Raw genomic sequence first — 72,089 nt, 5'->3', positions numbered from 1 at the left:
GGCTCTTTCACGCATTTAACAGCGTGAAAGGGACATTCCATGGGTGTTGCTGTGTGTGTTCCCACAGCAACACCCATGAAACGCTAAGGTATCTTACGCATTTCCAGATTTACCACACTGGGAATGTGTCATAGAGGCGACGCAGTGGGGAAAAATATATCTATTTCTCCCCATTTTTGCAATTTCTATGTGTGTTAAATTCTGCAGCAGATATAGAAAGAGGAATGATGACTCTCTTTCTTGTTATTGTGCAGGACGGTGTCCCTTCCTGCACAAAATCAATCATCCCCACAACACAGGCATACTTGCACCATGATTGTTGATAGGGTGCATTCCTGCCCTTCCCCAGTGGCCCAGGGCAGTGCAGCAAGACACTTGTTGCACTGCACTGCATCACATAGGCTTGTACCTTTGGCCCTAAGCCTTTTGTCTTCCTGATGGTGCAGTGTTGCCACTGTCATGATTGCACTTTTTCCACCAACGGTATACTTACAACCCTGCCCTTTGCCTTCATTTGCTGAAGGAGGCTTTATGGCCAACTGACATGCACCTCCAATTGTGAAGCAAAAATCAATCACAAAGTTTGTTTACCCACCAACAATTCCTCTGACCTCAATGCCAATGTGGTCCAGAAGGTCCTGCGCCCTGCTGACAATGTCAGTCCAGTGATGTTTCATTTATCGGTTAGTCCGCTCCACCTCAAAGATAGGGGTCATGTGGGAGAGGACCTTCCCCCACCTCAGCTTCCTCGCCTGGGTCTTGTAATCCTGTAATACTCACCCACCCATGGCCACCATGATAGACAGATAATGGAGCACCAGCCATATAAATCCTCCTAACTCCTCAGCACTGACGTGACGTGCTCTTTCCCCCTGACCACATATTGCCGCACACCCTCTGAACAACAAACCCACAACAAAATGTTGCCCCAACAAATCCCAAATATCTTAAATGACTATGCTACCCCAGACACAGACACCCAACAAAACAATGACACCACAATATTTATGATTAATGGACAGAACAATACAGAGGTCAAGGACAAAACGGCACAACAGCAGACAGCACAAAATCACAGCTCCAACCAACACTCTCTCACACAGCTACAAAAAACACCTCCTCTCACCAAGACAGACAAAAAGCATGTGTCTGTAAGAGAAAGTGAAAGTAATTTTGCAATTGTGACTGTCAGAGAAAGTGAAAGTAATGTTGCACTTCCTGGTGTGCCTGGTATATTCATTATCTCACTCCCTGTGATGATGTGTCACGTTTTTGAGTATGCATCATTTTGTTTAATGCAAAACACATGTGCATGAATTTCCTTTGTCGCTTGCAACATTCTTTACCACATTTTGTAACGGATGGGCACGGCAGGTGTAAGACTGATGCTACTGCTATTAACTATGGTTTGTCCTCACCTTTCATAGCCTAGTGAAACAGTTTTGGTTGTCAGTCCAGCCATGCGCCCCACCCTCATCCATCGTATTTGTCACAGCTCGGCTAAGGAATGCCATGTAGTACTGTAGTTGGGACACTGCGCTTCCATGGTGTGTGTTTGGGTGGTCGCTGGGCAATCCAATGACAGTTAGACATCATTACCAATGTATTCAGTTTATAGGGATTATGGCCCTATGGGTGGTAACCTTAGACCATAGTTTAGTTCACACACAGGGTTTGCATGCACTGACCATGGTATGTGGCCCATACAACAACTTGCAGGACTGGAAACATGTCTGACAAAAAGTGCTTGATCACAATGTACAGACTGCAAGCTGTCATGCAAGGGGTGGTGTTGTTTGAACTGTATTGTCTCATCAATTACGGTGATCAAATTGCCTAGCCACTTGAATGACTGAAGCTTCACACCTACCTGTCTTCCCATGTCTACAACATGTTTTCTATAAGCGTCTGTAAGTAGACGTACATGCATTTCTGGGATCTGACTATACAGATAGGACATTTACACTATTAATGTAGCCACACAGCTTATGTTCAACATGTTCTCTCACTTGATACCCTTAGTAAATTTTTATCCTATGATGCATTTGACTTTACCTAGATTGTGGCCACGTAACCCACCCCATGGCAGTGCATTAGTGCATTTGTGTGTTACTCGAGTGTGTGTTTAAAGGAGGAGACATCAGCCTGTCATGCAAGTTGGGTAACGTGCAGTTCCTCATGCAGGCAAGTGTGGTAATGTTTACAACAGGCATGTGCCGTGCATTTCTTAGTCATGCTACACATGTGTTTGGTTTTTGTTCTTCAAGTGTGATGTCTTCCACCTAATACAGTGATATGTCTGGGATGCATTCATGGCTTATATTGCTCCTTCTGAACAATACATTTTCTCATATGGCTATGCTCACAATTGTGGGTGACACAGAGCCAGGGGCACCTATGGGGGGGGGGGGCAGTAAGGACACAATATGTGGCAACGTATTTTCAACATGACTTGACAACACAAATCCTCACCACATTATTTAACTCAGAATTTCCTTCTAGCACACACTATGCATGGCAGAGTTGCAATCAGAATGTGTGGCTATACATCAGTGCACATACAAATGTAGGTTTCCAAATGTCCATCTACTCTCTCCTGCCCTATTATCTACTAGAGTCTTACTGGATGTAGAGGTCAGCCTTGCCTTATATTCTACTTGAGACTTACATGGGATTTCTCTCATCCTTGCCCTATCATCTACTAGGGACTCACAGGATATTTCTGTCAGGATTGGGCTCTTACCTACTTGGCATTACAAGTGTTGGTGATTAACATCTATTTTAGGCTTCTGTATTTTGGCACTCCATTGGTAGATAGTGGGACAGGGACATGTCAGTAGATATAGGGTACAAATGTTGTCAGTTTCAACATGCATCACTAATAATTGTTTTTGCTGGACAAACACACAGGTGGACGTGCAGACAGTGTGACTATGATATCAAGTAGCCTACACAATATTTGTGGTGATGTTTATGGTCCTATATATCTATAATATTGTTTTAATGATTGATATATTGGCCCTGTTTTGACAAGTGGTATTGGGTACTCATCTTCCTTAGTCTCACTGGTTAATCCTCATTGTATGTGACTGTAGTTTTTACATGTGATATTTGGCAATGACACTAGAGTTTGCTACAGAGCAAGCAATATAGCCAGTTGATGATCCATTGTATGCAGCCACACATCTCTGGACTCCTGCCACAGCACTATGTTGTCTCTGAGTCACATCCATAAAGTGATTGTGACAGTTTTGTACAAGAGTGTCTCAGCTGTCCTTCAATATGAGTGTGTTTAACATGGGCACTCATAGACAGCTGCTGTGTACATCGTGTGTGAGATGCACAGTGAGTGTGTATGGGTTGTATGTGTACTCCTGACATCAATGATACACACATGCATTTGTACATAAGTCTGTGTCTAGATTGACACTTGGATTTTGTCAAGGGAATGAGGGATGCAATAACATTTTAGACACAAATGGGAGATGATTAGTTATTTCAGTGGGACAGGCCTAGACATACTGATGCTTTGTATATTTTAGACTTTTTATCATGCATGTATGTGTCACTGACAGATATTTTATGATTTTTCTCATGTGATTCGGACATGTGGCAATTGTTTTGTCACATGGCTGACATTGACCAACTGTTGTTGGCAGTGGCTGCTCTTGTCCTACCAGGGGGTGACATTTAGATCACATTTATTACAAGGAGTACGATTGTGACTGCTCTCATATTCTCATATTCTCATATTTCAAGCCAACAGACCAGTGTGACATACATGTTTCAATACAACATGCATGTGAAAGTGCCATAGCAAACATGACACAAAACCAAATCCATTCACAGTGCTTTGTGTATATTTGAACGGTCTTCCCGAGTATGTTCCTCCTTCTTTTCACACTGTTGTGGCATGGTCTCACTTTCAAAAATGTGTATGATTAGCTTTTACATTTGCATTTGTGACAGATACTCCAAGACACTTGTGTTGTTAAGTGATTTATTCACAAGTAGGTTGGAAATCACATATCAATGGACAACATCAAGGAAGAAATTGTCAACAATGTGTGCAAGCCTGCATGCCCAAGCACTGGTATGAGTTCCATCCCCATCTTGAGGTGGGTCATCATTGTCCTCATCCTCCTTCTTATTGTCCTCCAACTTTCAAGGGGACATCAGTTTGCACACATCTATTGTGCAAAATTGCACAGACAAAGATCATCTTTTACTCTAGTTGAGGTGAGTACAGCAGCCTCCCCTGAGACATCTAGACATCTGAACTTTGCTTTGAGCATGCTGAATGTTCACTCAACTACGTTCCTGGTATGGACATGCACCACATTGTAGGTCTTCTCATCGTCACTCTGTGGATTTACTTATGGTGTCATCAACCAGGGCTGAATGGCATAACCTTGGTCAGTTGCAGTGGAAGAGGAAAGACAGTGTCAGAATTGCCCTTGTGATCTGTACAGACTGTCATTGTTTAGTATGTGTTTGTGAAGTAGAGATTCAAACTTGCTTTTGCCATTGTGAGGTTTCTATTTCCAAGCATGATTGTTGTTGTGTGTGAAATTACATCTTCCAGTCTTGGATAGAAGCTTCGGGGCTTGCTTATAGTATGAATTGTGGGTCATGACAGATGACCCATGCGGGATGTGTATGATATTGCAGGTACTTGTACATGTGTCCAATGACATGGAACCTGCCAATGATCCATGATGTGTGACTTTATTCCTAGTTTGTCTTATGCATGCCATGAGACAGGTGTTATGCCCTGAGTGCTGCATGCCCCCACCGGGGACATAGTACACCTCCTTTGCACACAAAGCTTTTATCCATATTGTCTGTCAGACATGCATGTGTATGTGTGGACATCATGCAATGTCTGTCATAGTGGGTTCTGATTAATTGCTATATCTGCAGCTGCTTTACAAGGCCCTGTGGTATAGTGTAGGGCAGGAAATGCACTGATGCGCTACTCAGCACCACCATGACAGACCAGTGATGCACCATAGCCACCAGATACAGTACGTTTCTGTTGTCTGCCCTACCGCAGGCACAAGTGCTAAGTTGCTACACGGGCACCCTGGCACCATGGTGCACAGGTGCATGTGTTGTAGCTGTGATTGATTATGTGCATGGAGAAGGTCCATATGCATATTACATATGGAGATGGTATTACTTTAGTGACATCAGGTACTTATATTGGTTGCACCAGGGTAATGCCACTGATATGGTCGTTTAATCATTTTAAATGCAGCATTGTGTTACCAGTTGTCCATAAATGGGGGCTGTGCAAAAATTATGTTTGCAATGGGTGTTATGAATGTAAGACCCACAGCAATACCAATTGCACGCACCTTCGTCATTAAGGGCCATTTTCTTGTGATGTTGTGCATTTTATTTCTTCCAATTCACCTCATTTGATGCATACCCCTTGTCCCTCCTAAAAAACACCAGGGTTGTGCAGTGTTCACTTTCTGGCACTACAAGGATGTAATTGTCATATACTGAGTCAATTTGTTTGATGCAGTTATGGTACTTCAGCTGGCATTGTGTACATTGTTATTTATACGCTTGTGCAGCTAAGGTCAGGGAGCCACCTTTATTTTGGTTGGGTGCTTTACTTTTATGCCTGCCCTGAGCAAGCTTTTGTACAGAGGTTAAACAATACCACTGTGAGATATAGTGATTTTCCCTGTGGCAATTTGTTCCATTATCTCTGCATGTGAATGTCACTATTGTATTCACTATGCCTGATGCAGCCATGTTGTAGGGCAATTGTTTGCTAAGTGGCACAATGCTTGAATATTACTACTTTGTTACGTGATACATGTGTATGGGCACCTTACCACCACCTTTGCTTCATAAACATGACACTAAGGTGGCAGTGGGACAGCACCAGGGACATTACAAAATGCCCCTGAGTGTTTTGTGTGAAGGTGTGACATTGAGAAGACAGCGTTAAGCAACAAAAAATGGCTTTAAACTATCTTTTAAATGCAGAGTAGGCATTGCACCACCAGAGCATTAGTACAAGTGATACTCCAGTGGTACAAGGGTCTGGTACATAACGCTCTATGTGTGGGTGATGTTCTTTGGATGTGTGGAGAGATGTATGCTGCATATATGTAGATGAGCAGTAATGTATGAGTGACAATCGATCTGTGCAGAGCATGTATTGTGCATTGTTAAGCCCATTTGTCTTATGTATTGTATGTGTTTCTGCTTGCTTACCTACAAGCAGGCCATATTGCACATCCTGGAAATGTTGACTGATGATAGAGTACCTGAAGATGAAGACATCATGAACTCTTCCAAGATAATTTGCCAGAACATTTATGAAGAGTTCCAGTTGGTTCACAATGGCCTGCACCTTTATTGAATGTGTAGGCTTCCTGTTGCATTACAGGTGTTCCATTGCAGCACGAGGGACAAGTTACACATGTGTGCATTCCATGGCACAAAAACATGAGGAAATCCAGCAATGGTGTATAACCCTTGTTAGAAGTGGGGTCTCTGGTTGGCAGCCAGTTTGCACTCTGTTCAAGCAGGGACTCTCATTCTAGTCAGGGTAAGTGAGTTACACTCTTAAGACAACCCCTGCTCACTCCCTTGGTAGCTTTGCACAAGCAGTCAGGCTTATCTCAAATGCAGTGTGTAAAGTATATGTACCAACACACACAGTAATACAATGAACAGAACAAAAGGGACACCTCACCCTTTTAGAAAAATATTTAAGTAATATTTATTTAAACAAACAAGACCAAAACGACAAAAATCCAACATACAGAAGTAAAGTTATGAATTTTTAAAATGATAGATTCCTACTCCATAGAAAAAAATGGCAATGTTGTCGATACACAAAGAACCTGGTTTGTGTAAAAAATAAAGGCGTACTGGTGTGCATTGGAAAAGTCAGCAATGCGTTGATTCCTTGCTCACAGGTGAGGCCATGCGCTGTTTCTTCTCTGGTCGGTTAGGCGATGCATAGTTTTTCTCTCCCGCAAGAGAACGATATGTAGAATTCCAGATGGGGCACATTGGATCCGCAGAGGTCCATGTTGATTTTGATGCCCAGCGATGATGCATGCAAAATCCGGGCACGCAGTGATGAAAAAAACGTTCTGCGTGGTGCTTGCGTTGTTTTCAGCAACCTCAAGCAGGTGTTGTGTTGTTTCTCCAGCCGCGATTCACATGATGCATTGATTTCCCAGCGGCGATGCAGGTGGTGCCTCAATTTTAGCCAAGAGGTGGGTGGCGTGGCGTTTATACAGGCGCGTTGCAGGTGGTGAGTCAGAATTTTTCCCCACTCAGCTGGATTTCAGTCCTTGTTCTACCAGCTTCACCTTTCAAGTGTCCAGGGACTGGATAGGGCACAGCTTGGCAGGCCAGAAGTCTCAGCAGAGAGTCCAGGTGCTGGCAGAAGAAGACATTGATGGCACTGAGACTTTAAAACCAGAGGCAAGCTCAGTCCAAGCCCTTGGAGACACTTCACAAGCAAGAATTTACCACAAAGTCCAGTCTTTGTCCTCTTTCAGGCAGAAGCAGCAACTGCAGGCTCCGCAGCAAAGCACAGTCACAGTCAAAGGGGCAGTACTCCTCCTCCAGCTCTTCAGCTCTTCTCCTTGGCAGAGGTTCTTCTTGGTTCTAGAAGTAATTTAATGATCTGGTGTTTTGGGTCCACTACTTATACTCCTTTCTGGATTTAAAGTAGGCAAACTTCAAAGTAAAGTCTCTGTTGTTCACAAGATCCTGCCTTGCCTAGTCCTAGCTCCAGACACACACAAAGGGGGTGGGTGCTGCACTGCGTGAGGGCACGCACAGCCAATTCAGGTGTAAGTGACCACTCCTCCCTCCAGACTAGTCCAGATGGCCCAGATAGATATGCTGGGTTCAACCCAGCTCCCATTGTGTCACTGTCTAGTGGAGATTCACAAACAGCTCAACTGTCATTCTGACCCCGACAGGTAATACACAAGAAGGCAGAGTCCCAAAATGGTCTCAGCAAGAAAATATCCACATTCTAAAAATGGCACTTTCAAACTGACAATTTAAAAATCAACTCTACCAAAAGAAGCATTTTTAAATTGTGAGTTCAAAGACCCCAAGCTCCATATTTCTATCTGCTCCCAAAGGGAAACTGCACTTAAAAGATATTTACATGCAGCCCCATGTTAGCTTATGAGAGAGATAGGCCTTGCAACAGTGAAAAACAAATGTGGCAGTATTTTACTCATAGGGCATGTAAATCACATCAGTATATGACCCACCTTTTACACACACTGCACCCTGCCCATGGGGCTACCTAGGTCCTACCTTAGGGGTGCTTTACATGTATAAAAAGGAGTGGCTTGGACCTGGCAAGTGGTTACACTTGCCAGGTTGAATTGTCAGTTTAAAACTGCACACATAGACACTGCAGTGGCAAGTCTGAGCCATGGCTACTCATGTGGATGGCACAACCACTGCTGCAGGCCCACTAATAACAATTGATTTACAGGCCCTGGGCACCTTTAGTGCACTTTATTAGTGTCTTATTAGTAAATCAAATATGCTAATCATGGAAAAGCCAAATACACATACAATTTACACAGGAAGCACTTGCACTTTACAATTTACACAGGAAGCTCTTGCACATTAGCACTGATTAGCAGTGGAAAGTGCCCAGAGTACCAAAACCAGCAAAACAAAGTCCAGTACCCAGTAAAAACATAGGAAGCAGAGACAAAAAAAAGACAGGGGAGTCTACGGCAAGGATGCCAGGACTAACATGTGTCCCCCTCAGCTGAAAGAAGGGAGAACTACCCAACCTCCTGGGAGTTCTAATCACTAAGGCGGAAGAATATGGACAGACCATTGGCATTGGCATGTTCTGTTCCAGGCCATAAAGTCCATTCCCTGTATGGAGATAGACCACATCAACAGTTTTGGGTTCGCATCCCTCATCTGCAATAACCATTTGAGGGGCCTGTGGAACCCGGACGTGAGTCCCAAACAAGTAGGGTCTTAGATTCTTCAGTGCCCAGACCACAGCAAAAGCTTCATGCTCAATTGCACGCAAGGTACGTTCCTAGTGAAGTAACCTCCTACTAAGGAAGGCTACAGGCTAGTCTAGACCCTCTTCATTTAGCTGTGTAAGTATCGCTCCCATACCATGCTCTGAAGCACCAGTCTGCACAACAAATTCTTTAGAGACGTCAGGTGCCTTCAGCATGGGTGCCATGCACATGGCTACCTTCAGGGCACCAAAAGCTATCTGGCAAGTCTTGGCCCTGATCACTTTCTTTGGTTGTTTCTCAGACGTTAACTCTATTAAGGGAGCAACAATGGTGCCATACCCCTTAACAAACCCCCTACAGAAGCCTTTGAGACCTAAAAAGGCTCTCACCTCAGTCTAATCTTGGGAGGCTCCCAAGCCATAATAGTATCAGTCTTGGGTTTTAGGGATGCAACCTGGCCACTCCCTAACTGGTGTCCCAAATACATAGAAGCCCTGCACTATTTGGCACTTGCTAGCCTTAATAGTGAGGCCTGACTTCTGCAGGGCCTCTAACACTTTTCAAAGGTGCTGCAAGTGTTCCTCCCAAGTGGAGCTGTGCACAGCAATGTCATCGAGGTAGGCTGCTCAGAAATCTTCCAATCCATGCCAACGCATGATTAACCAGCCTGTGAAAGGTGGCAGGGACATTTTTCAACCCAAAGGGCATCACCCTAAACTGGTAGTGCCCATCTGGGGTATAAAATACAGAACTCTCCTTAGCCCCCTCAGTCAGAAAAATCTGCCAATATCCAGGGGTCAGATCAAACGTACTTAGATAATTGTCAGCCCCTAATCCATCAATGAGCTCATCAGCTCAGGGGAGGGGGTGCGCGCCAGTCTTCATGACCGCATTAAGTCCCCGGTAATCCACACAGAACCTGAGTTATGGAGTGGCACCAGGAGCAGCAGCTTTTGGGTCCAAGACCACAGGACTGGTCCGAGGGCTACTTTAAAACTCAATAACCCCAAGAGCTAACATTTTGGATACCTCATCCTTAATGCTGACTCGAACCTTGTCACTTACGCTGTAAATTGTATGTTTCAAAGGTGGACTGCCCCCAGTGTCCACATCATGTGTGCATAAGTACATGACCCCTGGGATTAAGGAAAAGAGAGAGGCAAACTGTCCCAATGCTTGGCGACAGTCCCTCTGTTGTTCTAGAGTCAGTGAGGGGGAGGGGTTCACACCCTCCACTGAACCATCTTTCTCTTTGGCAGACAGGAGGTCAGGAAGAGGCTCACTCTCTTCCTCCACCCCATCATCTGTTGCCAAGAGCATAGTCACTTCTGACCTCTAAAAGTGAGGCTTGAGGCGGTTCACACGCAGGACCCTCAAAGGGCTCCTTGGGGTCCGCAAGTTCACCAGATAGGTGACATCACTCTTGCACTCCACCACCTCAAAAGGCCCAGTCCACTTATCTTGGAGAGCGCAAGGCTCCACTGGGGCCATCACCCACACTTTTTGTCCAGGATGGAACTCAACCAGAGTGGCATTCTGGTCATACCACCATTTCATATCTTCCTGGTGTGTTCCATGTTCTCTTGAGCAGGCTTCCTGAAGCAGGCAGTCTTGTACCCAAAAGCCAGCATGTAACTGAATACACCCGGGGGGGACTTACTGGCCTTCCCTAACCTGACTCAACAGTCCCCTCACAGGGTGGCCATACAGCAATTCAAAAGGGCTAAATACAAGGCCCTTTTGTGGCACTTCCCCATGGGCCAACAGAAGGCATGGCAAGAGGATGCCCCACTTATGCCTCAAGGGCTCTGGCAGGCCATAATCATGTCCTTCAGGGTTTGGTTGAATCTCACAACAAAACCATTTCCTTGGGGGTGGCAAGGAGTGGTGAACTTATAGGTCTCCCCACACTCCTTCCACAGAAGTAGATATGAAGTTGGTACCCCGGTCAGATACACCCTCCTTGGGGATCCCCATGTGGGTAAAACCCCTCATCAGTGTACGTCCCCGCACAGAGGCTGTGATTGACCTCAGAGGTATAGCTTCTGGGTACCTCACTGCATGGTCCACCAAGACCAGGATGAACCTGTTGCCCTGTCTTGGGATCCAGAGGCCCCACAATGTCAACACCAACCATTTCAAAAGGGGTGCTGACAACTGGAAATGGTTAAAGGCCTACATTCCCTGCACTCTTGCCCCTTGCCTGACAAGTTTGGCAAGACCTACAGTGCACATCAGCATGCCTGCATATTTGAGGCCAGTAAAAGTGAGTGACAAGCCATTCAAAGGTCTTGTCCTGCCCCAAATGTTCGGCTAAAGGCACATCATGAGCCAAACCTAGTAAGAAGGTTCTGAAGCACTGGGGTACCACCAGCACGTGGGCTGCCCCAGGGTCACAACTTTAGGCTTGCTATATTGGAGGCCATCCTCCCAATAAATCAAGTTTGAACCAGACTCCTTGCCAGACGCCTGGTCTGAAGACTGCTGCCGCAAACCCTCCAGAGTAGGGCATGTTTTCTGTGCCTCACAGAATGCTTCCCTGGTGGGTCCCCCTACCTGCTGCCACTGAGTCAGCTCATGCATCTTCCCCAGTTCCGCTACTTGTTCCCTGTAGGCTCTGGGGTGTCCCCCTCAGGTTTGCCACCTCCCGGACCGTGGGAACTTCTGGGGTGTGTTTCCCGCACCCCATGCCCTTCCTCCTGCTGGCAGGCACCTGGGCCACTATTTTAGGCTCCAGGGCCTCCTGAAGACCCTGATGGGCTGCCATTGACTGGATGGACACACACACCCACCCAGGGAGACCCAACATCTCCAAGTAAGACCTGTGTTCCACCTCCCTCCAAGGGGAATCCTCCAAGTCATTTCCAAGCAGACTATTTACCAAGCAGGAATGGTTGGACTCACAGCTACTCTCAAGGCCCCCTGACATCCCCCCATTCAAAGGGAGCACAGGTGCTCTGAGTTGTCTACAGCAACTACTTGGTGAAGTACATGGGGAACTACCTGCTCCTCAGATGCCAGGTGACTTCTCATGGTAGTCACACTGGCTCCTGTGTCTCTCAGAACCTCTACCCTCGGTCCACTGATGGTCACCCGTGTTTCTTAGTGTTCTCAGGCACGAGGGTCCTCTGGACCATCTCACTCTCCCCTAGTGAGACAAGCGTCATCTCAGCTGGCTCCCATCCACCTGGAATCAACTTCTCCCCAAGCGCTACACTGGCCAAACCCTGTTACTGAGCACCAATGGGTGCTGGTTTACACTTGGGACATTTGGGATCCCCCTCACATGACCCACCAGGTCACGCAGTGGACCCTTCTCGCAGGTTTCCCTGTGGAGATCCATGGCTTCTTTTCACTGGGGAGCTTGAATTCCTTACCGAGGGAACTAGGTTGGGACCCTAAAGAGAACTCCCCCTGTTTACGCTTGCCCCCCCCACTTCTTCTGATGGGGACCCTGCCCACCCTTTGCATGGTCTCCCCCATACTTCTTCTGGACCCTGGTGCTCTCCCAACAATCCACTTCCTGTGCAAGCTTTGTGGAGTCAGTCAGCTTGCTGTCAATTAGGTGCTGGCGCAGCTCTGGAATACAACTGCTCCCAAGCAATTAAGTTGTACAGCCCCTCATAAGTTGTCACCTTTCTGCCTTTCACGCAAATATCCAGTGACCTGCAAAAAGAATCAACACATTCTAACCAGGTTTGGGATTCCACCTTTTTGTAGGACCTATACTTGTCCTTGTACTGCTCAGAGGTGAGACCATTTCTTGTGACTAGGTTGCCATTCATGATAGAGTAGGTGAGTCTCTGAGAATCACCTAAGGATGTCAGAGTGTCCCTCCCTTCTCCCCAAAGTGCTTCAACAGACCCGCCCCCCTCACCTCCAATGTTCTTCAGGGACCATGTTTATGTGGAGAGCATATTCATACCCCTTGCACCACAGATAGGTGTCACCCTCTGTCTTGAAATCCTTCACCAGATCTATAGGAATGTGTACCCTCCTCTGAGGCTGCACTGAGGTACTGCTGCCCCTATCTCTGCTAGGCTGGCTTCTCTGATCCAGCTCTCATAAGCTGAGCTCATGAGCCAGGAGCATATTTTTCTCTCTTCTATTGCCAGCCTCCTCTCTTCCATCTCCATCTTAAGCTTCTCTATCTCAAACTGGTGCACCCTCTCTGCCTTTCTGTCCTGCAACTCCTCCGGAGTCAGACCCATAGATGATACACTGCTACCTGCCCTGGAGACCTTCGCCAGGCATAATAAGTACATCCACTACACCGCCCGGATTACTCTGCACCTCCGCATCCTCCTCCTCCTCCTATGTGTGCCTCCCAGCCTCCTTAGCTGCCACCCAGGCTCTCAACGCCTTTTGAAGCTCCTCCTTCCTGGTGGAGCACTTGATTGGGCAGGCAAGATCCTTACAAAACTGCTTCGGTTGAACCACTGTATACTTCTCCAGTTTCTCCAACTCAAAAACAGCCTTTGTAGCCACAACTGGTGCATCCCTAGATTGAGACATGTTGGTGAGTACTCAAAAAATGCAAAGTTCCAAAAGTAGTTCAGAGAGTTTCCAGGAGAACTTCAAAATCACAAAAAAATGAAAACAGAAAAAGTTCAAAAAGAGAAAAGGCAAAATCAAGTAGTATGTGGTCTAGTATGTGGTCATGTAATGGACTGCACTGAAAAAAAGTATTGTACACTCAATCACTGTAGGTCAATTACAAATACAAGTTCTATCCTCACAGCTGATCACCAATGTTAGAAATGGGGTCTCTGGTTTGCAGTCAGTTTGCACTCTGTACAAGCAGGGACCCTCACTCTGGTCAGGGTAAGGGAGTTACACTCCTAAAACAACCCCTGCTCACTCCCTTGGTACCTTGGCACAAGCAGTCAGGCGTATCTCAAATGCAATGTGTAAAGCATTCGTACCAACACACACAGTAATACAGTGAAAACAGTACAAAAGGGACATCACACCAGTTTAGAAAAATAGGCAATATTTATCTAAGTCAAACAAGACCAAAATGACAAAAATCCAACATATAAAAGTAAAGTTTTGAATTTTTAAAATAATAGAGTCTTACTTCATAGAAAACAATGGACATGTAGTTGTTAAACAAAGTACCTGGTTTGTGTAAAAAATAAAGCCACATGGGTAAGCTTGCATCGTAAAAGTCAGAGATGCGTTGATTCCTTACTCGCAAGTGAGGCCATGGGTTGGTGCTTCTCTGGTCGGGTAGGCGATGCATCGTTTTTCTCTCCTGCAAGAGAGCAATACGTCAATTTCCGGATGGGGCACCTCGGATCTGCACAAGTCCACCTTGATTTTGATTCCCAGTGATAATGCATGCAAAATCCGGCCACATGTTGATGGAAATCCACACTGCATAGGGGTTTGCATCATGTTTAGCAACCACAAGCGGGAGTTGTGTTGTTACTCTAGCCAAAATGCAGTTGATGCATTAATTTCCCAGCTGCGGTGCACGTAGTGCATCGATTTCAGCCGCAAGGCGGGTGGCTAGTCATTTTTACAGCCACATTGTGTCGTAGTTTGGACTCTTGCTCTGAGCAAAACTGCTGGTTTAAGGACAACAGTACTTTTGTTTGTAGGCGGCTGAGTCCTTCCTACAACAAGTCGCAACTGTTGTCCCAACCTTACCGGCTCACTAGCAGTACCTCACCAGAAACACAATAGTAAAAGGTGATTTATGGCAGTCGCTTACGCATGGACTCAAAGTAAGATATCTCAGGGAATGTCGTGGTTAAACGGAGATTACCCTTTTCTCACAGATATATTATGTCTCATACAAACAAAGGCAATAACACAGATGCAGTGAAGTTATAATAGTTTTTATTTAACATAACTGCAATTTGCGATAAGTTGCATGAACTGCAATGATTAGGATAATGAATATACCAAGCAACAGTTTTGTGAAGAAGAGAGTCATTATTATGAAGACCCCCACCATTTTGCAATATATGAAAGAAATATATACATGTATATATAAGATGGAATATGCCCTAATACCCTAAATGAGAATAGGCCTAACCTCCTACCTAAAGGAGAGCTGGGTTTGCTAAAAACCTAATCTGCCTAAGCCATGTCCATGAGGGGAGCCCCCAACCCTCGTTACCTTGGAATGAGGTCTCTATCTCAGGCTCCGCAGGGACACGAAGGCTGGGTCAGCTTCAAGATGACTGCAGCATCGGTATCAGCGATGGTGGCGATGCCCTCTGGTCGGAATCCCTCTGATTATCTGTCTAAAAGTGTGATGTATTTATACAGCTATACAAGGTCCCCTGACGTAGGTGTATTCCAAAACAATAGATAACAGGCATGCTTGGGGCGGCAAATAATATCAACAATCCCTTGAAAGTATAGAGAGGGAACATCCCTAAGTGTGAACACCTACTGTTTGTTTGTCTTTTGTGCTTGATCTTGACGCCTTGGCGCAGTGACACTGATAATAAACTCATAACAAGTGGCCTAACTATAAAAAAGGCAGCCATCTTAGAAGAAATAAATAATTAAATGGGCTAAGACAGAGCAAGCTAAGTAGGTTAAAAGTCACTAGGTGACGGGGCACGAGTTTACAAGCCTTCGGCTAAGCTAACTCCTGCTATCCCATTAAAGCAAACTACGATTCACTACAATTGCAGGTGATGTGTTGAAATTTTCCCAGCATGGCTCCTTGGGCATTAATTTCAGTCCTTGTTCTACCAGCTTCACCTTTAAATGGCCCGGGGACTGGATAGGTCACCACAGGGCAGGAGTCTCAGCAGAGAGTTCAGGTGCTGGCAGAGGAAGTCTTTGCTGACTCTAAGACTTCAAAACAGGAGGCAAGCTCGGTCCAAGCCCTTGGAGACACTTCACAAGCAGGAATATACCACAAAGTCCAGTCTTTGTCCTCTTTCACGCAGAAGCAGCAACTGCAGGCCAACCCAGCAAAGCACAGTCACAGGCAAAGGGCAGTACTCCAACTCCAGCTCTTCAGCTCTTTTCCTTGCCAGAAGTTCCTCTTGGTTCCTGACGTAATCTAAAAATCTGGGGTTTTGCGTCTACTACTTATACCCCTTTCTGCTTTTCAGGTAGGCAGACTTCAAAAGAAAGTCTCTGATGTTCACAAGATCCTGACTTGCCCAGGCCTGGCTCCAGACACACACACACAAGGGGGTTGGAGGCTCATTGTGTGAGGGCAGGAACAGCCGTTTCAGGTGTAAGTGACCGCTCCTCCCTCCACTCTAGCCCAGATGGCCCATCAGGATATGCAGGCTACACCCCAGCTCCCTTTGTGTCACTAACCTAACTGTCAGTCTGACCCAGACAGGGAATACCAAGCAGGCAGAGTCACAGAATGGTTTAAGCATAACAATTCCCACTTTCTAAAAGTGGCATTTTCAAACATACAATTAAAAAAATAAACTTTACCTAAAGATGTATTTTGAAATTGTAAATTCAGAGACCCCAAACTCCAATCTCTATCTGCTCCCAAAGGGAAACTGCACTTAAAAGATATTTAAAGGCAGCCCCATGTTAACCTATGAGAGAGACAGGCCTTGCAACAGTGAAATCTGAATATGGCAGTATTTCACTGTTAGGACATGTAAAACACATCAGTACGTGTCCCACCTTTTATATACACTGCACCCTGCCCATGGGGCTACCTAGGGCTTAGCTTAGGGGTGCCTTACATGTATAAAAAGGGAAGGTTTGGACCTGGCAAGTAGGCACAATATCAGGTCGAATTGTCAGTTTAAACCTGCACACATAGACACTGCAGTGGCAGTTCTGAGCCATGTTTACATGGCTAATCATGTGGGTGGCACAACCAGTGCTGCAGGCCCACTAGTCTCATTTCATTTACAGGCCCTGAGCACCTCTAGTGCACCTTACTAGGGTCTTACTAGTAAATCAAGTATGCCAATCATCGAAAATCCAATTACACACACAATTTACACAGGGAGCATATGAACTTTAGCAATGGTCAGCAGTAGTAAAGTGCAGAGAGCACCAAAACTAGCAAAACAAAGTCCAGCACAGTCAAAACATAGTAAGTAGAGGCAAAAAAGACAGGGAAGATTACGCTAAGGATGTCAGGTCTAACAACCCTACTTTAATCTCCTGCTGGAATTGCTGCGTGCTGGGGAAGAGAATGTTGCAGAGAGTTAGGCTGATGATGGCATCCAGTACAGTCGGCAGGAAATGTGAAAAGGAGAACTAGGATAATTCACCCACTTGTGCTGCAGTTGTTTGGAAGCGGCCAGAGGCTAACATGTGCAGCACAGCCAGGAGCTTTGTGAGAGGTGGAATGTTGGTTTGCCTCTCTGCTCTTGCCGTAATGGTGGGTGCAATTTCTTGAAGCAGCCAGATGATTAACTCCCACTTCAATAGGGAAAATCGTATTATGTCTTCTTCTGGGCCAACAATGATTGTTGCCCTAAGTTGATATATATGCTCTCTCCACCTGCGCTGGCTTTCTGGTTGATGTGGCGGTGCTGGTGGTTGCTGGTGTTGTTGCTGCAGTTATCTATGGGTTCCAAGTTGGAGCAGCAGCAAGTCCATGGTGTCCCGTGGGTTGCCAGTGTTTTATGAGTGTTCTCCTTATATACCTGAGCCTGTGAGTCATTTTAACACCTGGTCTGACCAGGCGTTAAAACTTTGATTCTAATGTGGGCTAGCATAATTTTTTCGTCGCGATTTTCGTGAGGTTTGTAAATATGACGCTAAAAGGCTAGCGTCATTTTTTAGGAGGGAATGCCTACCTTGCATATCATTGTCGGTAAACTATGCGTAGTGAGGCGGTGCCCTAAAAAATTGATGCAAGCCTTTTCAAAGTGCCACTAGGCATGTCTTCACTTTGTAAATATGGCACTTGGTTTGTGCTGCCTTTGTGTCAAACAAAATGGCAGAATTGTGGCGCAAAGTCCTTGTAAATCTGGGCAGTAGGTTCATGTGTAGCGTTTGAAGAGATAGTGGCAAACTAGAAGTAGTACAATCAAAGTTATAGTGACAGTGAGTGCAGGTAGGTAATGTCACATACTTACATGTCTGCCTTGAGTCATCACATTAGAAGGGGCTGGTGTGTGAGGGGGCTGTGATAGTGAGTGATGAGTGACATGTTTTAAGATGATATGGGTTGACATCCATCTCTGCAGAGGGAGCCATCCATGCCCTTGGTTTACAACACAGGGCTGGGGTTGGAGTCCAGATCAGGTTGTGCACTGGGGGCAGGTCATGGGTGTGGTAGGTGGCCCTGCTTTGACATGTTGTCTACCTGAAGTGCCAGGAGTATGAGTGGTCCTGCTGTTTTATTTGTGGTCCTATCAGACAGAGTACAAAGGTGTTTCTTCTCAACCACCACTCAGAGATGTTCCAGGTGCACCTGCAATGTACCCTGGGGGAACCAGCTGTGTTTTGCTGTAAGCTGAAGAAATAAATCCAGCTCCATCACAGGTGTGCCATGCTGCAGATGATTGTTCAGGGTCCCCAAATAGGGATTCATAGAGCTCATGGTCTTCTCCAGTTTCACAATTCAACATTGCACAGAGTTTTGTTGGCTAAACAATTTCTCCCCCTAGAAAGCAGTCCTTACTTAAGCCAACCTCCAAAGAAACGTGGCATTCTAAAATAGCTACTGTGTTGGATGTACAGAAAACAGACTTCTGAAAGACAATAATGTGCTGATTGTTGACTAGAAGGGAACCACTGCTCACCTAATGACACCAATTAATGTGGTAACAGAAAAAACGCACAGTAGAACTAGGGATGGAATGGGCAGCAGAGGGTATTCTTCTTGGATAGCTGCAGTGACGGTTGTCAGGATAGGTGAGTTCTGCCGAGATGTGATAAGCATCAGTGGTCTTAGGCATGGCATCTGAGGACCTAAATGCTGATTGATATTCCAACAAAGGAAACTAGTGACATCAGTGAGGTGGTGGTATTTAGGTCATCCTGGATGGGGCCATCGACCTCTTCACCCTCTATGATGCTGTGTGCCACAGTAAAGGCTCTTTGGTTCCTCACAACTAACTCTGGAGGAAGAACAATTATTTTAAAAGAGAAGGAACAGCACAAATCATGGCATTACTCACAACTAGAAAACTCTAAACCAGCTCTAAGTTTTTGCTTGTACTTAATATGCTGTTCCCTTATTATGTACCTTATAATATAGTGTTAATAGTTTTGAATACTATAGTTGATCTCGGGAAAAAATATTTCCAAGGTTAATCAATCTATAAACAATATTTTGTTTTATTTTTGATTCTTCAAGGAAGTTGTATAAACCACAAAGTGGACCTTGATCAGCTGTAATCATATGGTTAGCACTGGTGGCTATTAAGCTACTGGAGCGATTCAGGGAAAATAGATAAGGACAATAGTGGTACCAAGGCCAAGTTCTAAATGCATCATTTTGATGTAGATATCTATGATAGCAACATGGTCTTCACAGAATTATTTAATTTGCGATTATCTGTTACCACTTAGGAATCCAAAAAGAATGTTTTTCTACAAACGTGTGGCACCTTGTTTTGTACCTACTCCTCACAAAAGGTAATAACATAAGAACATGAGCAGCCCACTCAAAAAAGCAACCTTGCAGGCACGAAGGTCATGTCAGAGCACAACATAGCACCTCTAGTGAGCGGCCAGCTCCTGAACCCAGAGCAGTAATGCTTACATGCTTACTGTTTGTAGGAAATTACTATCTTGCCTGGCATGTTACCCCCATTTTTTAATTGTGTGTCAGTTTGTTTTTGCCTGTCTCACTGGGATCCTGCTAGCCAGGACCCCAGTGCTCATAGTTGTGGCCTGAATGTGTTCCCTGTGTGGTGCCAGCTGTGTCACTGAGGCTCTGCTAATCAGAACCTCAGTGCTTATTCTCTCTTTGCCTTTAAAAATTGTCACTTCAGGCTAGTGACCATTTTTACCAATTCTAATTGGCACACTGGAACACCCTTATAATTCCCTAGTATATGGTACCTAGGTACCCAGGGTAATGGGGTTCCATGAGATCCCAATGGGCTGCAGCATTTCTTTTGCCACCCATAGGGATCTCAGACAATTCTTACACAGGACTGCCACTGCAGCCCGAGTGAAATAACGTCCACGTTATTTCACAGCCATTTTACACTGCACTTAAGTAACTTATAAGTCACCTATATGTCTAACCCTCACTTAGTAAAGGTTAGGTGCAAAATTACTAAGTGTGAGGGCACCCTGGCACTAGCCAAGGTGCCCCCACATAGTTCAGGGAAATTTCCCCGGACCTTGTGAGTGCGGGGACACCATTGCATGCGTGCACTACATATAGGTCAATGCCTATATGTAGCTTCACAATTGTAACTCCGAATATGGCCATGTAACATGTCTAAGATCATGGAATTGTTCCCCATGCCAAATGTGGTATTGGGGTGCCAATCCCATGCATACCCAGGGCTCCAGCATGGACCCCAGGTTCTGCCAAACCAGCTCTCTGGGGTTTTCACTGCAGCTACCGCTGCTGCCAACCCACAGACAGGATTCTGCCCTCCTGGGGTCTGGGTAGCCCAGTCCCAGGAAGGCAGAACAAAGGATTTACTCTGAGAGAGGGTGTCACACCCTCACCCTTTGGAAATAGGTGTTAAGGGCCTAAAAGGAGTAGCCTCTCCTGGACTCTGGAAATTCTTTGAAGGGCACAGATCATGCCCTTCTTGCATAAACCAGTCTTCACCAGTTCAGGGATCCCCCAGCCCCTGCTCTAGCGCAAAACTGGACAAAGGAAAGGGGAGTGACCACTCCCCTGTCCATCACCACCCCAGGGGTGGTGCCCACAGCTCCTCCAGTGTGTCCCAGAACTCTGCCATCTTGAATTCAGAGGTGTGAGGGCACAATGGAGGACTCTGAGTGGCCAGTGCCAGCAGGTGACGTCAGATATCCCTCCTGATAGGTGCTTACCTGACTAGGAGGCCAATCCTCCTCTGAGGGCTATTTAGGATCTCTCCTGTGGGCTTCTCATCAGATAATGAATGCAAGAGCTCACCAGAGTTCCTCTGCATCTCTCTCTTCGACTTCTGCCAAGGATCGACCGCTGACTGCTCCAGGATGCCTGAAAAAATGCAGCAAAGTAGCAAGAAGACTACCAGCGACATTGTAGCGCCTAATCCTGCTGGCTTTCTCGACTGTTTCCTGGTGGTGCATGCTCTGGGGGCTGTCTGCCTTCACCCTGCACTGGAAGCCAAAAAGAAGTCTCCCGTGGGTCGACGGTATCTTCCCTCTGCTAACGCAAGCGCCAAGCTTCTGCTTCACCAGTCCTCTGGGTCCCCTCTCATCGTGAGGCGTGTGGTTCCTGGAACATAGGAGCTGTATCCAAGTGATCCCGGCAGACCAGTGGTCCATCTGTCCAAATTTGGTGGAGGTAAGTCCTTGCCTCCCCACGCCGGACAGTAATCCTGTGTACTGCGTGAACTGCAGCTGCTAGGGCTTCTGTGCACTTTACAAGGAATCCTTAATGCACAGCACAGCCCAGGTCCCCAGCACTCCGTCCTGCATTGCTCAACTCGCTGAGTTGACCACCGGCTTCGTGGTACCATTCTTTGTAGTGTTGAGATGACCAACGTGCTCAGTTGTCTTGAACCCATGTTCAAGTACTTCTGTGGGTGCTGCCTGCTTCTGCATGGGCTCTCTGTGTTGCTGAGTGCCTCCTCTGTCTCCTCCTCCAAGGGGCGACCTCCTGGTCCTTCCTGGGCCCGGGCAGCATGCATTTTCTTTGATCGCAACCTTTGCAGCTAGCAAGGCTTGTTTTTGGTCTTTCTGCGTGGAAACAAATCTGCATCCCCCAGCACGCCGTGGGTCATCTTCTGTGCAAAGGAGAACTTCCTGGCATCTTCCGTTGTTGTAGAATCTTCAGCTTCTTCCACCCGGAGGCAGCCATTTTGCACCTTCATCCGGGGTTTAGTGGACTCCTGCCCCCCCCCTGGACACTTTCGTGACTTTTGGACTTGGTCCTCTTCCCTTACAGGTCCTCAGGTCCAGGAATCCATCTTTAGTGCTTTGCAGTCAGTTGTGGTCTTTGCAGAATCTCCTATCACAACTTTACTGTGTTTCTGGGGAAGTAGGGTAACTTTACTCCTACGTTTCAGGGTCTTGGGGTGGGGTATATTGTACACCCTTAGTGTTTTCTTACACTCCCAGTGACCCTCTACACACTACACTAGGCCAGGGGTCCCTAAGTGGTTTGCATTCCACTTTCTTAGTATATGGTTTGTGTTGCCCCTAGGCCTATTGCATCCTATTGTATTCTGCAGTGTTTGCACTACTTTTCTAACTGTTTACTTACCTGATTTTGGTTTGCGTGTATATTTTGTGTATTTTACTTACCTCCTAAGAAAGTAAATCCTCTGAGATATTTTTGGCACATTGTCACTAAAATAAAGTACCTTTATTTTTAGTAACTCTTAGTATTGTGATTCCTATGATATAGTGCTATATAAGTGGTATAGTAGGAGCTTTGCATGTCTCCTCGTTCAGCCTAAGCTGCTCTGCTATAGCTACCTCTATCAGCCTAAGCTGATAGACACTACTAATCTACTAATAAGGGATAACTGGACCTGGCACAAGGTGTAAGTACCATCAGGTACCCACTATAAGCCAGGACGGCCTCCTACACTGTTTCACTAGCATGAGCCCCCCACCGAGGCACCCTGAGTTATGGCTTTTCACCACTTCAAGCTTCTGGGCCCGGCCCAAACCGTTGAGCCAAAGCCTGCAGTCATCCCCGTGATCACCTGCCTGACCTATGAAGCTCTAGATAAGCTTCAATCTTCAAATGAGAAGTGTCCACATGCATCCGTCCAGCAAGTAGAGCTTGTAGCTAAAAGCTTGCACCGGCACAATGACACTAACATCACCAACTGGCGATTTGATATGACAATTCAGTAAGATTGCAGTATTATCAGTTTAGGTGATTTCAAGAGCAGTGTCAATACTTGTTACAAGGATTACCTAACTGCTACATTTGAGTTACAGAGGCTATAGAGAACTGGCCTCATAGTCTGTTATTCTTTATCTTCATTGATTGTTTAGGCAACATAAAACTACTATCATTGACTCCCTGGTAGATTCTGAGTTTCACTGCCTCTTCACACGACACACTTTGACATACTTGTTTTTCTAGAGGTCATGATTCGACATATTTTTATTCCTAAAGGGATAATAAATAAATATGTTATAAGATGCTGGTACCCAGTAAACGATACTTAATGAAATAGGCCATTTACTTTTACACACTGAAAGGATGAAAGCACTTTAACTCCAGTTTGGTTCTTAGAGTAAGCCTGCAGCAATTAATAGGGAAAACAGTCACAGGGCCAGATTTAACACTGAAAAACTGGAAATTCGTGAAGTACTCTATTGAAAGGAAAATCTGCTTGGGGAATTTCTTTCGACATGGGGTACAGAGGAATTTCTTAAATTTGATGTATCTTTGAATTAACACTTGAAGTAATTTTCTATGACCACCCAGTTATAACTTAGCAGCAGAGTTCCATGATTTCTTTTAAAAAATCCTAAGGCAGTCCTCATAGGTAAAACTCGACCCCAGGTTGTATGGTTAGCTGTGCTGTATGGTATGTTTGGCTGTCGCTAATAACCCGTTCTGGTGTTACGGGTCAGGGGACATTTTCCCCGTGGGCTGGCACAGTGAGGGCCGGTTTCGCTACTGGTGGACACTAGTTTTATTGCGTGGGGTCTTTCGGCTGCTTTACCTGGCTGTACAGTCCATCACAGTAAATATAAACAATGCAAAACAAATGATTGTAAAGCTTTTTTGCATTTGGGTGATTTCTGTCTTCTGCAGGGTTGCCACAAACTGTTCACCTTCATGGCTTTGAAAAGGAGGGTGTGGGGTGATTTTCTGTTGCTTGGCTCAGATAGTACATAATATATATCAAAAACTCTTCAAAATTCATAACAGTGTATTTATTTTTATTGTGATCTTTGCAATACATTTTAATTTAGTATATTAATTTATACCACTGTTTTAAGTGGCTATTGTTAGAAGTTACAGATTGAAATCATGAACTTAGAAATATTCATGCCACCATTCGGGCAATGATGCTGTTAGTGAACCAAGAGGAAAGCTGTATTTTGTCCCCTACACATGGCCTAGGGTGATACTATAAATGGAGGAACATTATAGTATTTTACTTTTATACAGTACGCAGTACAGACTGATGTATCTCAAAGTGCTTTCATGAGATGGTTAGGGAAGTGCTTTCATGAGATGGTTAGGGAAGTGATTTCATGAGATGGTTAGGGAAAAGGGGACACTTTGGAAAGGTGATTGCCTAGGATCACACAGTGTGGTCAAGTGGAGGCTGACATTGATGCAAGCTTTTGTGCAATTCAGCCACTACATGGTTATCCCATCCTGTCTGGATTAAAGCTTAATATTTTTTGTCTACTTCTTGAAGGCGTGTTTGCTTGGCTTTTGCAAGTCCATGCCACCGTATTTGTTATTTTGCTATGTGTTTCTTTGATAGCACAACTTGCTGTGCTGTCTATTACTTTGCACATTGGCAGGACATATATACAAATGGTGTAATGCACATTAACAGATAAATTGGTAGAATAACATAAACCACTGAGGATGTCTCAATGTGCACCTTAGCTAGTATTATTATTAAGCTTAAATCAGTTTGAAGGTTTCTACAACTATGTCTTCTCAACAGACCTGCAACACCACACACACATTTACATAAGCCTCACTCAAAAGTTGAAAATAATGGCTTCACCAGGTACAACTATGTGTGTCCATGACATTCTACAGGATTGTTACAAATAATTCACTCAGTACAATTCTCAAAGGGAGTCACATATCTGCACCTCCAGGTGTACAAACTTGCATGGGTCCAGATTTGCGATCCTCGAGATTTCACACATGGGCTAATTCACAAAAACATGTATGAGTTTGGGAATCAGCACTACGAGAGCAATGTTTTTTACCTACTCTTACATGCCTTCGTGAGCATGCACCAAAATGACCAAATCCCCAATAGTAAAAATGCAAATAGGGTATGTTCCTTTCTAATTCCACTATCTGTATGACAATATTTTCTGGAAATTGCTATTGTATTCCCATTTCAGATGTTTTCGGCCCACTCACAAAGGCATGTAGGAGTACACAACACAGTAGTTCAGGAGTACTACTTTTAAAAATGTGTGACTTCCATTTTCTCACGACAATATATAGACATGTTAAATCTGTTGAACAAGTACAAATGTTAACTTGGTGACTTATTTTCTCTTCCTCCAGTATTCTACGAGCAAATTCTATTTGTGGCATTTGTTGAATACTAACTGACTCTCCTCCTTCAGTCCACCAATGTGCATCTGTCATCCCTGCCAAGTTGCTGACTTTCAAGGACATACTATCTCCGTTTACCAAACCTCTAACAGATCATGACACCACTCTTGCATAACCTTTAAGTGGTGCTCACAGTATACGACAACCTCAATAAAAGCACCTTTCTCACAATTTTCACTTTTGTTTATACATTCAAATAGTGCTAATGATCTTAAACGCAGCCATTACCCTTTACTATCGAGTGCCCTTTACTATTCATGGGTTTCTGGCTAATCGATCTGTATTTTGCAGAGGTCATTTAACTGTCAGTAATGCATAACGTTTTGTTTCTAAAGAAGGTGTATTGATTTTATTGGCAAATTTACTTTGTCACATGAAATACAAATTTTAAATACAAATCTGAAAGTTCGGTTGGACACGTTTCATTCTTTTATTATTCAAAATTAAAATTCAGGTGCAAAAAGAAATGTACACGTACACCGAATAAGAAAGGGACAGCATTAATACAAATAAAATGTTTTCTCCTTTTATGAGTGAGTAAATGTAGTGACCAGTAATAAGTCATTACTCAAAACATGCCTCAACATGTATGCTTCGCTTTGAAGTCCTAGCAATTTTAGTGCTGTAAGCGTGATGTCATAAGGTAAATAGAAGTTCCATCTTGTTGGTAGCCATCATCTTCAGCAACCTGCACAAGCAGCACTGGCACAGACTTCGCAAACATCTGCATCTCTGATGGCAAACACTGAGTGGAGAAAAAAGAAAAAGATTAAGAAACAAGGCAGTGTACAAGTTCATCTGGAAGATCAAGCATGCAATGTGGTCAAAGTAAGTGAATTAATTTAATACCTTCAGGCTCTAATTATGAGTGCCACAGAGGAGGGTGCAATATTCATTGCACCTAATAAAATCCAACACCACATTGATCAGAATAAAAAATTGCAATAAATAGTAGCCTGCCTTAACAATGGTGCATGACATTTGGAGTTCGGTGCCTTTGACACCAAAATTTGCATGTATCAATATTTAACCTATATTTTCCCCACGTAAATTGTGGCAAGTTTCATCTGTGTTCTAGCAGAAGTTACAGCAAATATTGTAGCTCGAGACCCAAGAGAGCAATATTAACAATAAGGCAATCCTCGAAAAAACGGGCATATTTACACTTTTTGATGCAAAACTGCACTAACGCTTCCCCCCATTCCTGAGCACCAGCTGGGTGCCATATGTATAGAATGGGGCAAGCCAGTGCAAAGGGTGGGCTAGCATCCCAAAAATTATATCAGCCAGGTGGGGTTGGCGGTATGGGGGAAGGGAGTTTTGCACAAAAAAATTACGTTAGGCTGGTTAGAGGCAAAACAAAAAAAACCTCTAACCAGTCTAGCGTCATCTTCTGGCGCAAAACCATCCATACCACATGACTCCTGTCTTAGAGAAGACAGGAGTCATGCCCACCACTCCAATGGCCAGTACAGGGGACCAGTGACCCTTACACATGGTCATTGCACCCTGTACCAGGCAGGGGACCCCAAGTTGGGCCCTGGATGGCACTTTAATTAAATAAAAATAAACACTTACCAATACATACCTGGGAAGGGATCCCCCATCCTTTCTGGTGCGGGTCGGGGTGTTCCTGGTGCTTGGAGAGGGCACCCGTGGACCCATTCCATGGTGTTTAACCATGGAAATGGGTCCACAGGTCCCCTCACGCCTGGTCTGACCCAGGCGTTAAGTAATGGTACAAAGCAAGCTTTGCACCATTATTTAGCCCCTCCTCCCACCTGTGCGTCATTTTAGCATGGGGGGATAAATATGGGGCTATGGGGTTAGCACCATTTTCTAGATAGGAACGCCTACCTTGCATCTCATTGACGCAAGGTAGGTTCACACATCTAAAAAATGGTGCAAACTCCAATATTTTGACATTAGACGTGTCTAACGTCAAAATATTAATATGGAGTTAGTTTTGACCCGAATTTGCGTACAAAAACAATTGTGCAAATTTGCCGCAAAGTAAGTATAAATGTGCCCCAAAGTTTGTGGAAAACAGGGTTTTTTTTAGGGGACAACAACAATGTACTGTTAGTAAAAATTTAATAATTTAGGGGCGAAAATGCTGGGGAACATTGCATGTTTGTATGATTCCCTGAGTGAACCATGCTAGGTTCATGGAAATAGAAACTTAGACCCAGAGCTACTTTTTAACATATTTCTAATCATAGAGTTGTGCAACAGTGGACCAAGATTGGTCAGTCATTACCGAATGTCCAGGACAGCCACTGCTTTCTAAATTCCCCAATTTATATAAATGTGCAGCAGTTTATCCTGACACTCTATCCTGGATCTACCCCGTCACAAAACCTGGAGCAGGGAAATCTAGCCTATGTGCAAGAGGGACATATCAAGACTGGGTTGTCATGCTGTGACATAAGAAACGCTTTCTTTATGTGATTCTAAACAAATCCAGTGTTGATCCAGCAAACCAATCTACATAAGTGTGAATATTTGTTCAGTCCCTTTGTCAAACATCTGTGTGGTTTCATCACCTGTAAATTTAAACTAATCCATAATTGTGATGAGCAAAACATTGAGTACTGGGCTACACTAATGAATCTGTCCTATTTTTGTTTCCGTATTAGCCATGTCAGACACCAAAAGAGCACTGAGCCATTTGATAAATATCTTGAAAATAGAAAATTATTATTGAATCTGAGCAAATCCAAAATAACGATATGTGGACCACTTGAAAATGCAAAATTCACATGAAAACTAGATGGGATAAATGCTGTCCATGTGAAAACATATACGCAAACCAATTCAGTGGCAGTTCATTGATTGTAACTCTTTCTCTTTATCCTGTATTATTTCAAACTGCGTTTTCCACTATTTTGTCAGTATCATTGTAGTTTTATTGTGACGTCTTGAAATAATGTATTTGTTGATCTTCTATGGAAGGTTGAATTTTCTAAATTACATTATTTGTTCTTTAATGTGTAGTGTGATGTATGTAAGAGGTGTTGTTATGAAATGTGGATGCTACGTAATAGTTACTATTTATAAACTGTGGCGTCCTTAAGGTATTATCACTACTCTTATCCGCCACTTCTCGGCATTTGTTCGTCCCTGCCCTCTGAGGTGTTGCTGCTCAGTAAGAAAAGCCATAAGGGATCAGACCTACAAATGGGAGTTTGATAACACAACTTACTGTGGTGATTAGCAATTGAAAGGTTTGGGGATAAGTAACGGAAGGGAAACAAAGACAAAAGGGTACATGTCTTATTATAGCCAACGTACTCAGCCTCTCAATGACAGCAGGTGCTTCCGCTTTCTTGCAGATGAGGAAGAACTCCTTTGGTAACTCAGGATGAGCGCAGACCTTTATAAAATCCACTTTCGTCTCTGCAGCTCTCTTCTCTCTGGAGCTTTCTGCCAACTCATTCTTGTCCAGTGGATTAATGTGTACTTCGTTTTCATAAATAAGGGGGCTGTGCTCTCCAGTTTCATCCAAGGATCCCTTGTTCACTTCTAGGAGGAGCTCTTTCAGTTTTTTCACCGACTCGAGTGGGAATGTGAGGTCGCCATCCTTGATGGAGGAATCAAATACAAATTAACATGAAACATTAGTTGTGAAAACGGGTTGTTCTATCTAGACTTATTGAGCGACCAATGAATTGTACTTCAATATTTGCTGATGTTTATGATCTGAAACTTTTAAGAGCATATTTACTGTTCTTCCCCAAATGTCTGATGTAGCTTATGATCTAGTAACAATATTAGACAGGGTAAATGTCTCACGAAAATCCACATACATCTTTTAGATTTCAATTTCTTTGCTTGATTACATTACCTTACATATCTCCTTAAATATCCTGAATCTGCTAAAAATTATGGTAGCTTTGTATTAGAATTGTTTCAAAGCTGAATTTGTATAACTCCGCATACTATTTCATACCTATTCACAGCAAATACTTCGAGAATATTAAAGAATTCTAACTTTATATGAACAGAGCTCTTAATAACAAAAACAGGTTGCATACAAAGATAATGTGGTTTGTTATTTTCGAAATTAATAAAAAATATATTATATGGCTGGTCAAATACAACTACTGAAAAACAGGTAATTTGATAACATTCCACAAATTATTTTTACTGTAACTCTAATGAGAGTGTCAGATATCTTTATTGACCAGCTTTCATTAAGATGGTCATTTTAAATACAAAATGTACACGTCTCAGAAAATTGTGCTCACTACACTCATTAACATCAAAATGACAAACCATTTGTCTGATTTGGGCCTGCCAGAGGGTTTCATTGAAGTTCAAAACACTATGGGCCAGATTTACAAGGCCCTTGCACCCAACATTTTTGCCACAAATGTGACTCTAACTGGCCACTACCATAATGCATTATTCACAAGGTGGCACAAACTATGTTTGTGCCACCATGTAAACCCTGCGCCACATCATGCATAATATATCCATGATGTATACAAAGGGAGCATTCCTTCGTTAAAGGGTCGCCAAAAATGGTTTAATGGAATCGACAGGATTCCACTGAGCCATTTCTAGCATCATTTTTAATACCTGCTTAAAGAAGGCGTTAAAATGAGGCTCCTATTGATATGAAATGGCTTTCCAACGATATATTGGATAAGCGTCATTCTTTTACACTAATCCAGTATAGCGTTACAATAGCTTAAAAAGAAATTATGCTATTGTCCCTAACATTCGCCATGGTGCGCCATATTGGAAATACGGTGTTACCATGATGGCGTTAGGGGATGTAAGTGGGCCGCAAGAAAAGTGGCGCATCACTTGTGATGCGCCACTTTCTTGTAACTACGGCCCTATGGGTGCAGCTGCTAAACCATTGTTAAAAAATAAAAGCTCAGCATCTTCCTTTATTGATGCAACCAGTGACTGGTCAGCAGATCAATGATCACATTGTGTTTCTGGGTCCCTACTCAGGTTCAAGAGCTGCCTGCAGTGCCTTTGTAAAAGCTGATTTGAGGACTTGGGCTATGTAGCTACTCTGTGATTGCACAGCTGCTAAAGCCAACCCTCTTCTATTTGAACATCCATTATGGGAGAGATAAATATCACACAAGATCTTGGTTAAGCCATGCCAACTTTTTGTAAAGAATCCCTAAAGCTGCAAGCGACCTGGCAATGAAGTGATTCATATAAGTAATCCTCTCTGCATCATATCAGGTCTCAAATGTTATGATTTGGTATGGGGCTGCAAAGGACAATCCTCTGATTTCAGGAGGCAGTGCTAAATCATCACCTAGATCAATTTCTCTGCAAGCAGTATCCTTATGGTGACATACATTCCTTCAACAGATTCTCCTCTGGGTTGTTTCTAAAATTAGTGGATTATTCCTAACCAACTGACTATAAATGAGAACTTTCTTCTATAAACAGAGCTAATGGATATGCATAGATCTTGACCTCAGTTATTAAATGTATAAGTAGCTCTTCTAATCAACGTTTCATCTGTTCTCACAACCATGTGTCACACTACAAATTTAGGAATACATGAAACAGGACTGAAAGACAAAACTTGGACTCAGTGAACTGTTTACACGTAGTTTAGAAACATGAACCTCTAGATATCAGAATTTAAGGGACCACTGTTCTGGGTGGATTCTTATGTTGCAGAACCAAAGAAACACGTGCTGGGGGCATTTTAAAACCATGAGCACTTATGTACCAAAAGGCATAAAATGAAGTTGTCTGAGTATTTTTTAATTGATCTCAGGAGGGTGGCTGAGAGATACGCAATGGAAATTGAATATGCACTTTCCATGTTATTCTCTAATTACTGGCATATTTGTCTTTTGTAACAAATATATTTTTTAGAAAGTTCAGTTAGGTTGCACAAATTCAGATAGTAGATTTTGAAATCAACAAAATGTCCTACAGGGATGATCTATGACCTCTTTTGGATATCAATTTCAGAATCAAGTGGAATGTTATGAGCAATTTATTAGTAGAACTTCATAGTCTAAACATCATGTGGTAACATATATTGAGTCATGCATATTGTTTACAAAACTATTGCCCCTTGTGTGTTAATAATAATATTTATCTTGTACGATATTCTGAGCTAGTTAGAAAAAGAGCCAACATTAATATCTGAATTAGAAATAAATATTCATTAGATCTTTGTCAATGACTTCTCAAACATAAGCCACAGGACTTCAAGAAGGGACATGGGGAACCTCTGTATAATGATACGTTATTAATAAATACAGAAAGATTGTCACAATTCCAAGTTAACACTGACTATAACTAGGACAGCAGTTGGCTGACAGCAATAAAATTAAAATTAGTCATTTAATACAATAACTCAGATAAAGGAAGTGGTATTAATTTAATTGAAAAATCTACATGGGCAAAAGAAATGGAAGTCTTTGAGTTACTTGTAGAGACAGTCGTAAAGGAACAGGGAAATATATTGCACTTCTAAAGTTATTACTGTCAAAAAGCAGGCCAAAACAGTTGTAAATGTACTTTAACCCAGCCTTGCATAATGTCCATCCCTACACATAGCCACTCACAGATATTTTAACGCAGTCCCGTAGAAAACAATGGAGGCAGCACTTAAAATTATAACCCCTGGGAAATATTATACTGAATTGCGAAATGTATACTTTTAAGTGCTAAAAGTCACATATAAAGTATTTATTTTTAATTTAATACATTAATATTAAAATGTTTGTTAACATTAATTGTATTGCATTTTAAAACAGATGAATATCAATTAAAAAATAAAAATACAACATTTGAGTAATAATTTAGACAAAAATAATCATTAAATAAAAATATGTTACTGGTTGATGGATTTTTTTAAAAAGATTCTGAATCACAACAATTATACATTTACGTAATGCATGCTATTTATTTGTTTATGTATTTATTTATTTATTTATTAACAATATAAAATAGTTTTTTGATCAAATTGATTCTATGATGTGCAGCTTTAATTGGAACACGTGCCGGGTTCGCTTGAAATGTGTGTTTGTCACAACTAAATAAAGAACATGAAGCAGGCTTTACCTCATTTGCGCTTTTACTACCCTTTTGTGGATATCTTAGCTAGGATGAGTATCTCTCTAATAAAGACTTTTGATATTACCTTTTTTCAAATAATGATAGGAGAAACAGATTCCCAATTCTCTAATTTCATTGAAATGTTTTATCTTCCTAAAAATGCCAGGTATACATTTATTCCAGAGTTAATTTTATTTTGGAAACGGGAAGGTTTAAAGGATTGTAATATACCAGAGTGCCACAAGTACCTATCATTGAAGGACTTATAGGCTTTGGTTTACAACTTTCTAACCTAGAATTGCATTTTTGGGGTAATTTGGCTTCCATACTGTTGCAGATTTTAAGATTAATACTTCATAGAAAACATGTGAGCATCTTAGTATCCCAGAAAATGCCCCAGGGAAAGAGCTTTGGTTCAGTTTGTTTGTTTTGTTTCTTAAATTAGCAATATTTTTCGTATACCCCGGCCAGTTCTAGAGGACCTACATTTGGGTTTTTAAAATTGCCATTCAGAGTTCAACTCGGGGCACTGGCAGTTGGTAAAGGCATGTTCTACTTCTCTGTATGCACCTTGAGACAATATTAAAGGAAACTGGTTTGAAAGTTACACTCAAAAATTGGGAAGGATTAAGCCATATAGCTGTCAGCTATTTCAGGCAGCGAATTTTAAGATAATTCAATTGTTCTTCCGATGGCTGTTTTATTATATTCCTAAAAAACTAAAAGATTATTTCCATCGATCACAAATTGTTGTTTTAGATGTCACCGTGATGGAAGAGTGGCTGGAAGTATGTTATTGTCCGCTGTCCAGTTTTGTGTAGCTTTTGGGAACATTAGTGTTTCTCATTTAGGCACACAAATATCTTCAAGTTTGTTTAGCATCTGAAAAGGATAAATCAAATGGGAGCATATAATAGGCTTTTGTGTAATTTAGCCCCAGAATGAATTGGGTGGTGCATTAGGGCTCTGTGTTTATCATCTTCACTTTATGAATGTCTGGCTTGATTTCTGCGCTTTTAATATGCACTTTTTTGGATGGTGACATTTATTGAGTTTTTTAAGTGAAGAACTTTGAATGGAAGTGGATTTCCGTATTCTTGGGGACTACCAATGAAAAAAAGACACTCGTATTGATAGTAAAAAAATGTGTCTTCCTAAGGTTCGTCTGCCTTTTTTTTCAAACTTAAAATCAGTGTAAGTAAAATCAAGTTCATCCTCGGAAATGATAAAGGGTACTGAACACTAAGAAGTCTGTGGTCGCCCTTTTTTATAGTGATTGCATTGGAGCTTCTGTATATCCACATTTTGAGGAAAAACTCAAAATGCAAAACTGCAGGAAATACACATCCAGACTTTAATTGAAGCACAAATATTCGTGTAAGCATGAATGTAGCTTTAGAATATTAAAGTGACCTAAGGAAAGCTATGTAAAGGATTTCTTTGGTAGCTGCATTTTAAGCGCTGGGAATTCATCTTGGTATGATGACTTTACATCGTTTCAACTGCTCTTTCATTGCAGAACCAGACCAACTATATGTAATTCAGTCTTGACTTATCCCAAAGGGGGAAACCCATACCAAAGGTTTATACCACATCCAGTCTGTTTGCAATCAAAAGCAACCCTTCATTTATTTAGGCATTATTGGGCCTTGATAATTAAATACAGCTTGAGGTCCTTGATGTAGCATGCTCTGGACACAAATTAAATATGAAAACATACAAATGTATGCAACACTATCAATAAATATTAGATGCCCATGTGGAGTTCAACTGATCTTGGGAAACACAGATATCATATATTTCAGTCATGTAAACGTTATTTACTTATGCATTTAAATGCTTTCTAGAGCGCTTCTCCACGCAAATGTCACCAGTGTTCGTTGTATAGACCATCCTACAGTGCTAAGTTAGTAGAAATCATCTTTCCTGTAAGGCTTCTCAAGCCAAACAGATTATCATCATATGCAAGTGGAATTAAACATCTGAACAGACAAATTCACAGTCTTAGCTAATGATTAACCCAATAGCATTAGCATTCCAATACTTTTCTACTCTTCACCTCTTTGTACTTGTCTTGTAAATCATGTTGACCAACTACAAATGATGACTGATCTGTTTCACACTACTTCTGAGAACGTCAACTCAGCTGATGAATGTGGGGTAGTGGGATTGCCAGTTCGATGCGGAGTGAAAATCTTTGAAAAAACCTTTGTAAATAGAAATAGCAAATGCAAATTGATGGATCAAGAGGGTAGATTGCCCTTAGAGTAAGACTTTCATTAATGTCAATAACTGGCAATGGAGGGATAAGCATTGGCTCAAGATGTGACAGGCTTCGAAGTATTGGATCAGCAGTGTCTTTTGGGCCTGCTTGCTACATGTGTAACTGCTTGAATGAATAACCAAAGTTCCCTTATCACTGGTGGGGTTGAATCTGGCACTTGCAATTGGTGTTTTACTCCTCTTTCCATCCATTACTGCAAACCATGGCCTTAGTCGACTCAATCATGGTATTGGAAACATTTACTGAAGCGAACATTAGGTCTAAAGTTTGTTCCTGGAGCACAAAAATACTAGGGCCTAAATAAGATTTTAAATGATACCTATCTAAAAGGAGTCTTTTTTTTCTCCAGCTCAAGTGATTTTGGCTGCAGCTGTTTAGAAGACAAAACATTTATTCCCAGAGCTCAAATGGGATTGTAGTCAGGGAGGTCACCCATTTGTCAATGTTTTAAGGGGCATCCAGTTAAAAGAAACATGATTATCCTCTTACATCATCGACAATCACCAACAATAAGAGTGACTGTTTGGATTGTAAAATTGTTGCAACATCATTCACTAGATGGCCTTTTTGAGTTATACTCTCTGACAGAGTGTTACGAGGTTTTTTTTAAAGGGGCTCTCTTTTTTCTAACTTCTTTACCTAAGTTGACATTTAATAAACGAACCGGGACAGACTTGCATTGATCCTCTAAAGATCCGAATATAACCAGTCTTGCTGCTTCCAATGAATTGGCTCTATCCAAGAAATCTTGTGAGAACTTATCAAAAGAATGGTGCTCAGCCCAGTACTTTCCTGATCAACACTGTAGTTAAGCAAAGCTGCATATTGGCGGCACCCTGTCTTTGTAACATCAATATATTGAAATGGACAGGTGGCTGACATGCATTTGGGTGCATGTACCATGAGTGGTGGTCGCCCTGTTACTTTTGCTGTCGTATGCAGATGACACCTTCCAGATTGTAATGGCAGAAAATGTGTACTTTTTCGCTTCTTTTTTAAACATTTTTTTATTTCTGAAAACACAAAAACCTAAGAGCAGAAAAGGAGGAAACAGTAACAGGCAATTATATGACCAGCCAGAGGTGAGAACCAACCTAAACAACATGTCATGAGATATATACCCTGAGAAGCAAGAAAACAAACATTTAATTGATTGAATTAAGGATGGAAGGCAGCAATATGGGAGAAGAAGGTAAAAGGGCCAATCGCCTGTGCTCTGGCAGCAGCAGCATCAGCCATCCAGAGCTTGCCTTGGTCCCAAATCCGGTTTAACCTCCTCATCTGTGGATCGACCTTTGTTAGCACTATTTCAAGCATACTAACATTCAAAACTGCCTTCCATCAAATCTAAGGGTCAGAATATCCCTAGACGTGCATGAACCATCTGGCCAGGGAGATTGAAAAACATATAAACCCCCTAGGAAGGGAGGAAAAGCCGGCAAATGTCTGAACATGATAATTTTCAAATTGATCATAGCCTTAAAGCCAGAGGCACGGTACATTTTACCAAAAACAAATTCCCAAAACAAACTCAACAAGGAGCAAGATGCAAAAATATGGACGAGACTGGCCCCCTTAATCCCACACCGAAAACAGCAATCATCTGTCTACATCTTCGTAACAAAAAGGCGATGAAGCGTATAGTACAAATCATTAATACATTTAAAATGATGCTCTTAATATGCAACACATTAAAGACTGACAGCTCATTTCTGATGGTTTGTGAGGCTGGATTAGTCGCCGCCTGTGAGCCCTGCAGTAGAGGATAAGAATGCAACTCTGAAATGGGGACTCTGGAGGGGGGCAAAGTTCCTGCCAGTTTAGGTTGGATACAGTTTAGTCTGCTGTAGCGTAGCTGTTAGGACTGAATTTGTTCTCAATTTGAATGCAATTCCTGCATGTACATGTCCCAGCCAATCACTATTGGGACTTTCCGCAATCCTTCTGCTGCTTTCCGCCTAAGTGCCATCATCTCAGCTTTACCCCATTTCAACAATGCAGCACACCAATGGGAAAGTGTCAGATGTGTGGATGACTTCCAATTCATAGCGATGGTTCGTCTACCTCTGATTAGCGCAAAGCCAATAGAGCGGTTAGCTACTATCACTCGCTTGGGGCAGCAAAAGAGGCCCAATAGAGCACTTTAGGCATCGTATATGTCTGTACGCTTAGTCAATTCTGCGAGAGACTCTGTTACTTGATGCCAAAATCTGCCCGGGCATGACCAGAACATGTGGATCATTTTGGCAACCGGACCACGACAGCGGGGGCATTCTGAAGGGGATCCAAACATTTTGTGTAGTGTATCTGGTGTAAGGTGGGACCTATGCAATATATTGTATTGTATATATTGAAACCTGGATTTCCTCCACACTTTTTTTGATATTTCAGTACCATGTCCCATTCTTTATCCAGGAATTCTCTGCCCACATCCTGCTCCCAGCTACCATGAATTGTCTGTAGGGGGTTTTGTCATGTGTGTCAATGCTGGGCGAACCAGGGAAATAGGCGCTTTCCACTGCCCATAATATGTAATGCGTGTACTAATGGATGAGGGTCCAGTTCCGAATCCGTTATCTGCCATAAGTCAGCCAATATAGCGAGGAGTCTGGCATGTCCTAGGTAGGGACCCACGGGTATATCTCCATCAGTGAGTAAGTGGTCCAAGGACTCAAGCACCTTATCCCGAAATAGAGCTCCCACTGTAGTAATCCCCGCCTCTTCCCATGATTGCAAACCCGCTTATCCCATCATGTGGAGCTGCTCGAAGGCTGTTAGTCTAATTTCTGGGAAATATGTCGGGGGCATAAGTTTGATACTTCATCTGTCTCTAGCATGGGCTACTGTCTGGAGTGTCCTGCAGTGTGGGGGTGGCAAGGCTGATGGGAGAAAGGTTTCCTGGACCACACACTGTGCCTCCCTGTCAGTGTGTTGCCCCAGTTCTTCTAGCAGACAGCCTGCTAACCACCACGCCAGCCTTAAAGTTGCGCTGCCAAGTAGTAATATTCAAAATTGGGGCTCCCAAACCCCCTTTCTCAATTAGGAGTTGCAATTTGCGCAGCGCCACTCGACATCTGCCTTTGTTCCAACGAAAGCCATGAGGCATACGGAAGACTTTTCTGGGGATAAATACTGGGAGATTACGAAAATAATGCAAGAGGCACAGGAGTATAACCACTTTAGACAATGCAATTCTACCTTGAAATGTGAGTGGAAGGGTGCTCCAGAAGGCCATATGAGAGCGTATAGATGTAATAGCTCTTGTGAGGTTACCATCCAGCGGATCTTTTGTGGTATTGTAGATATTTATACCTAAGTAGCGAAAGGTATTTGGCTCCCATAGAATTACTTGTGAATCCACTAGCAGCTGCTGTGGATAACAATGTGAGTGTAAGGGATACAGGCAGGACTTACTCCCAGTCCCGACGCTGTTCAGAATTCACATAGAAATCTCAGTTATGGCAGTTATACCACTCCTAATGTCGCGGATATAAATCAGCACATCATCCGCATTCAAGGAGGTGGAACGCAGGGTTCCTTCCTAAGGAATCCCCCAATCTCCCCCCCCCCCTCTGGTGGAGTGTCTGAGCTAGCAGCTCCATAGCCAGGGAGAAAAGCAGGGGGGTAGGGGACATCCCTGACGTGTATCTCTCTTCATTGAGAAAGAAGGGGAGATACACTGTCCGACCTTCACTCGGGCTATGGGATCCTAATATAAGGTTATGCAGATGGCCAGTGATCCCAAAGGCTGTTGCAGTGGAGAACATGTAGTTCCAGTCTAGCATATTAAGTGCTTTTTCAAGATCTATAACTAGACATGCAGCATAAGGCCATTGGGTTGGGGCCCGCTATATAATTCTATGCAGTCTGCAGATAATAGGCATTGTGGATGCGTCCCGGGACAAAACCGTTCCTGGTCTATGTGTAGCAGTTGGGGCAATTGGACTAGTTACCTGGAGGCAATAATTTTGCTCAGGAGTTTATAATCAGATCCAAGCATTTGGAGGAAATGGTAGGAAGCTAGTTCCTGCATGTTCTTGCCCGGTTTAGGGAGGGATATTAGTAGGAATTCCCGCAAGGACGGAGGAAGTCTACCTTCCTGCAACACAGTTCAATAAAACTCTAGTAATTTAGGTGCTAATATAGGCAATTAGGTTTTATAAAACCTGATAGGGTACCAATCCAACCTCGGGGTTTTTCCTGTAGCTGACGCCCTTACAGCCTCACATATATTTTGGGTTGTAATGGGTGCATTAAGAAACTCTACACTGAGGGGGTGTAGTGTTTGTAGGGTCACTCCCTGAAGGAAGGCCCATTTCCTCTGTGTTCTATCTGGTGGTGGGGGTTGTACAGATCTCAGTAATAAGCAATTAAGGCATTATGGATTTCTATTTGATTGTTAAACAGGCATGTGGGGGATATCCTAAACGCTATGATAGGTAGCATTGGGGCCAAGCTACGTAACAACCACATCAGCAGATGACCCGATTTGTTCCCCTCTGCATGCATCCTCCTCACCAGATATGCTTTAAAGTCAAGCCGTCGGTGTTGCTCTACTAAGAAGGCATGCGTCTCAGTGGCAGCAAGTCATTGGCATTTTCCCTCAGGGAGGCATGTGATTGGAGTTCCACCTCTCTAAGTTTGGTTTCTAAGTGCGTTAGTTCCCTGTGTATTGATGTTCGAACCCCCACCATTGTGTGTATACAGTGCCCATGTATAACTACCCGTAGCGCCGCTCAGTCAACCATGTAAGTGTTCACTGTGCCCCAGTCATCAGTCAGGCAATGTGCCAGGGCCTCCCTTGTGTATTCCCGTCTCTGCCGTTTGTGCACGGAGGGGTGGGGGAATGGGGATGTATCGTGTCTGGAACCTCCCCGCAGCCGCTGGTCTTCACCGTGGCCAGGCCTCCATACGTTCTCATGCGCTGACTGCCTCCTGCTCCCCGGGTCCCAAGAAGAGAAGGAGGCCAGCCAGTCCACCGGGGCCAGCACTTTGGCAGAGGAGTCAGGTTTTCAGGTGCCCCTCTGATCAGGCCACACCACCCCACCGATCATAGAGGGTTGCATGCCTGGATGGCAGCGTTTAATACCGGATCACAGGCCAGCCAGTGGGAGCTTGCTTAGATGCCACCCGTCATTCTGCAGAATCAAACCATGTCTCCCCCTATAAAAGCTTCTTTTAGCAAGAGAGAGAACTGTTGCTGAAAATTCTCAAATGAGAGAAGAACATCTTCCTCAAACAGTTGGCATAAAACAAGATGAGCAGCCTTCTCCCGACTCTCACAATAGCTATCAAAAACACAAGAAGGTAGATTAGGATTAAACCCTAAATATGTAACCTGATTAAGCGGGGTAAGGCCAGGAAATATCCTCTTATGAGCACACCATTAACTTTTAATGTCTTAAAATGAGTTCTCTTGAAGTACATTGTGTCCACTGTATTAACCCCCAGTGCAAATTGATTCACTCAGCGAAAGAAAATCAGCAAACAAATGCCTTTGCTCCCACACTCCCCACCCCATAACTAAACGGAGCTGTGAAAAAACAGGCAACCAAATAATAAAACCACAAAACCGGAAGCAAGACCCCACTCTCCTCCTTGGGTTGCTGATCATCTTGATGAGACTGCAGCATTCCAATCTGGCCCAAATGGATATGGTTTCATTTACTAAAAACCTTAACTGTATGTTGAAAGGGCTGAGCCACAGAAAATGTGTTAAATGTCAACCGGGAAGATCTTACCACTTAAGACCTGAGCGAGAGAGAGAGAAAGACCCCAGTGATTTCTTCAAAATTAAACAATATGAAAATTCTAGTGGTCAACTAAATTACTTTTTGTATTTTATGAGAAAAAGTTTCCTCCTTTGTGCTTCTGGTGCAAATATATTTTCTTATAGGGACAGAAGAGCTGAACTGGTGGCTGGTTTGTCAAAATTCATGAATCAAACTAACAAGGTTTTAGGTCGATTAATTGTAGATATGGTGGCCACGTAGATAAAGACAGATGAAAGTCTACTGTTTCAGAGATTTTCATTCATAATTAGCCCACATCTGGGGCTGGCTTAGAGAGTATTCTCCCCTGTATAGGACCTAGCAGTAGCATACTAAGGTTACCACACCATTCTTTAATCAGGCTGAAATTGGGCATTAGGTTGTTGTCCTCAAATCCCAATGGGGTATCCCTGTGCTCTTATCTGACCTACGTGCTGAACTTCACCATTCACCAGCCTGGCTGTGATATAAATGTAAATGGCAGAGAGAAACTAGTACAGGAAGTACAGCTTTAGACAAATCCACGTGATAATTAATAGATAAGGAAGCTGACCATGTTCTATATGTGTACACTTGGAAATGTCCCACCAACACCAAGAACTGATTGTGCACCCTTTCTAATATGACACTCGCCAATCGGGTATACCTTGCCTGTCCCACACTGGGAAAGAGGAAGTATGGGGCCAGATGTACAAAAATGCAATTTTGCATTTTTTAAATAGTGACTTCATAGAAATCGCTATTTATGAAATGCAAAATTCTATGTACAGTTATACCAAGTAGGAATCACAGTTAGGAAACCGGTATTAAGAAATCCCATTGCATAATAATCAACGGGCCGGTTTTGCATTCCTAAATAGAAAGTTCCTATTAAGACATCGCTGTTTAGGAAATGCAAAACCAGGGATGGCAAAGGGCAAAAGACCCCTCTTGGTGCACCCAAAAATAGGGATGCACCTGTGGAGCACACATATGCCTAAGGGGCATGTGTGTGTGCTGTTGCAGTTTAAAAAGAACACTTTGGGGTGCTTGTTTTAAATTGCACCTCATTACCACCGACTTCAGGTCAGTGGTAATTGCATCTCCTAAATGCCCCAGTAGCATTTAGAAAATGTTTTGCACATCAGAATAGGAATCTCAAATAGGGAATCCCTATTTGCGATTCTGATTCTGGGAATCGCAAATTGAGATTTCTACAACATAGAAATCTCATTTTGCGATTCCTTAAGGGCCTTTCTACATAAGAAAAGGCATTTTGCCTTTCTCATGGCCGGAAATACTGATTTGGACCATTGAGAAATACAATAGGGCTTTGTACATCTGGTCCTTCAAGGGCAATTTATGCTGGGTTGAATCTGAGGACAGCATAGTCCCCACTTGTTCATGTTCCCACCGTTTAGTTCTAGTGACTGCCTGGGCTATGTCCTACTACTATTGCACCCCATAGTACGGCTTACAATGCCTATAACTTAAAGTCTAGAATTCTGTTGAATCACAAATACAGTGAAGAAGCAAGGGTGGTATGGATACAGAGAGCAAGCAGCAAATTTTCTACTTACTGGAGTATTGGTCAGACCATCTGCTCAAATATTGAGTTCCCGCAACAAACAGTGTGAGGAAATTTTCGTAAGAAAGGGTGGGCACATTCAACAGCACCACCCTAACATTTAGATGGCCTTCAAATGAGGGTAAATTGCTGAACTTGATTCATATTCCTGGTATAACATTTTAGCTTTCAAAATTATCTGTTCAAAATTAGATATTATTTAAGACTTGCAGAAATTTTAATTATGCCAGAGTAACTGGAGTAATTTTGGTAATTTTGCATTATTCTTTTGACACGAAAATTCCCAAAATTATGTGCTTAAGCTTGTTCACATAATTATGAGTAATTGAGCACAAAAATCCTACTGCAGACACAAGGCCCCATGAAATTAATGAGTGCAGGCAGCTGCTGGTCGCTGATGTTCATGGTCTATTGCATTTAGTGCAATTTTCTTAACATGCAATGGATCTTCGGGTCCATTTTGAAAATCAGGGTGCATTTTGCACTGAGAAAATAACACTAAATGTTGGATTATGCTCGGCGCCTAATTTCATTTAATTTTGGTATTATTTTGTATAATTATTCTACGGCAAATTTAGCAATTTACTACTACACCTAATTTCAGTATCACGTCTACTCACCGGGATTCTCTTGGGGGCATATTTATACTCTGTTTGCCGTAATTAAAGTCATTTTTTAATGCTAATTCAATGCAAACTTAACTCCATATTTATATTTTGGCTCTAGACATGTCTAGCGCCAAACTTTTGGAGTTAAAGTCATTTTTTGCCTGCGGAAAACTACCATGCGTCAATGAGATGAAAGGTAGGCTTTCCTGGGCAAAAAATGACTATATGGCCTCAGAGCCATATTTATGCCCAGTGCTAAAATCAAGCACAGGGGGATGGGGCCTTAAATAACGGTACTAAGCTTGCTTAGCGTCATTATTTAAAGCCTGGGTCAGGCAGGTGTTTGGGGACCTGTGGGCCTTTTTCCATGGTCAGAAACCATGGAAAGAGCCCACAGTTGTCCTTCCCTAGCCCCAGGGACACCCCCACCCACACCAGAAGGACAGCAGAGGATGGGGGACCCCATCCCAGGTAAGTATAGGTGAATGGAGGTAAGTATTATATTTTATTTCTTTTGTGCCATAAGGGGTTCTAACTTGGGCCCCCCTACATGGCACTGGGCTCAATGGCCATGCCCAGGGGACATGGTCCCTGGCCATGGCCTTTGGGGTGGTGGGCATGACTCCTGTCTTAACTAAGACAGGAGTCATGTCCATGAGGTTTTAACATCAGAAAATGATGCTAGTCTGGTTAAAGGCATTATTTATGCCTCTGCTCATACTAGCGTCATCCTTTGATGCTAAACACTCTGTTCCCCCTTTGCCTCCCCCAACCGACTAGCATCCTTTTGTATGACGCTAGCCGGGCCTTACTGCCAGCTACCGTCATCCCATAAATATGACGCCCGGCCGGTGTCTTGGGATGGCGGTAGTCGGCAGTATACTTTTTGGCTAGGGACACTGTCACCTACAGACCTCCTGCCAAGCTCAGGATTCAGCGACATAGAGATTTTTTGTCCTACCTAATCATATCAGTAGTGTCACAAATTTCACAGAACTACTCAAACTACTTGAGTACAATTAGTAAAGGTATTTACACATGCAAGTTGAGCTTCTAAATGTAAGCAGCTATTTTTATCAGTGTGAAACCACCTTTGGAAATCATAAAAAGTGATTTTACACAAATAAATAGATTTACTCAAAGCTTTTGTTGCAAGCAGTGGACGAGAGTAGGAATTGCTTCTAAGTATGAGCAGGAAAACGGGTATTCACAAACGTTTTACTTAACCATTTCCACCCAGGACACTTTTGGAGATTTACTCCTGTTAAGAGCAAGAGCAAGTAATTTCCCAGTTGGAACAGCAGAAACTGCTCACAAAATGTGTTGGCAGGGTTTAGATTAGGGGTTTCTCCACATGGAAATATATTTTCCTGGGATAAAGAGGGAGTGGGTAAGAAAAAAGTATTGAACTCATTTAAAAGCAATTTCTCACGTGCTATTATTTCCTATTCACAATTGTGAATGCAGAAGAACCTTAGCAAGAATGCTAGAAATAACCCACAATCCAGTGCACAGCAATCACGGTAGAATTAACACTTGTTGAAAGAAAAACGTTTCTACTTCAATGGATACCAACTTGATAAGCTGAGCATGAACGAACACCCTGCTACAGACTGTTCACATTCAAAAAACAAAATAAACAGAGAAGCACTCTGTCTTTGTGAATACCAAACATTAGGCATTTTATCAGTGCCAATTAAATGGGCCCCTGGATGCTGGCACTGGTGAGCATTCAAGGCTATACCCAAGTATACCTTGCAAAAACGTCGAATTAAACATCTGTCTTAGATTTCATGAAATGTGGTTTTATTCTGCTAGCATTAAACACTAAAGTGAGAACATTCAGCTATGCTTCTCGAGCATATAAAAAAGTACAAAACATAAAGATAAATTCAAAGCACAGTTTATACGCCACGAAACACCTACTCGAAGAGCCTGTGTGGATTGACATTCTTTCCAGTTTTATGATACGGTGGTCGACAGGGTCTCATTGTCCCTGCTCTTAACACAGTACTTATTATGCTCAGCATGAACTTCTCTCTGATGGTGCCATGACATTTTAAAGGAATGATTAAATGTGAAACATCAAATACCATGCTGGTTTCATCTGCTAGCAAACACAAAAGAAAGCAAATAACACCTTTCTGGAAAAACGCGATCATTATAATCAACCTGAAACAGAAAAGAAAACTCCGCTTGCCAGTAGTGGCTGGTCACTTCAGTCCAAGTAAAAACACAAACAAAGGTCACAAGATTAGACATTTGGCCTGATCACAAAATATTTGAGCTCGCTATTTCATGTAATTGGTGGTAAGTTAAGGCAGTGCTTGCTCCAAACACGTTTGCCAACATATTATAGAAATATGCTTCTGGAGGTGTGAATTTGTGACAAGAAATATTGTACATATTTGTTGTGTGGCATTTTCTTGTTGTGCTGATGTGCTCTGTTTTTTTGTGCTGTTGTATATTTGTGCTCCTTTGTTGCAAAGTGGCTTTGTTGTGTTGTACCATGGCTGCACATGCTCTGCCCAGTTAAATCTTTAGTTGTCCTTATATTATATTGCTTTGTTTTTTTCTATTTTGGTATGTTCTGTTTCCTTTAGACCATTCAGCTAAAAACAGCACACACCTTGCCGGTGGGACAAGAAAAGACGATGTTTGCAGTAAAAATATTTGGTGAAAAATGCAAAAATAGTTGTGGCTTTAAAACATTCAAAAAGTGTGCCTTAAAGAGCAAAAGTAAATGTAGTGGGAACAGTGGCAAGGAAGCATCCTCCTTCGAAAATAGAAAAGATAATTTACAGTGATGGGGAAGTGGGGGGTGGGAGGCTTCTAAGGGTTTTTAGCATTAGAGAACTAGTAACATTAAGCTGTAGTAAGAGATTGGTAAGGTTCAAGGGTTGGAAGCATTATTAAGTGGTTCTGGGTTTCTAAGGATCAGGGTTGGGTGGCGTAAATCAGTGGCAATGGTTTTTAGGGTTCAGGGAAGGATAGCTTTAGTGGATAGTAAGGGTTTTTAGGGTTCATGGAAGAAGAGAAATTATGGGATTTTAGGTACAGGGAAAGGTTAACATTAAGACATAGTAAGGGGTTTTTGTTTTCAGGGAAAGGCAACATTAAAGAGTAGATTTAGGTTTGTTGCCTTAAGGGATGGGTATTGTAAAAGGGTAATTAGGAGTTTTTAGGGTCCTGGGAGGGTAGCAGTAAGGGGAGGTAAGAGGTTTTCAAGGGCGAGGGAGGGGTAACAGTAGGCGGAAGTAATTTTTTAGGGTTCATGGAACAGTAGCATTAATCGGTAATAAAAAATTATTAAGAATCAGTGAATGTAGCAATAGGCATTTAGTAGGGGGTCTAGGAGATGAGGGAAGGGTAGTGTTACGGGGAAGTAAGAATTCCTAGGGTTAAGAGATGGGTGCCTAAAGGAGTACTAAGCAGTTTTTAGGGTTCGGGGAATGGTACAGTTAAGGAGAATTAAAAGATTGGTAGAGTCAGCAATTGGTAGTATTAAGGTATAGTTAGTGGCTAGGTTTAGGGAAGGAACCTTAAAAGACACAAACTACACCTCATTCACTACCAATTACTGAAACCTAAGCCTACCAATCCCTTAGATAAGTATGTAATATTAAGAGGTAGTGAGGGATTTTTAGGGTTCAGGAAGGGGTAACATTTAGGAGTAGCCCAGGGTTTAAGGGTTAAGGGATGGGGCGCAAAAGGGGTACAAAGGCGTTGTTAGAGTACATTTTGAGGAATTAAAAATGAATGTAATAAAAGGATCTTTAAAACTCAGTTGTATTGGAATTGTCATAGGTAGTAAGGAAGGACATTACATTATTACTTCGACAATTTCAACCCAACTTTAACGTCGTGCACTCTTTAAATGTCAACCGTAAACATATAGCTGCACCCATTTAAAGCTGTCTAAGGTGTAAACTACTTGAGACTAAAGTCAGCTCTAAACTGTGGCAGAGACTGTGCCTTAATTTACTGCTCCCTGTGCTCACATTATGTGATATGGCCATGAGTCTTTTTGGACAGTATTATGATTAAGTTAAAGACAAAAAATAAATTCTATCTTTTGTAGAATGCAAAAACTCACCAGCTTCTGTTTTTAGCACATGTGGCTGATTAGGAGGTCCTTGAAATTCCGAGTTACTGACTCAGTGGGAATTACAGTACATTTTGGCTTGGCTTCGTCTGCTGAAAGGTTCTATAATGTCTTCGTGAAACAACTGGGAAATTAAGAATCTAACCCAATATTACCAATTCCCTAGGTAATTTCTCATTTCTCAGGGAACCCTAAGGGTTCAACTTGTGATTCCACTTACCTGCACCTCCTCAGACGGAGTTACCCATGGCAATGGTAACTGTAGAGGGAGAGTGGCACCAGGTGGGCTGATTCTGGCCCAGTTCCATATGGAGGTGCACAGTCTGTCACCTGTCAAATATGTTTTTTTTTAAACCTTTTTGGGATGAAACTAAACTTACAAGATGTTGATAACGTTTACATTGAAAGATGCCAGCTGTAAGAACCTTCTTTGAAAGGGTGTCCTTCCATAAAGGTCATTAGGGATGATCCTTACCTTCTAGTGGCAATCAAACCTCAACCCAGCAGAATCACAACAGATCTGCTTGCTACTATATACATACATGTAAAGGGGATCGAGTGTTGTTATTAGTAGCTGGAGGATATTAGAATACAGTCAGGCTCTGTGTGGAATACAAACAATATGGAGTCAGGTTGATGAGACATTATGGTCCACACATTAAGGGAGAACTGGTAGTGGAATTGCTGGCCCTGTGACAGCCTGTCTCATTGCAGCAATCGGAAGCAGCACTCGGTAGGACCAGATCACGACTACCTAAATGGATTAGTCAAGGTAAATGTTTTCAATCAAATTTAGGTCGGAATAGCAACATCCCAGTACCATTAGGTGCGTAGACGGAGTAATCAGGTGAAGAACTGTAGGTTACAAAATTCACCACAGAAAGGGATAGCAGGCAAACTCAGATGCCTAAGCTCAAGAAGTAAGCACAGATTATAAATCATTAATGACTGTGGCATAGAATGATAAGTAGTAAAAGGTTCCAGTTGGTATTGTAATATTTTAGGCATGGAAACTGAGCCACACACACAAAGAAAAGCAAAAGATGGAAGGGTTTTCTAGTGGTGGAAACAGTTTGGAGAAATAGCAAGGCAAGAGAGCAATATCACAAGACTGTGGAGGAAAAATGACTACAATCGACCTTATCTGGAGGACTGGAGGACACCATTTTATGTGTGTGACCGCTATACAAACACAGGCAAGGAATGTCCTCAATATGGAGTAAACAAAACTTTACAACTCAGGGTCATTTGCTTTCCCCCAATTTTATAAATGATCCACTGGCTTCATTTTTAAACTAAATCAGTCTACATAGTGGCATGTATTATACATACTGCTCCTCCACTTTCTGACTAAGAAGTTGAAAACACCTTGTGTCAAAAGATAACTGTGCAGCATTGAATTCCTCTTAGTAGAACCTCTGGCACTCAAGAAAATAAAACACACTGTGTCTCATTTGTTCACAGACAATTCCATCTGAATCTGGAGGCCAAAACACTAGTGATTCCCACCTGATGCCCCACTATCTGTCCCACAATATTCAAGAAAGATCGTAAACTACTTCTTTTTGAAAGATAATCTGATACAGAATCCTTTTGATCCTGGACATTTCCTACCACTACTCTGCCATGGTCATATGTCCTACTACCTTCTTCTCCTTCTCCTAATTCTTTACTCCATGACTTTATTTCTGCATTTACCTGTCAACCTTTTCTCAAGATTATTTTTTTACCTCTCCCACATTTTTGCACCCTTTTAATTACTTTCTTCCTTACCTTAGGAATTTCTTCCTTACCCACTCAAATCATTCCACTTTGTTTAACTACTTTTTTGATTCAGGACATTGTTCCTTGGAGATTATTTTTCTTGCTTTACCTCTTTTGCAATTTTACTATCTCTCGCACCGGCTCTCTTCGCTATCACTTTTCTGATTAACTCTTTACATGCAATTATATTAAGCACTGGATAGTTAATTTATTCAGCTTATCTGTGGGTTGGTATTCCATTTTCACTAGTATAGCTTCCTTTCTGTATTGGCCTCTTATGTTAATTGTATTTTTTAATTGTGATTTTGTGTTTACAAATTACCTTCGTATGTATGTATTTTGGCACTTTGGTTTTAAGTGTATAGCATTCTAACTCCCTTAAATGAAGTTACACTTCAAAATGCAAAAATAAAATTCCCCAGCCTAGGCTTCCTCACCTGTCATAATGGAAATGTTGTACCTCTAATCAATATCAAAGACTGATTATTGGCCAACTGGAAATACAATTGTTTCAACCAACATAGCTAAGAGATATTAAAACTCACTAAGAAATAAATCTTTGATAAAATTGAGATAATGGCAGAAACATAATATAACAGCAGATACACTGTCCTTTTTTCTGTGATCAAACCACCCTATAAGGAGTTTTCTCTGTGGTGGGTATCTTACCATCCCCACCACCAGGTGTACCACAGTGCATTAACTTTGCTAAATAAGACATTTTTCGGACTCAGTGAAGGTAACATTAGGTATTTTGTTTAAAAAAAATCAACCAGAGATTATATTTCAAAAACCTATGATCTGTGGCATTTGCAGGCTATATTATTGTTGAGGTTATTTTTTTCGAAAATTTAAGGAAAATTGAACAGTGGTTCAGAACAAAAAGGACGTAGAGACTGATTTAGATACTGGAAGATTGGTTACTGCATCACGTATGCAGATTTCCTGACCATCAAAATCTAAAGCGGTCCCATTTGAACATGATATTGGTTAGTAGCAATATGCCTAAAAAGTACAAATATATTCCAGAACGTTGGCAATAGAGTCCAGGAACACCAACTCAAGTTTAGAAATTTTATAATGTTTTTGTTTCGTTGATTCATTTAAAATTAAAGCATTTTTAATAATGATTGGCTGATAGCCTAATTAATCAATGAATTAAACACATATGTAATACCTTTTAATTCATAATATGTGGTTTAAAGATACCGTAGTCGTTTTTTGTTTAAAAAAAAAAGAAACTGTAGATTATCTTTTCTGCATGTGGGATTATGTGCGGTTTAGAAAGAGGATTGTTTAATTGTTCAGTATGAACAACATAAGACAAAAACACCCCAAAACTTGTTTTATAATTTTTTTTCAAAATACATTTACTACCTTCAGTAAGGTTTTCTAAGGTCTGTCAAGTTGTATTCACGTTTTGTCTTTTCCTTATAAATAGATACAGTGTTTATACAGTTAGGCTTCTTAAATGCAGTGCCAGTTTCTGATCTTCAACTTTATATACATTAACGAAATGTGACAGTTGTTCACAAGGGAGCCTTTTGAAATAAAATGTAGGTACAACTCTATGACAAAAATGCAGAAATGTGATCAATTTTAAGAGAAAGACTAATGTTATTTAAAATATGTCAATTTTAACCTCAAGGTCAAAGGACGACACCAAAATATATTCAATACTTGCCCTCTTAAACTTTATGTGCAAATCGACATGAAATGGACAAAGGACATACCTGAAGCATTTTGTGTAGTGCAAGAATGGCGATAATATGGACACCAAATGTAGACAGAAATACTCCAAGCATGGCACATATATTTTTTATTTACATTGCTGGGGGAATAAAACAACTACAGTTATTATTGATAGTCACCAAAACTAGCTGTCACTGGTTCAGCCGAAGTTACCGCTTCACTCCAAAATGCCATCCCTTTAGTTACTACTGTTGTAAATCGTAAAGAAACTCGAATAAAGTGGCTTGAGGATGAAAAGCATACTATTGCCACACACCCTATCTTAGACACTAGAGTTCCTCTTTACTGGCAATATAGGTAATGTGACTCAGTGATCTCGTTCCATTACACGAAGTACGCGTTGTTCGTTTGCTCTCGTACCTCTGTCCAAGTCTGACATTTCTATTCTCAGAAAAATCAAAAGCCTTATCCAAAGGGCTACAAAATGATGGTACATCGGATGCACTTGACTGTGGGTAATAGCTTTGCCAATTGACTCTTTCAAGCGGTTATAAACACTTTCCATGCCATCCCTATGATAATATCCGCCTAGACTATGACAACAGGTCCACTTCCACTCTCATTTTTGCATAAAGCAGATGTGTTGTACGAAACAACACACTGAACAAACCAGTAAGGTATGCATTTAAATCATAAATTATTAAGCTCTTTTTTAGCCAGTGAATTTTGAGTTCCTCAGTGAAGCATTCAAGGTCTGCGACTCGGTGTGGTGCAAAAGGAAGTTCCACACTTAGGCGCTCTTTGCAAGTTCCCCATTAACTCTACAAGGAGATACTAGCTAGGGTCGGAATTCACGATTCCAGCCTTCACAGGGATTACATTTTATTTTCCTCAAAATGGTGAATAACAAGCAGATCTTGGAATACCGGGTGCAAGTACGCACATTCATTCCCCTTCCAGAGGGACATGGAAGGATCAAATCAACATAGTCACCATCTCCTCGTAGAATGTGGTACTTATAAAGGGCATTTTTCTCTGGGAGTAGAGAGAAGTTGAGGGCAGTGGGAGGACCTGATGCGATTTAACTTCAGCTGGAAGGAGCTTTGTCTGCTCCCCCCATGCTGAACTAAGCAGGCAAGCAAGTTCTGGGCACAGCAGCTGTCCGCAGCGCCTGTAGCTCTGCTGAGGATATCAGGACAGGTGTCTCTGGGCCAGAGTTAACTGATCCTGAGTTTGTGGATCTGATAATTTTGGGATCGGAGACACTGGCAAAGTTGGAGCTGCCAGGAGCAGTGTCCTCACCAGGAGATATTATTCCAGGCAATTCAGAATGTAGGCTTTAGTAAAAAAGGAAATACTTTTCAATTGTTTGTTATTTTTGGAGTTTCAGTAATTCCTGGTGATACATGATCTTGCAGCAATGCATACGTATGGCAGCAGACACAATGATATTTTCACTAAGTATGTTGGAGTTGGGAAGGTTTGCCTTCTGATCCCTACATGCTGGCTTGAACACTGACTGTGCTTCATTGGGGATCCGTTTAAGGAGCATCTGCAAGAACTGGGTGATGTGACAATAGTGTTGTGAGCTTAAGATCCTGCAGTTTCTTCCATTTGCTCTCATGTCAAGAAGCATCAAAGAATGTTGAAGGGATGCCTTTTGTAGGATTTACACATACCATACACTTACACCTTGTTCCTTTACTGGTCTCATTGGTGCACCTTTCAGAGGCACAAATAGACAGGTACACATTTTCGGATTCTGTACAATATGAGCATAGATATGAATTAGAGTTAGTCGGTACTATTCTTCCCCATGGTGTACTCTAGAATCCCTGGCACGGCCCTTGCTACAGCTAGTCCCTGAACCCTTGAAGGCAGGAATAGAATATGCACATGGCTCAATGCCACATCGTTCCGCTAACTACTCAATAATAAATCTTAGGCTGTCAAAGAGTTAAGCATACGACAAGGGGTGAGCCACATCATGACACTGGGTGTCATCGGTGTTTGAGGCCATTTCTGACACCACTGCAACTTAGGTGGCTTGATATCCAGAAATATTCGTACGTTAGAGTGAAGGCTCCAATCTCAGTGCTAAGCTATTAAGATAGGAAGCCACAATCAAAGAGCAGACATGAGGACTGCGCAGAACCCTAAGAGGACTGTTTTAAAAAAATGTACTTATGGGCAGTAGTACACCAGGATACTTTTTTACTTAATTTTCTATTAATTTGTGAATCATCTCTGAAGCATCAAAGTCCCTGTTAGTAAGAGTGCAACGAGGGCATGGTACTTTCTATTTCTACTAATTGCATATGAATATTCCCTGAATATACATATTTTATTTTAATTTAAGATGCTTTAGGCCCCATTCAGATAGGCAGGTAAGAGTATACAAAATAGGCCCACAGGATACTACTTTAAGTACTCCAAAATGCCTGAATAGGTGTTAAAGAGCCTCTTCTATATCTAAACGTGTTACTCAAAAAGGCATCCAGTAAATGGTAATGTTAACATTTGTGATAGCGCCCTTTACAATCTGTTTTACGTGTGCTCTGTAAAGCTGTAATTAACAGGCACTGTCACTTGTAAAAGGTATGAATGTCAACTTTCAAAGAAAGTTGATATTTAACAGTAGGTGACCAATTTAATGTAGGGAATTAATTCTTTCAAATTATTTAGAGCAATTATACCGTCCTGCACGTGCTGCGTTCATTAAACTATGTTGGCTTTTGATGTATGTTTTTCTTTTGATAGAAGAACAAAGCATTAGCTCTCAACATCCTTCAGTGAGCCTCATTCACATAGGAGAAAATGTAATTATCATTCCCTAACAAGAAAGAAAATGAATCACTGAAGATTGTGGCGTGATTAGGAAACCAATTCCCAACCCTAAATGTAAACTTATAACTCAATCTGCCTAGGCTGATGGCTGCCAGGTAAACACGAAAGGATATTGAGCAGATGTAACTGATGAGCGGGTTGCTCCAGCAAAGGGCTAGATATCCTTCCAGGATGGAAAAGAGAATTGAACATCCCCAGCTTTGAAAGCTAAAGTAATCTGTTCATGGAGAAAAATATTTCCACTTGAAGGACAAAAAAAACGAAAAGAAAAGTATGCAATTTAGTATCGGGCTGTGTGTACAATCGCGCTCTGTGGACATGCCAGCACATAACAATGGTACATACTATTGCAATTGTACACCTGGATATCTGTGGTTGTTGCAGTTTTAGAGGTGTTCTACGGCCAAGAATTGCATATTGCAAAAAATAGTAATTCTGCACCAGATTATAGTAGTATTACTACAAGCTGGGGGTTATACCACTCCTCTTCTAATACCTGGGTACATAAAACAACAGAGAAACCGAAATCAGCATGAGGCCCAACAAAGATATCTAACGTTAGCGTTCGGTACTCCATTTCACTGCCCCTTGGTCACAAAATCAGTATTCTCCAATCGTGGTTATTGATGACCAGCTCCTCTCCCCACCACCCACCAACATCGCTTCATATATCCTTTGAGCCTATATAGACTCACTTTCATACTATAAATGGCCAAAAATCTCGCCCTCCAAATTTTAAATCTTGGGGGCTCTGTTTTTAACCAATCCAAAGCAATGCAAAGCCGTGCTGGTGCCATAGCGAAAAATATAAGATAACTTTCTCTCTTTACAGCTCCATTTTCTTCAGCTGCATCCACTGCCCCTAATAACACCAGTGCTGGTGTAAGGCAAACCTGTCCCTTGATGATACGACTAAGAAACTACTACATCCCATGTAACAGGGGATTCAGCTTGGGGCAGTTAAAAACATTGTAGAATCTCGGCCTTCTTTCCCCGGCAGCAATTACATTTTCCATCAAAGCTGCCCCACTTAGAGATGTTAGCCAGGGTATAATATACATTAAATGCTGTCTTATAGTGCTGACTTTTCAAACTGGCTGTAAGAAAAGCATTCACTGCCATCTCAAGTGACTCCTCTAACTTTAGTTTCAAATCGTTCCTACATCATCACAGTGAATAACCAGATTTAGAATCTCGTATGCTCACTGGTGATGCTCATGAGGACCAACCCTGAAATACTTGTTGTTAGACCTACCAGCCTTAGGGTGGTCACCCCTAACTTTTTGCCTGCCTCCCTCCACTTTTGAGATACTGTTTTTGCTGGTTTTTAGACTCTGGGCACTTTACAACTGCTAACCAGTGCTAAAGCGCATGTGCTCTCTCCCTTTATACATGGTAACATTAGATCACACCCAATTGGGCTATTTAATTTACTTATAAGTCCCTAGTAGAGTGCACTATATGTGCCCAGGTCCAGTAAATTAAAAGCTACTAGCGGGCCTGCAGCACTGATTGTGCCACCCACTTAAGTAGCCCCTTAACCTTGTCTCAGGCCTGCCATTGCAAGGCCTGTGTGTGCAGTTTCACTGCCAGTTCGACTTGGCATTTAAAAGTACTTGCCAAGCATAAACCTCCCCTTTTTCTACATATAAGTCACCCCTAAGGTGTGCCACAGATAACCCCAGGGCAGGGCGCTGTGTAGGTTAAAGGCAGGTCATGTGCCTGTGTAGTTTACATGTCCTGGCAGTGTAAACCTCCTACATTCGTTTTTACTCTACTGTGAGGGCTGCTCCCTTCATAAGCTAACATTGGGGCTCCCCTCATACATTGTTTGAGTGGTAGCTGCTGATCTGAAAGGAGTAGGAAGGTCATATTTAGTATGGCCAGAATGGTGATACAAAATCCTGCTGACTGGTGAAGTTGGATTTACTATTACTATTTTAGAAATGCCACTTTTAGAAAGTGAGCATTTCTCTGCACTTAAATCTTTCTGTGCCTTACAATCCACGTCTGGCTGGGTTTAGTTGACAGCTCCTTGTGCATTCACTCAGACACACCCCAAACACAGGATACTCAACCTCACTTGCATACATCTGCATTTTGAATGGGTCTTCCTGGGCTGGGAGGGTGGAGGGCTTGCTCTCACACAAAGGACTGCCACACCCCCTACTGGGACCCTGGCAGACAGGATTGAACTGAAAGGGGACCTGGTGCACTTCTAAGCCACTCTTTGAAGTCTCCCCCACTTCAAAGGCACATTTGGGTATAAAAACAGGGCCTCTGCCCTACCACCTGGGACACTTCCTGGAGAAGAAACCTGAACCAGAACCTGCACCCTGACAAGAAGAACTGCCTGGCTGCCCAAAGGACTCACCTGACTGCTTTCTGAAGAGGACTGCTGCCTTGCTGTTGACCTGCTGTCTTGCTGCTCTCTTGCTCTGCTGCAGAAGTGCTCTCCAAGGTCTTGGATAGAGCTTGTCTCCTGTTCCCTGAAGTCTCAGGACCAAAAAGACTTCTCTCCTGCAGCTGAAATCCCCGTGCAGCGAAAATTTGATGCACGGCCTGCCAAGAGCAACACACAGCCTGCTCGCGGTGAAAAATCCACCACACGCCGAGACCGGAATGTCGCAGCCCCGACTTCACGACAGAAGATCGATGCAGCGCCAGAGACGTGACCGAAACTTCGACGCATGGCCCTACTGGATCGACACAAGCCGACTCAGAACAACGGCCCTGACTTCCTCAGATGAATTGATGCAGTGCCTGTCGCGCGGAAGAAAATTCCACGTATCGCCTACTGGAATTGACGCAGTCCCTGTGACTTCGCTCCGCAAGCCCAGGAATCCACGCATTGTCCCCGGGGCATCTGAAAACCCTGCAACCCGAAGAGGATCCAAGTCTGCGGGCCGGAAATCGATGCAACGTCTTCCCCGTGTGGAAAATAATGACGCAAGTCTGTGTGCGAAGGGGCGAAACCGGCGCACACTCACCGTTTTCCATGCACCTTCTCCTCTGCGGTCCCTTGCAAGGATTTTTCATTGCAAACCAGGTACTTTGCCCTGCAAGAGACACTTGTTGTTTCTAGGAGAACTTAATACACTTTGTATTGCTTTTACAGTAATATTTTAACCCTAAGACACTTGATATCACTTTCAGTGATATCCCTACATTTGCTTATTTCATCTTTAATCGTTTTGACCTGCATTTATCCAGATAAATATTATATATTTTTCTAAACCCTGTGTGGTGTGTTTTTGTGGTGTTATATTGTGGTATTGTATGATTTATTGCACAAATACTTTACACATTGCCTTCTAAGTTAAGCCTGGCTGCTCAGTGCCAAGCTACCAGAGGGTGGGCACAGGATAATTTGGATTGTGTGTGACTTACCCTGACTAGAGTGAGTGTCCTTGCTTGGACAGGGAGTAACCTGACTGCCAACCAAAGACCCCATTTCTAACACTTGTATAGCATGCATGCTACATATTTGACTTTGCACCTTCATCAGAACCTTTTTTAAAGGATTGAATTGCAGACTGGACTCTGGTGAGGTTGAAGAGTTGTAAGTTGTTGCCATCAGTGTATTTGTAGTTCTCTAACTCTACATGGTCAATGTAGATAGGTCAATTTGTTTTAAAGTTTTTTAGATGTGACTGGAGGTCATCCCAGGATGGTTTCATGCAGTCTCAATTATTCTACTTCAATATTGTTCATTAGTTTGGTACATGAATGCATTAACTATTGGCAGTGGGTGATGTTGGAGTGCCCTGACATCTATATATATATAGGTAACTCAATCCCAGTTGTGCTTGGGTGGCCAAAATTGTTATCATCTATAAATTATTAGACACCTTTCAAACGCACCAGTATAAATTCTGCCTATATTTTTCAGTAAAATAGAAGTTTGGAATGAACTAGTCTTGTGGAACAATGTAGGCAGCCACATCTCCAGGAAAAAACTCAGCTAGCAAATCTAATAAGGCGACCTACGGAGGTTAATGTCTGGGCATATTATTGAGTCACAAGACTATGGGCCCCTTTATGAGTTTGGCGAATGGAAAACTCTGTCCACTAAACTCCTGACAGGGTGGCTGTCGCATAGGGAAAAAACTCAACCAGCAAATTCAATAGGACAACCTATGGAGGTTCATTTTGGGCCACATTATGAGTTTGGCAGATGGAAAACTCTGTCCGCCACACTCCCGACAGGGTGGCCCTCCCTGCCGTAGGTAATATGGGTTGTCTGCTAGGTCAGCGGGTGGAAAGCAAAGTTTCCACCCGCTGGCCTAGCAGGAAAAAGGCTACAGCATTGTCTCCGGCTCGTAATTGAGCCGACGGCAATTTTGTAACGATCAGGGTGCACCAGCACCCTCACATTGTTCACTGTCTGTAAGTGAGCAGATAGTGAGCACTGTGAGGGTGCTGGGCACAGGGGCCCATGCCAAATGCATGGGGCCCCCTGTGGCCCCCTGCATCTGTTTTCCACCAGACTTTTCATGGCGGTGCTACCGCCATGAAACCGGTGGCAGAGAACGAGGTCGTAATCCCCAGGGCAGTGCTGATTGCGGTGCTGCCCTGGCGGATTAGGACCTCCGCCACCGCCAGACCACCGGGATCCAAGATCATGGTGGAGCTGGTGGTTCCCTGGCGGTCAGACCGCCACACTCGTAATAAGGCCCTATGACATTTACACTATCTGTTATCTCCTGATAGCACCCTGCAATACTATTGCCATTTAATCAGCTCCCAAGAACTGCAGGTGTTTTCCATATTACTCTGGCTCAACAAATCATTTTCAATGGGATAGATTAAATGTTTTGAAAGCAATTCTTCTAATATGAAGAAGGGTTTCAGAAGGTAGAACTGAAGCTAAATAGCTATGCTTCAGTCTGCGTGGTATTATTTGGTGATACTGCGTAGACCGCCGCTTCTGAAATATGAGAGTGCCAAAAAAAAAAATTCTACCACAAATTTTGCCTCACAATTTTTTCAGGACTAAAAGAGCTTGGTGCAAACTTTGTTTACCAGCTGTAATGCTCATTAAGTGTCTATTTCTTGATTTAGCAGGAGCCTGGATTTCTAACTCAATTGCAAAAAGAGTCAAAATTGGTAGTCATAAAACATAGAAGCTGAAGATACAGGCCTAAAAGAATGATGTAAATAGATTAATAGTTCTAGTGCTCTTAAGATACAGCCTATATATGCATTTAACATGGGTGTCCGCGGACGGGGGGCGCTTGCCCACCCCAGATTTAGGTACAGCCTGATATGCAGGCTCACAGTGCAGCATTATACTAACGTCTCCATAGTGTTATGCTGACTGCACTAGTATGGCCGTGGCCCCCGTTAAAATTATGCCCCCCCCACTGAAAAAATTCCTGCGGACGTCCATGGTAATTAATCTAAATATTGGGTACATCCATTGCATGAAATTTCATGTTTATTAGGAAGTGCATTTTATTGACGGAAAAAAAACCTTAGTTAAATAGTGTGCAAGTTCTATTCCAAAGTACTCTGGGCCTGATTTAGAGATTTGTGGAAGAGGTACTCCATCAGAAACACGCCGGAGGTCTCATCTGAAAAAACACCCAGTTCCCCCACTCCAGTTAGAGTATGTTTTTGAAGGAGAACCAGTGGAAGCCATTGGCCGACTGTGAGCCAAAAGGCCTCAGACCATTCACCCTAGTTATGACAAACATTCTTATGTAGATTTTTCATTTTCGAGATGCCAGTAAAAGTCCAGCAGTACAAACAATAAACCAAAGAAATTACTACTGCAAAGAGAGAAAGCTCGAAGCAAATTGGGAGCATTTGGATTTTTGTTCTCAATTTCAAGCCCTTGCTTTTAAAGTCTGTTTTTGAAAAACTAATCATTTAGCTGAGTGGACATTTTAAGCAAGTTACCCTCTGAGAAAAGGTTCACTGCCTTCAGTGGAGCCCCCACCACAGCAGTCAGCTGTAGGAACAGGGGGCTATGTCAATTTGGCAGACATCTCTAAATGTGGCAGTTGGTCTTCTGCCAGGTTAGTGATGTACATCTCTCAGTCCTCCCTGGTGGGCAGGGATACCTGCCCACCATCCTAAAATGTAGATGTCAAAGCTGTGGCTTTGCCTGCTGCAAAGCTGGTTTTATTTCTGAACGCAGCCAGGTAACACAAACTGTGTTTGCATTGAAAGACCTATAAAGTAGTTAAATCCACCAACGTTCTTAGCTCTGAAAATAAATCTAGCTGGTACCCTATTACATGAAGAGTCTTGCGAGGATAAATAGCCTTTAAACCCACTTCTTTTGCTCATGAGACACTTTTGTATTATAAGAAGGTCGCAGGCACTTTTGAAGCTCCTAATATAATACATATCACATTAGAATGGAGTGTGGCCACATGCAAATGAGGAAATATGTTGCCATTGTACCATATAACATATGTTGGTATAGAGGTAAAGAAGCTGTCAGGGGGTGCACTGACTGTCACATAGAGATAGCAGCGAGTCATTCCACCCCCTCAAATCACTACAAAGGCTGGGAGCACTGGGTGCAGAGGGCCTCTTTAGAAATCGCCCCACAGCAGTACTGCAACATTGAATGATGGGGCCCATACAGAATGTGGCAAGGGGTCCCTGGAGTGCCCATAACCGAGAGAAATGCAAAGACATTAGGCAGCATGGGGGTCTCATGGAGAGTGGACGCACCTCTGCACCACAGGGTCCTCAGGAGTCTGCATTTCGCTCCTGAACTGCAGGCTGGTGTCTGGATGCCTTTGTCCCTCTTTAAACAAGAGGTCAGACCACTTCCAGTGAAAAACATAGCAGCGGTTTCACCGTAGCCGTTTGTCAGTAATGCACTCTTCTCCGTGCAAGCAAACTGCCTGTTTGCAACTACACAGGGGGAAGTGAGTTTTTACTGCCAGGCAAACCTTGCTAAAGCTGTGCCATATCACAAACAGGAAAATGTGGTCGGTGGGTATTGGGTCACTGGTCTAAATATTCACCTTGATTTGGATTACTGTTGCATCTCTCTTGTAAGCACTGACTTTGAACGTAGTTACTGTTATGTTTTTTCTCTCCAACTACTCTGCTGAGGGCGGAGAAGCAATCATACAGTCAAAGACCTCTCTACAAATTCGAATTTTACTAAGATATGCTCTTACTTTCATCTTTGTTCAATATCTCAGTCTTTATAATATCTATTATCGAACAAATAGACTAACTTTTGCAATGTGCCCTTTGCCTTAATATTTGATTATTGAACTTATGGTTTTATATGCCAATAACTATAGCCACTCGTGCCCAGCCTAATTAACATGCATTTTTTTTTATTAATTTAATTACTTAATTTTGTATGTTTTTATGTATTTATTTATTTTAGACACTTATGAAGTGCAGTGTTACCTAACGGCGAAGAGACTCTGTACAAAAACAAAGTTACTGACATTGTTACATTTAGTCAATGCCTGCAATAATGTGGCACCATGAAAAAAGTTCCCCTAACAGGGCCAATTACTTTCCAGCCTGGCTCTAGTCTGTACGTAGTTAGGTGGTTATTTTGATATTTATAAATGGCCTATTGAATTCGATCTGAATATGTGACACCAGCCATCTCTTCACCATATTTATTTTAAAAGAACTGCAGTTGAATGTAATTCCTATAGGGAATCTATCACAACTCTTTTACATTGACTCTTGCGTATAGATTGCTCTAACAAGCCCAGCTCATCAAGATTTTGTTAAAATTTCACAGAGTACAAAATAAAGTTCTATGGATCAATTTTGAGCTGAAATGTGAAGAAAATTTGATTAAGTAGGAAGTAAGGCCAAGTTATATCTGGCATATTGCTATCCAGTAGTTAAGTTGAAAAAATTGTGCACATCTTCGAAGTGCACACAAATTCTTTCAAATGACTAATTCGTCAGATCCTCATGTTGTGTAATCAACGTTTTGTGCAGTTTCACACAGCATAAAGTTGGCACAAGTACATTTGCGGTGCTTTACAAAGAGAACCAAACTACATTACACCTTTTTAAGTATCGGGCAAATATTTGATCTGGCTACAATCATAGGGTGTTAAGTGAAGGGGAGGATTTGAACTAGGTTCCCCTTTTCAAAGTCAGCAGTTCACCACTGACACTTTATTGATAAATAATTGTTATAAAGTGCCTTTAAACAACTACATTGGTGTGTCAGCAATTCGTGCAAAGGATTGAGGAAATTTTAAGTGCAACCAGATGGAACGGGAGGAAACAATTACTCAGTATTTTTTCATCACAGCCCGTGTCAGTGGAGGTCTTAAGTAAGATCCTACACTAGAGATAGTAAGCTTCAACATTTTTATGAAACGAAGCGCTAGGTTCTGGTCCCACTCTTAGATTAATCATTCCAGAGTCTGTGGCTCCAGATACATAGTGATCAAAGTCCCTGTTTCTGATGACGAAGGCAGTCCGCAGGTGGATGAGGTGGAAGTTGGCAGACATTGGTTCGCTGCTGGGGTGAGAAATCCATCAAGGCCTCCTCACATTTTGCAAATATCAGGGATATTTTTTAAAAAAGCCAATAAATATCAATGATATATTGATAGTGAACATATTATTGAATCTGCGAAACTTGAACATTATTGAAGCAAAGCAGTTGCTCTTTTAAAGCCAGAGTCATGGACTTAAATCATGACTGGCCCAGATCCGTCAAACGTATCAAAGGTACATGAAATGGATGATGTGTTCTGCATAGGCCAATCAGTTCATTTACCTGTGAGCATTAACAGACAGTAAAATCATGCCTTCCACATTTAAGAAGCATTTGACATACTAATGCTCCATCAGCCAATCAGAATATGACTGCTGTGTAGTCTTTCACAATTATCTCATTATGATGTCGCACCATACTGCCTGTTAGCAAACGTCACCTAAAAATGCCATAGGAAAATGCAAACAGTATAGGTTTTCCCTTTGGAAAGCAAAACTAGATGACGTTTTTAAATCCCGTGGTGCTCTCATAAAGTATGTTAAGATGCTTCATGATGTAACTACCCTTTCCCTCACTAAGCGCCTTTGTTGGGTGGCAGGCAACTATCTTCAAAATGTTCTATTGAAGTACTCATTAATGCTACTGCAGTATCACGTAAATCAATGAAAAACATCAGCTGTTCCTTAGCAAGTGGCTAACTCTGCCTTAGTATAATATCATTCTGTTTATTCATTGTTTTGTTTTATTGATTTGTAAAGTGCTGCCTTCAGACATTTGGCATCTACTAATTACTTAATTGCTTTTTCATGTTTCAACTTGACTCAGTTCTTGACATCTGCAACTGTTCATGTAGTTTTCAATTTCTAAATATCTCTGCAATCTTACAAGCGCTAAAACGTCACTTGGAAGTAATTGGTGTGTTAAATACCATTTAATATCAATTCGCAGATGGTAAATTACAAAACTCAGAAATTGCATGACTGTGGTACAAAGGACTATTTAAAAAACAAATTAATTTTTCATTACTATTAAAAGAACAATTACATGAACACAAAAAAGCCTAAGAAATGTACAAGAAACCCACAGGTTACTTAGTATGTACAGCTATTGCTTAAAATACCGAGAGACATTTAGAAAGGGCTTACCTTGACATAGACTGCCTGACAAGTTTGCATCATCATCAAGCATGCAGGGAACACCGAGAGGAGAAAGTATTTCATGGTATATGAAAGTTACTTCTTTTTTGTGGGGTAAAATATTATTTTCCTTCCTTTATTTCCAACAAATTATTTTGGTCCGTTCTGGGAATACTTGATGTGTGTATGCTGCTCTTCCGCAAGCTCTTGGGCACTCCTTCCAGATCACCACTGCTTATATGCCTTACCAAGCACGTATTTGTGAACCATTAATCAGTACAGGCCAGTAAACCTATTGCCAGCCAATACATTTTCTGTGGACAATAGTTAATCATTTCTCAGTGGCGAGAGAAACTAGACCACACCCCTGCTGCACCTCGTCCAGTTGGATGAGAATATATGATTTTTATATGGTCCTTGGCAAGGCTGGGAGTGTGTGCTTATCAGGAGCTGAGGTCATAAATGCCAGGCACCTTATCAAAACTAATGTAATCTTCAATGCCAACAAACTCTATGCAGTTAAGTGTCCTGTGGGAGAAGCCTACAGGTAAATATGTCAAAATTGATATGCACACGAGTTCCATTTCTCCTTTATCACACCACTCCCTCCCAACGTCTATTCAGGCCTCCAAAGCAGAGCCTGGTAGGGTTGGGTGATCTAAACCTTAGTTCTCAGAAATTAGAGTTAATGGCTGAGCCTTAATTGCAAACTGGCACCCCACCTATCCGGCTAACAAGCTGACCATCTTGAATCACTCTCAGCACATCTGTGGTTGAGTACGAAGAGGTGAAAGAAAGAACACGACAACAGCCTCTGGAATCCCAGGATCTGGAATGAGTTGTATGATGGAACCCTGCACACATTTACCCCGCATGTGTTTACAACACAGTCACACCACAACTGCGACGTTACCACGCATTACTTTACCACGCAAGTCGTTACAACAACTTGCCTTAGGGGGTGCTGAACTTTGGAAAAGTATAAATTACTATGCCAACTCCAGTGTGAGCAACAGTAGGGAAGGTGTTGGACTTAAAAATCCAACACCAGTCCAACAACGCACCTCCTACAGCAAGTCATTGTAACGACTTGCGTGCAAAAGTAATGCATGGTAATGTCGAAGTCGTGGTAGTGACTATGTTGTAAAGGCAGGTGGTTGTTTTGCCTGTGGGGTAATGGATGTTTCCCCTGGAATGACATCCCCCATTAATTGCTGCAACTCTGCTCTAATTTAGGAAAGAACCAAAGACACACTGGGGGTCATTCTGACCTCAGCGGTAAAAGGCGCTTACCGCCGGTCAGAAGACCGCCAGAACACCGCCGCGGTCGCGGTAAACTGCCACGGTCATTCTGACCCGCAACTGGCAAACCGCCAAAAACCCGACATCAACAAAATTCCGCCACACCAAAGGTCAGCGGGAAACTGGCGATGACCAAACCTCCACCGTCACACCAACAGAAATACGCCCATACCATTCCGACCCACAAATCCCCTCAGCGGTCTTACAACCGCGGTATTCCATTGGTGGTACACACCGCCGCGGTCAGAATACACACACCTTTACAATACACATCCACATTGGATAATTCAAAATACACACACCTGAGACACATACACACACCACTCCCACACACCCAATTAAATATAAAACACACACCCACATCACCCACAAACCCCTATGACCACAATTGCGACTGAAGGACAGAGAGAGATAGCACAGAATAGAGTACACCATCACACAGAGGCAAATCACAACATCACCTACACAATATCCACGCACAAAACACCACACACCACCGCACTCACCACACTCTACAACACATACACCACCCCTCACCTCATCCACACCACCCCATGGCACCCCAAAGTCACCCCAGGTTCTCTGACGCAGAACTCAGGGTCATGGTGGAGGAAATCATCAGGGTAGAGGCCCAGCTCTTCGGGACACAGGTGCAGCACACCACGATTGCCAGGAAGATGGAGATATGGCAAAGAATAGTGGACAGGGTCAACGCTGTGGGACAGCATCCACGAAATCGGGACGACATCAGGAAGCGGTGGAACGACCTACGGGGGAATGTGTGTTCCATGGTATCAAGGCACAACATCGCGGTGCAGAAGACTGGCGGGGGACCCCACCTACTCCCCCAGAATTCACAGCATGGGAGGAGGAAGTCTTGCACATCCTGCATCCTGAGGGCCTCGCAGGAGTAGGCGGAGGAATGGACTCTGGTAAGTCAAATCTTCACTACTTCATTCCCCCCACCCCACCTGCATGCCAAATCATACCCCCACCCTCACCCCCACCCCCATCACACCAACTCCTTGCTAATGGCTCATCATCACAACCCACCCATCCCAAAACCTAGCCCTGCATGCCTCCCCAAAGCATGGACACCCATCAACAAAGCATGCCCACTGCACACACCCATCACCCCCACAAGCCACCGTCACAAAAGCCCCCACAAGGGAATGCCAGCACTGGGGGACACGGCCACCCACCCATTACACGAAATGGCACACACAGAAGCAATAACCATACTCTTATACCCCTGCAGGACCCGAACACCACCACACCGCCACGGAGGGTCCAGAGATGTCCATCCCACCCCCAGAAGAGGCCCCCAGTGATGACAGCAGCTCTGTCTCCCTGGACCCAGATGACCAGCCCGGCCCATCGGGGACCTCGGGACAGTCGGTTCCCCTCAGACAGCCACAGGCTACAGCAGACCTAACCCCCTCTGGGAACACCAGCACAGCTCCCACCCAGCGGGCCCATGCCTTTGTCTCCAGGACACGTCAATCAGCGGTGTGTCCACCACTACAGGGCACCCAGGTTAACCCACCAGCCCAACAACAACATGGACCTTGGGGCAGTGGTAGTGGGCACACGGTCCAGGGGACAGAGGCCCAGGAAAACAGGGGAACTGGGAGGGCTGCTGTGCGACAGGGGGGGGAAGGCCCAGGGAACCCACTCTCCACGAGGCCCTCTCCTCCATCATGGGAGCATACCACCACTCCCAAGAGACGATGGCGACGGTACTGGCCAGGTTCCAGGAGATCCAGGTACTGCAGGAGGAACAGTACATGGGGTTCAGAGAGGAACTGAGAAACATTAGTTCCGCAATGGGGACCATCGTCGTGGCCCTTAACTAGATAGTCACCACATTGCGGGACCATGTGGCACCACAAAGGGCCCCTGTCACTAGCATGGACCAGGAACAGCCCACCACCTCCGCCGGCGCTGGTGGACAGGAGGCCCCCACACAATGACAGGCCACCAGAACCCCACCTCCTGCAGAAGAAGAACCACCCCGCAAGCGGTACCTGAGATCTCAGAAGAAGACAGAGTAGGATGCCAAGACCCCCGCCAGCAAACGATACCCCCTGATGTCATCCCACTGTCCCACATTGTCACCCTGTCCAAACTTAAACTGCCCCTGCTCCATCCTTCCACAGGCATATGGACAATGCACCTGTGAGACTGAAAACTGGACTCTGCCATGGACATTACTCCACCATCACCCATCACCATTTTACAATCATGTCCCTAAATTTAGCACTTTAATAAATTCACTTATTACACTTAAAAAATCTGGAGTCTGCCTGTATTTTGAACAAATGTATTAGACATAACGGTGCCAAAATGTTCAGTTACAATGTGATGACAACATACCACTGTCACACAGCTGTAGTCCATGGGCAAATAAAGCAGAGGTCACGCAGTGGGCCCCACAGCTCTGAAAACGGAAGGGAAAGTCACAACTCAGTTAACAGGAACTGGGGGGAAACACAGACAGTAGAGAGGCAGGAGACTTGAAGTAAATGTAAAATGGCGGGGTTGATTCGTACCTGTGTGCTACTGAAAATACTGTTGTATCACTGTGTCCCTGTTGTCTGTGTCGTCCCCGTCGTCTTCCTCCTCTTCACTCTCCACAGGCTCCACAGCTGCTACAAGACCACCATCTGGACCATCTTCCTGCAGGAAAGGCACCTGGCGTCGCAAAGCCAGGTTGTGAAGCATACAGCAGGCCACGATGATATGGCACACCTTCTTTAGTGAGTACATTAGGGATCCACCTGTCATATGCAGGCACCTAAACCTGGCCTTCAGGAGGCCGAAGGTTCTTTCTATAATCCTCCTAGTTCGCCCATGGGCCTCATTGTAGCGTTCCTCTGCCCTTGTCCTGGGATTCCTCACTGGGGTAAGTAGCCACAACAGGTTGGGGTAACCAGAGTCACCTATTAGCCACACACGGTGTCTCTGTAGCTGTTCCATCACATAAGGGATGCTGCTATTTCGCATGATGTACGCGTCATGCACTGACCCAGGGAACTTGGCATTTACATGGGAGATGTACTGGTCAGCCAAACAGACCACCTGGACATTCATCGAATGATAACTTTTTCTGTTCTTGTAAACCTGCTCACTTCCACTGGGGGGAACCAAAGCCACATGAGTCCCATCAATGGCACCAATGATGTTGGGGATATGTCCAAGGGCATAGAAATCACCCTTCACTGTAGCCAAATCGCCCACCTCAGGAAAAACAATGTAGCTCCGCATGTATTTCATCAGGGCAGACAACACTCTGGACAAAACCTTAGAAAACATAGGCTGAGACATCCCTGATGATATGGCCACTGTTGTTTGGAATGATCCACTTGCCAAAAAATGGAGTACTGACAGAACCTGCACCAGAGGGGGAATCCCTGTGGGTTGGCGAATGGGGGACATCAGGTCTGGCTCCAGCTGGGCACACAGTTCCTGTATAGTGGCTCGGTCAAGTCTGTATGTCAGTATGATATGTCTTTCTTCCATTGTCGACAGGTCCACCAGCGGTCTGTACACGGGAGGATTCCTCCATCTTCTCGCAAGTCCCAGCGGACGGTGCCTAGGAAGAACAACATGGAGCACAGAGTCAAGCAACCCACAGGTACGTAACCACAGCTTGCACAGTACACGATTCGCTATGCATTGAATGGCTTGTATGATTGGCAATGCAAGGCCTAGGCCTGTGTGACGCAGTAGAAATTAAGCCATGTGGGCCCTTGAAATGGCGGCTGCCTGACCTGTGAAGTGTGACAATGGGATGTGAGGTCAATGCGCTGGCGTGGCACACCGTGGCGGTAGGCTGTCGAAGACCGCGGCGCAAAGCAGCATTGGTTAACATTGAACCCTATGGGTCTCAGGAGCCAATGATGATGTGCGCCGGCGGTCGCGGTACGCACCGCCGCGGTACGCACCGCCGCGGGTGTGACCGCCATTTTCTATCTGCTTAATCACTCGAGACCTGATCATCCACAGGAGAGGACCTATACTGCAAGTGCTGCTGTGAACTCGGTCTGGAAGAGACACTGGCTGCTGCGACTAGGGAAAGGGCCCCTGCCTTCACATCTGAGGAATTGGAGAAACTTGTTGATGGGGTCCTCCCCCAGTATGCGCTACTCTACGGTCCTCCAGACCAACAGGTAAGTACACAGGGAGCACGTTGTATGGGCTATGCCTGTGTTGAGTGGGGTGGATGTAAGATGGTGGGGAGGGGAGCGAATGAGGAATGCAACGCACGACAGATGAGAGCATGTGCCACATGGCAAGGTTGGGGAGGGAGGGCCACTCTTATCGACCATGCAGAAAAGTGATGATATTCCTTTTCCCACCCTGTACATGTCACACAGGTCAGCGCCCATCAGAAGATTGACATTTGGCGTGCCATCGCCAAGGACGTCCGGGCCTTGGGGGTCCACAACAGACGGGGCACCCACTGCCGCAAGAGGTGGGAGGACATCCGCCGCGGGAGCAGAAAGACCGCCGAGGCTCTGCTGGGGATGGCCTCCCAACCTAGGAGGGGTGCCACACGGCAATTGACCCCCCTGATGTCCCGGATCCTGGCGGTGGCCTACCCCGATTTGGATGGGCGCGTGAGGACATCACAGCAGACACAAGGGGGTGAGTATCAGCACATTCTGCTATATTAGCGCACAGTGGAGGTGTCTGGGTGGGGGAGGAGGGCTGTGGCTATCTCTAGGCCAGGGCGGTTTCTGTAGGCTAGGCCCCTCCGTAAGGCATGGCCCTGTGCCCCGCCCCCCACCTCTGTAGGGTGCTAAGTACAGCTATCCATGGCCCGGGCTCACCTATGTGTGCATTTGTCGTCCATAGACTTGTAGGCCAAGTCACAATAATTGAGTAGTGTACCCCGAGTGCACGGCGTAGTGCAGGGGGCTTCTGTGTCTGTCCTCTCCGCCAACGGTGTCGCCAATGCATGCACTCATCATGTCTTTCTTTCTTCTCCCCCCCCTTTTGTTTGATTTTCCTGTTCATGTGTGCCTTAGCATCATCAGGCGGAGGAGAAGTGGCATCGGCGCACGAGGGAGCTGCATCTCACATGGCCCCGGAGGGCCATGCAACTGACTCCGAGTACACCAGTGAGACGGAGGGCGAGGGGAGCTCCACAACGGGGACCCGTGGAGGCGTCAGCAACACCGACACGTCCTCGGAAGGGAGCTCCCTTGTGGTGGCGGCAACATCCGTGCCCACCGCAACAACAGGTACAGCCGCCACCCAGCGCACCAGCTCCGCCCTCCCAGCAGCCCCTCAGCCTTCGCCCCGTGCCCGCTCGGCCAGGAAGCCGGGCATCTCCTTCGCCCCAGGCACCTCAGGCCCTGCCCCAGTTACCCCTGCTGCCCTCAGTGCGGAGATCATTGACCTCCTCCAGACGCTCATTGTTGGGCAGTCTACCCTTTTGAATGCCATCCAGGGGGTAGAAAGGGAGGTGCATCGGAGCAATGCATACCTGGAGGGCATTCATTCGGGTCAGGCTGCCCATCAGCGATCGTTCAACGCTCTGGCCTCAGCACTGACGGCAGCCATTGTCCCTGTCTCCAGCCTCCCTCCTCCAACTCCCTCCACCCAGTCCCAATCCCCTGTTCCTCTGCCTATCCCAGACACACCTACAGACCAGCCTGCACACACATCAACACCCAAGGGCAGCTCATCCAGACATAAGCACCACAGATCACACAAGCATTCACCCAAGCAACATCCACATGCAGACATACCAACAGCCACTGCCTCCTCTGTGTCCCCCTCCTCCTCGTCTCCCTCCTCCCTCCCTGTGACGTCTCCACTCACACCTGCATGCACACCACCATCAGCCAGTACGTCCATCACCACCACACCCACCAGAACAGTCCGCACACGTGCAGTCACCACCCCCACTGCCATTTACACGTCCCCTGTGTCCTCTCCCACTGTGTCTGTCACCCCCTCTTCCAAACCACACAAACGCAGGCAGCCACCCACCCAACAGCCATCCACCTCACGACAGCCTCCGTCACAAGCACCTGCACCCAAAGACAGCACACTTGACTCTCCTACAACCATATCCTCTTCCTCCACTCCCATACCCACTGCACCTACCCTTCCCATTGCTCCTAAAAAGTTGTTCCTCACCAAAATAAACCTCTTTGCATCACCTGACCCACCCCCTCCATCTCGTAAGAGTCCAAACAGCACCTCAGCCACCACAAGCCCTGCACCTACTAGGACCATCGTTCAGGGCTATTGGAGTCCACCAGCTCCTAGGGCAGGAACATCGGCCAGCAGCAAGGGGACAGCCAGCCCACCCCCTGGGAAAAGAACCAAAAAAGGGAAGGGCCGGCGCGACAAGCCTGAGACCGCTGCCCCCAAGGACACCACCCTTGCACCATCACCTGGCACATCCCCAAAGGGAGGCAAGGGCCCCAGAGATTCCCACGAAGGAGGGCAAGGGCAGCAGGGCGGACAAGTCCGGCAGCAGGCGAGCTGCCCAGGAGGGCCCCACCAGCCCCATTTGGGGTGTAACGTAGGACACCCATGGGCCCAGGACTCCAGCACAGGAGGGCCCCGCAAGCGAAAGGTCGGATGGCAACTGAGCGGGAATTATTGGCCAGATCTGGTTCCCTAGGAACACATGACAAGCACCGCTGAACAGGGCCCCGCTGTGAGAAGCACCGCTGAACAGGGTCCCGCCGTGAGAAGCGCCGCTGAACCGGGTCCCGCCGTGAGAAGCACCGCAGAACAGGGCCCCGCCAAGACAGGCACCGCTGAACAGGGCCCCGCTGTGAGAAGCACTGCTGAACCGGGTCCCGCCGTGAGAAGCACCGCTGAACAGGGCCCCGCCAAGACAGGCACCGCTGAACCGGGCCCCGCCGTGAGAAGCACCGCTGAACAGGGACCCGCCAAGACAGGCACCGCTGAACAGGGCCCCGCCGTGAGAAGCACCGCTGAACAGGGCCCCGCCAAGACAGGCACCGCTGAACAGGGCCCCGCCGTGAGAAGCACAGCTGAACCGGGCCCCGCCGTGAGAAGCACCGCTGAACAGGGCCCCGCCAAGACAGGCACCGCTGAACAGGGCGCCGCCGTGAGAAGCACCGCTGAACCGGGCCCCGCCGTGAGAAGCACCGCTGAACAGGGCCCCGCCAAGACAGGCACCGCTGAACAGGGCCCCGCCAAGACAGGCACCGCTGAACCGGGCCCCGCCTTGAGAAGCACCGCTGAACAGGGCCCCGCCAAGACAGGCACCGCTGAACAGGGCCCCGCCAAGACAGGCACCGCTGAACCGGGCCCCGCCGTGAGAAGCACCGCTGAACAGGGCCCCGCCAAGACAGGCACCGCTGAACAGGGCACCGCCAAGACAGGCACCGCTGAACAGGGCCCCGCCAAGACAGGCACGGCTGAACAGGGCCCCGCCAAGACAGGCACGGCTGAACAGGGCCCAGCCGAGACAGGCACCGCTGAACCGGGCCCCGCCGTGAGAAGCACCGCTGAACAGGGCCCCGCCAAGACAGGCACCGCTGAACAGGGCCCTGCCGTGAGAAGCACTGCTGAACAGGGCCCCACCAAGACAGGCACCGCTGAACAGGGCCCAGCCGAGACAGGCACCGCTGAACCGGGCCCCGCCGTGAGAAGCACCGCTGAACAGGGCCCCGCCAAGACAGGCACCGCTTAACAGGGCCCCGCCGTGAGAAGCACCTCTGAACCGGGCCCCGCCGTGAGAAGCACTGCTGAACAGGGCCCCGCCAAGACAGGTACCGCTGAACAGGGCCCCGCCGTGAGAAGCACCGCTGAACAGGGCCCCGCCAAGACAGGCACCGCTGAACAGGTCCCCGCCAAGACAGGCACCGCTGAACCGGGCCCCGCCGTGAGAAGCACCGCAGAACAGGGCCCCGTCAAGACAGGCACCGCCTAACAGGGCCCCGCCAAGACAGGCACCGCTGAACCGGGCCCCACCGTGAGAAGCACTGCTGAACAGGGCCCGCCAAGACAGGCCCGCTGAACCGGGCCCCGCCGTGAGAAGCACCACTGAACAGGGCCCCGCCAAGACAGGCACCGCTGAACAGGGCCCCGCTGTGAGATGCACCGCTGAACAGGGCCCTTCCTGTCAAGCACCGCTCCGCTGGGCCCTTCCTGTCAAGCA

The 72,089-nt window shown here is 44.2% G+C and overlaps 1 protein-coding gene across 1 annotated transcript; it reads right to left on the bottom strand.

Moving 5' to 3' along the window:
• Positions 1-25,757: 25,757 nt before the first annotated feature.
• On the bottom strand, positions 25,758-62,860 carry LOC138300669 (guanylin-like). The gene is made up of 3 exons (XM_069240314.1): positions 62,639-62,860; positions 28,636-28,924; positions 25,758-26,086 (listed from the first exon to the last, which is right to left on the bottom strand). The coding sequence occupies exons 1-3, from the start codon at positions 62,711-62,713 to the stop codon at positions 26,022-26,024; spliced, it is 429 nt and encodes a 142-aa protein (XP_069096415.1). The 5' UTR covers positions 62,714-62,860; the 3' UTR covers positions 25,758-26,021.
• Between the last annotated feature and the right edge of the window lie 9,229 nt (positions 62,861-72,089).

The sequence above is a fragment of the Pleurodeles waltl genome, chromosome 6, assembly GCF_031143425.1.
Source record: "Pleurodeles waltl isolate 20211129_DDA chromosome 6, aPleWal1.hap1.20221129, whole genome shotgun sequence".
NCBI lineage: Eukaryota > Metazoa > Chordata > Amphibia > Caudata > Salamandridae > Pleurodeles > Pleurodeles waltl.
This window is presented reverse-complemented; position numbering and strand designations above follow the sequence as displayed.

Excerpts from the sequence above, each read along its gene's own strand:
- LOC138300669 (XM_069240314.1), bottom strand. The coding sequence starts at position 62,713 with ATGAAATACTTTCTCCTCTCGGTGTTCCCTGCATGCTTGATGATGATG. Across the intron at positions 28,925-62,638 it reads GTCAGGCAGTCTATGTCAAG|GATGGCGACCTCACATTCCC; the intron begins GTAAGCCCTTTC and ends TCCTCCATCAAG. Across the intron at positions 26,087-28,635 it reads TGCTGTCATTGAGAGGCTGA|TGTTTGCCATCAGAGATGCA; the intron begins GTACGTTGGCTA and ends TTCTCCACTCAG.